The following is a 72,089-nucleotide window of genomic DNA, read 5'->3' on the forward strand; positions in this document are numbered from 1 at the left end:
CTTTTACACTGTTGATGGAAGTGTAAACTAGTTCAACCACTGTGGAAGACAATCTGGTGATTCCTCAAATATCCAGAGGCAGAAATACCATTAGATCCAGCAATCTAATTACTGGATATATACCCAAAAGAATATAAAACATTCTATTATGAAGATACAGGCACATGTATGTTCATTGCAGCACTATTCATAATAGCAAAGACATGAAATCAACCCAAATGCCCATCAGTGATACACTGGATAAAGAAAATGTGGTGCATATACACCATAGAAGACTATGCAGCCATAAAAAGGTATGAGATCACGTCCTTTGCAGGGACGTAGATGGAGCTGAAAGCCATCATCCTCAACAAACTTATGTAGGAACAGAAAACCAAACATTGTATGTTCTCACTTATAAATGGGAGCTGAACAGTGACAACACATGGACTTATTGCAGGGAACAACACACACTGCGGCCTGTCCGTGGGGGTTGGGGAAGGGAGATCATCAGGAAGAACAGCTAACGGATGCTGGGCTTAACACCTAGGTGATGGGATGATCTTTGCAGCAAATTGCCATGGCACACGTTTACCTATGTAACAAACTTGCATATCCTGCACATGTACCCCAGAACTTAAAATAAAAGTTGAAGGAAAAGAAAGAGTCCAAGCCAACAGCAATCAACAGGAATTTTCTATGCAACAAACACATTCTAGGCTCCAGGGAAGCAAATTTTGTATTCATGCATAAGAATCTGACATGTTAGTGAGCCACTCAAATTTATTTCAAGATTCCAGTAAATTCATGAAGTATATGTTTAGGAAAAGATGAAATTTCTAAACTCAGATAGTTCTGAATAAAAATCAGTGGGCCCAAATTTTAACAATGATGTACAAATCTGATGTCTTCTTTTACAGAAATATTATAGGCTGACAACTGAGATTTTGGCTGAAACATTGATGGCTGTAAGTCAGTATTTTTCTATTTCAAAATTAATAAGAGTCTTTTTGTTTCATAATTATATACACAATATAAAAATAATGTTATACAATATAAAAATAATGTCCTTCAAAATTGCCTTTCATAGAAAGATTTTCAGGTAAATTGGAACATCTCAGCCTCACATTTAACAAAATTTCATCACTTGATCTTCAGCAGAAAATAACTGGATTTTTATTAGCAGCTACATTCTTCTAACAATTTAAATCATTCAAGACAAAATAAAAATGTTTAATTCTGTTCTAAATTCAGAATTTTCTAAAAGTTCATTTTAAGTTTTGTGTTCAATATTTGAAAGTTATGCAATTATTTTAGAGCAAATTAGGAGTAAAAAATGTGAACAGCAATAATCATAGTATCTATATACTTCTAGTAATTTAAAGTCTAATAATTTATTATATTTTATGAACAAATTTTAATTGTATCTTTAGTACAGAGACAAACGTCCTGTCCTTTGACATGGTAACACAACATCCTTTCACAAACACTAAGGAATTACCAGTTTAAATCTATCTTGCTCTGCAATTGCCAAACACCTGAAAGCATTGATGTTGGACATATAAGCCATTTATCTATTTGTTTGTCTATTTATATGTATACCTATCTACTTTTTTTAAATGTACAGATTGTCACCTCAATAAAATTGAGGCAGATTGAATTAGTTAATGGGCAGCACCAAATTTGTTTAGTGGTCTCATCCTTTTGCTTCTTTGAACCTGAAACAAAGAGAAGCACATCTGTAAAGTTTAATAGGTACAATAATGATCTAAAGCATGCGAAAATGCTGATATTTTCATCATAGAATAGATGCATATGTTTTTCTTGTTTTTATTTACGGGAGAAAAGACTTATAAAAGGCCACATTTAAGATTTTCCTGCTACTTACGTGTCTGAAATGGAAAACGGGGAAGAGCATTTAATTCATTCAAGCTACCCTTGTGAGGTTAAAAAGAAAGTTGATTGTGGTTTATTAGTCCTTTCCAATAAGCACTCAAAGGTTCAGCTAACTGAAAGCAATTGATAGTAGTGGAATCAATGGTGCAGTAGAATACCCTAATGGGTATTGTTGAAACTTTTAATTCTCATTATGCAGTTTATTCTTTCAGTGGTTACTTGGTGGAGTTTTTGTTGTTAAGTATCTTTAAAGCTTCGCTGCTTAAATAATTGGTTTATTGAATAGCCCCGCCCTATTTTAAGTCAATTTACAGATACATGCATTGTGATTCATGCAAACATATAAGCATGTTAAAAATGAAAAATTTACATAGCCTACATAGTATTTATATTTCTTCCATTCCTTTCTAATTGATGGAGTGCATCCAAGCTCCAATGATGTTGTTTCATTAAAAGTAATTGTAATTAAAAATTTCGGTAGGCTACTTTGTGATTGAATCAGTCAATGACTTGCTGATGTGTCATGTCAGATTAAATCTGAACTGTATTTCATTGTACCTTTTCTGTTTGCATTTTCACTGCCAGTTTTTAAATATAAATTAGAAAATGTTATCTTACATGATTCACAAATGCACACCTAAACCTGGTCTTTCTGTTTTAAAGAGACTATTACTGTAGCAAAGAGAGCTATAGGAGGGGGAAAACCCTAAACCTTCTGTATCAGAGCAGGCAAGGACTAAATTATAGGAGTAGCCATCTGCTTCCAATACTTACAGGACGGGAAAGGTCAGTTTGAACTCACTGCTTTAAGTTAAATCTCCCCCCACCTTTCCTTTTTTTTTTTTTTCTTGGATTGTTTGTTTTTCTTTTCTACCTCCTCTAAGGCTAGCCTTAGTCTACTTCGAAGAATTTTGTGTTCCCTGAGTAATTGCTGGTGCGCACGTGTCGCCTCTCTCCTTGGACTAATAATGCTGTTTTTCTTTAAATATCCCCCTTGCAATTAGCTTAAATTGTTTATTTCTCATCCACATGTTTCTAGCAAATATGTGGCTATGTACACACATGCACACACATACACACACTGACACATATATCCACTCATTGCCTTGTTTATGGTAATCCATTAATCTAAGTAAATATTTCTGAACATATTTTTGTAAAGAAAATATGTATTGAAAATGTTCGGTTCCAACTTTTACTTATAACTATAGTAAAATCAATAAAAGTTGGAAACTCCTTATGAATACTGAAAGATATGCATAATTTATTCTTTCAGTCAATATATTTTATGTAAAAGTAAAGATACATACATGCTTATGTATATACAATGCATTTTTATGTAAAAGTAAAGATATATACATACTTCTGTGTATATTTTTTCAAATAAAGATTAGAAACATTATCATTGTACCAGATTGACCCCAGCAATTTAATCTAATGTATTCTTAGTATCTATCCTTCCATCAATTCAAAGATAATCGGAGAATATCAGTATGAAACTACAGGTATTGTTTGAAGAAGACTAATAAAGTTTGCAATTTTGTTAAGATGCATCTCCTTCGTATTTCTTCCCATGCAGAATATGAAGTCTATTGTACCTGTCCTTATGTGATGCCAAATATTTTCTTTCACATGGGAAGTAGAAGTAATATGGCAGGGTAGAAAGAAACTCAGATAAGGAGTCAGAAGATAGAGGCTTCCAGATTAGAGCCACTGGCTATTACCTGCTCAAATTTGGGCTACTCCCCTAACGACTGAGAAACTAAAAGCACTTGAATACTGAGAATGGTAGATGGCATGACTTGGATCTCTGTCCCTGCCCAAATCTCATGTCAAACTGTAATCCCCAATATTGGAGGTAGGGCCTGGTGGGAGGTCATTGGATCATGGAGGCAGATTTCTCATTAATGGTTTAACAGCATCCCCTTGGCACTGCCCTTGTGCTCGTGAGTGAGTTCTCATGACACCTGGTCTTTTAAAAGCGTGTAACACCTCCCCACTCCTTGCTCCCGCTCCTGCCATGTGAGATGACTCGCTCACAATGATTGGAAGCTTCCTGCGGCCTCCCTAGAAGCAGAAGCCACTACGCTTCCTTTGCAGCCTGCAGATCCATGAGCCAACTAAACCTTTTTCTTTATAAATTACCCAGTTTCAGGTATTTCTTTACAGCAGAGTGAGAATGCACTAATAATACAACAGAGTTCCTGTAAAAATCAAATAAAACCATAAATGTGAAAGTGCCCTGAAAACTCTTAATTCATATTAAATAGTATCATCTTGTTGTTATTAATATTACCAGTAATTTATAGGGAAAAGTAAAAACCTTGCTATTGCTGAAGTGTGAGGTTTGACACAGCATGAAAGCAAAACACAACTTCTAATGAGGTTGAGATACTGTCCCTCTTTGGCCACAGTTTCCTTTGCTGAAAATTTAAGTTGTAGTTCAGGTACCAATATGTTGTTAGTACAATTTCTGTTGTGTAAATGGAGAAGAACATAAAATGAGTGTCATATTTCTGAAAAATACTTGAATATGTTCAATAATTAAAATAAAGATGTCTAATGTGTAAAAGCAAACTCAATGTTTAGCAAGCAAGACATTTGTTAATTATCACAGCTAGCAATTACTGAGTGTCCATCAACGGAAGGCACTCATAACATTAGACATGTTGAAATAGGTCTTAAAAAATTCCTTACTAAAAATAATTACATAAAACCATCATTGTGGTGATTATTTATATATAGTTCTTTCATTTAATCTTTATCATATACTATTGAGGTATATAGTATCATTATACATTTTGTATTAATCCAATGAACTTGATAGTTATAACCCATTCTAATTATTATAAGACTACTACGTAAACAGGTTAAATTACTTTCACAAGATTGTAAGGCGAAAGTGTAATTAGAGTGTAGGAATCTGATCCAAAAACCTCTAGTCATTTCTAGAGCTAACGCCATGAGAACTCATCACACTCAAACAAATAAACAACTAAATTTAAGTTAGGATAAAGCTGAGATAAAGCCTAGGTGGTTTCCAGAAATTTCACCTTACTTTCTCTGACCTGCATGTGGGAGATGTCAGCTAATTTGACCATCTATGAAAGCATTTTGAGAGGGTGCAGTGAAATAAAAATACAGAATTTTTTTAATTTTTCTATTACTCTAGTCTTCAAAAAAATGCTTTACTAAAAATAATGATATAAAATATATGACATGACAAAGAAAATCTAGTATTTAGCTGGTCAACTCTCAAAATACTTGAAAGACTATATAATTGTTTTACAGTCAACTTCTCAACAATATTTATATTAATAGAAGAAAAAATTTGAAATAACATAAAAGTAAAGTTCCAACATTTTTGCCAGATCCCAAATAACATTTTAATTTTCTGCATTTTATCCAGTTTTAAATCCTCTGAGGTTTCATTCCAGATTCAATTGTAAAACAAAACAGAATTTGCTGCCAAGTCTTTTTTTTTTTTAATATAGTCAGCAGCCAGCTTATCTAAGGAAGCTTTCTACTCTTGATCTACTGACTGTATCTTTGGTGATATCTGGCATCCATGGAATTCTGAAAACTGGTCCAGAGATTGTACTCTGGAATAGCATTTCTAGGAGCAAAATGATGAGGTTTAGATAGCAAATAGTCCTAGGGGATTTTCTAGGCCAGTTCTGAGAGTCTGGTGAATATGGAAAACTTTCTGAAACCACGCCTACTTTACACCTTTAACGTGTTCCTGTCTACCTTATCAATGGGGAATAGAAAATTCAAGAAGGGGAATATGTGAAAGGCAGTAATGGATTGAATCTCTCATCTCTTCCTCTGGCTTCCTCTGCACTGGTTATTAATAACAACTTCCTGCGTTCTTATTTATCTGGAAATTTCTTTATTTTCTTTTCAATTTTGAAATGTAGATTTGATGAACATGAGATTATCGATGGACTTTTTGGTTGTTGGTGTCAGCATTTTGATTGCATTAGCTCACTGCATTCTGGCCTCCTTTGTTTTTCATGGGAAGTTAGTTGTTACTCTTACTGTGGTTCTCTTGTACACAATGAGTCATTGTACTTTTGTTCCCTTCAAAATTTTCTTTGTCTTTGGCACAAAACAATTGTACTGTGATATTCTGCGTATTAATCTTTGAGTTTACTCTACCTTAATTTAGTCGAGCTTTTTGAGTATATTTACAGTATAACATTTACATCATGCTTCTCAGCAAATCTGGAAAGTTTTCAAGCATTATTTCTTTGGCCTTCTTCATGTTTCTTTTCTTTTTTTTTTTAGTAATCCTTTCATATGTACATTAATGTACTTAATAGTATCCCATATTTGTTTGAGGCACTGTTTATTTTTTATTTATTTTACACTGTTTTTTAGATTGCATGGTTTTTGTTGATCTATAATCAAGTTTGCTGATTTTTTTAACTTTTCACTTCCAATCTATCATTAATTTCTCTAGTGCGTTATTGTGTCAGTCATTATATATTGGAACTTCAGAATTTCCATTTGGTTTCTTTTTCAATTAATACATTAGCCTCCTTTCTGCTCCTTGAACACTCCAAGCCTCCTCCTGCCCAACAGCTTTTGTACTTGCTTTTCTTTCTGATACACGTTTATCCCAGAAATACACGTTGCTTGCTCTCATACTTCTTTTAGGTGTTTTCCAAGTATCATCTTGATCATTTTATTTTAAATATGTCCTATATTATTTCTGTGCTTCCTATTATTATTCTTATGTGTTAATTTTTCCATCTATTACCATGTTATACACTATGCATTCTTCCAATGCCTTTGTCTGTTATCCTACTTCCTCCACTAGACTCCAAGCTTCCTTAGAGCAGGAATTTGTCTCTGTTTTATTGGCTTCTATATCTTCACCACCACAAATAGTACTTGGAACTTCTTAGGATTTTATAAATATTTTTTGAAGGAATAATATAACCTTTCTAAATATAAAGAACATTTGAGTAGATCACTATTTTCCTTTTTGAAAGTCTGTTACCAGATTTACTAAACTGACTCTCGTTACTACAAACAGAAGTGAAACATCATATTCTGAGCTGTTTCTTCCTTTTTGGTTTTCTTAACTTTTACCTCTAATATAGATTTAAAAACAATAGAAAATTGGAAATAGAACTAAAACCTTAGAAATACTTACCAAAATTATCAAACTATCCAACATTTTAAAATGACTTCCTAAGTTTCCTCTGTTATCTACAGTATCTTAAATGTTACCTAGATGTTTATATAAATTAAGCATATCTATACATATATATATACAAGTTAATAAATATTCCCTTTGCCAGCACTAAACTTATAGTAAATACATTTGTTTTCTACTTAAAGCTCTGTCACAAATTAACTATCCACAGAAAAGTCACTTAATGTCTCTGGGTTTCGAATAACTCATGAAGAAAATATAGAAGAAACAAAGAAAAAATGTATAATATTTTCCATTCCAAGATGCTTTGAGTCTATCCAGATGATTTGTGAGTGACTGTATCTTATAATTCCTTATTCTTGAGCAAGAAAGAAAATCTAATTGAAAGCACCGTAGTTTGATATATTTTACATAAGTATATACTGACATGGAGAATAAAGGCTTCTGTTTCTGTTCTTGTTTGCTTTGGTTTGATTTATATTTTTTAATAGCGACAGAAACGTAAAATAGTTTGTTGATTACATTTTGAAAAGGCTTTCCAGTGTAAAATTATCTAATTGATCATTATGAAACAGGAATTAGTAACAGGATGTTGACCATAGTATTCAATGTGACACTGTTCTTTCAATTTGCTCTTAATGCATTTACCTTTTTAAACAATGCTTACAAAGCAATCGAGAGGACAAGAAGCCAGAACAAATTTGTGAATAAGAAAACAAACAGAGGCAGCAATTGAAACCCATAAATACTGATAACCAGTTATGGAAAAATAAAATTATTGTTATAATTTATGTTATGCCTGACTCACCAATCCAGATGTCCAAGAAATGCCTGAATCAATAAAGCAGACTGGGTTTTCTTCTACTTTCTAAGTTCATAATTGTCATTTCTCATTCCTTACCTGAATTTTGTTGCTAATTAATAGCTCTAAAACTGTTCTATAACAAATTTCTCCATCATTTGCATAGATAAGTCGATAAATTACTGCACTAAGGTCCTGGCTTCTGAATTTTTATCAGTTGTTGAACTCAGCCTGATGTCTTACAAAGAATAATGGAAGTGGGCAAATAAATTAAGTCAACTTGCAAATTTTAAACATAAATTTAAAACATAAATATAAAAAAAATTTCTTACTGAATCTCCAGAAAACATCCCAATTAGCACCAGCAGAAGTGTAAGCCAGAGCCATACCCTGAAGAATAATGAAAAACAAGTTATCTTATCAGTAATATGCTAGAGTTTTATATCTGTGGCCCAATTATGTTGTAAAACCAACCCATTCCCTACAGAGACATCTATTGTATAAAGAGTGGTCTGGAACCTCAGTAGGCATCAGAAGCACTTGGAGGGCTTGCTAAAATGCAGGTCACTGGGCACTCCCCCAGAGCTTCTGAACCAGTAGGTCTAGTATAAGGCCCAAGGACTTGCTTTTCTTTTCCCTTCTTTTCTTTTCCTTTCTTTTTTTTTCTTTTTTTGAGACGGAGTCTTGCTCTGTCTCCCAGGCTGGAGTGCAGTGGCACATCTCGGCTCACGGCAAGCTCCGCCTCCCAGGTTCACACCATTCTCCTGCCTCAGCCTCCCCAGTAGCTGGGACTACAGGCGCCTGCCACCACGCCCAGCTAGTTTTTTTGTATTTTTAGTGGACACGGTGTTTCATCCTGTTAGCCAGGATTGTCTAGATCTCCTGACCTCGTGATCCACCTGCCTTGGCCTCCCAAAGTGCTGGGATTACAGGTGTGAGCCACCGTGCCCAACCCAGTACTTGCTTTTCTTAGCAAGTTCCCAGGTAATGCTGATGCTGCTGATCCAGGGATCAAATTATGGTTACTGACAATTTGAGTTGTACAATTATAGTTTGGAAAAAAATGTTAAAGGTATTAAATCCATTTCTCTATGTCAAATGTTAATCATCTTTAAATTTATTATTAAGTTGGAGCAACTACCACGTGTCAGACATGGAGGTAGATGCTATTAATATGCTGGTTAAATAATCTCCCTCAAGAGGTTCATGGTGAGGAAAGACATGTGACAAGATAATTACTGTGCAATGTTTTCACAGGAGGATGCACAGGGTCTTTAGACTGATGGTCTATTGGATATTGTCAAATAGCACAGCATCTGCAGGATTGGGTATTTAAATGTATTACTCTGTCCTGACAGGAAGTATGTTAGTAAGTGATTACAGTAACTCAAACCAGAAACAGTGATGATTCTATTTTTTTTTTTTTTTTTTGAGACAGAGTCTCGCTCTGTTGCCCAGGCTGGAGTGCAGTGGCGCAATCTCGGCTCACTGCAAGCTCCGCCTCCCAGGTTCACGCCATTCTCCTGCCTCAGCCTCCCGAGTAACTGGGACTACAGGCACCCACCACCATGCCTGGCTAATTTTTTTGTGTTTTTTAGTAGAGACGGAGTTTCACCACGTTAGCCGGGATGTTCTCGATCTCCTGACCTCGTGATCCGCCTGCCTCGGCCTCGCAAAGTGCTGGGATTACAGGTGCGAGCCACCACGCCTGGCCAACAGTGATGATTCTTAATACCTTTCTGTTTTCCCAGATTGCTTTGAGTTTAAAATCCAAATGCTTTAAAATGGTGAAAAATAACTCTGAATGATTGGGCAACTACTGAGTTACACAAGATCAGAGCACCAGATCCCCCTCTTTGCCCCCCCCATCCCCCAGCTCTTGTTTATTACACATTGTTACATTTCTTCCATGCTATATAAACCCCTAGTTTTAGTCAGTCAGGGAGATGGATTTGAGACTGAGTTCTCATCTCCTGGGCTGCAGCACCTGATCAAAGTCTTTTTCTTCTGCAATACTCCTCTTCACAGTCGTTGACTTTCTGTGCAGGGAGCAGCAGTACCTAGACCAAACCCTGGTATTTTGGTGAAACAAGCTTCAATTTAATGATCTTTCCTAGCTATATACATTAAATGAGTGAATAAATGAAAGAAAGGAAAAACGAATATGCCGAGCCTGCTATGCAGCATGCCTTGTGGTATCTACTGGTTCCCATTATTTGCTTTTCTTCTCTTTGAGAGCATTGATTTAAACTTATCCCATTAAATACTATTTACATTTAAAAATTTATCTTTATTTTACTGAATTTAATTTCATTGTAATATTTTTATTATCGTTGTTGAAATACTATCTACTACATTCCACCTATCCGCAAAATGTTATCATCAGCAGTTTAATGGCTATCCCTCAGAATCACTACTGATTGTATTAAACCATGAGAATGAGCTCAGAGATTAAAAACTGACTTACATTTGGTGTCTATATTCACATTTTGCTTTTCCAAGAAAAAGAGGCCATTGCAGTGTGGATCAGTTCAACTTGTTTATTTAGAGGGCTACAGTTTAAACTTTTAACATATTTGATCTCAAATTTGGAGTTAAGTGTGGTATACATCAGACATTTGCAATGGTAGCAGGGCTGTAGACTCACTCCACAGAAAACGTGGTTAAATAGACCTCCACTTTTGAGAAACAAAATGGCTATTGTGGGTGTTAGCAAATAAGGATGATCTTTCCATTTATTCTCTTTTTTTTTTTTTGCCAAATAAAATAAGCAAACAAAAAATACCTAAATTTAGAAAGCTTTTCAGCATCCGTCTGTTGCAATGATTTTAGATAAACATCAGTCCTATTCACACAAGGAGGATGTTCAAGAAGAAGCTGGGAGAAAATGTGTACTCTGATCTTTCAGCTAGAGGTCCAGAGATAATATTTAGAAAAATGAGACTGAGTTTTAAAATAATCTTGATAAGTGATCTTTAAAAAAAAAAAAATTGATAGGTGGAGAGAGTTGAGAAGAAATTTTTCAAATCCCTTGAAAAACTACTGATTTTAGGTGGATATTTGGACAAATATAACCAGTGACCAGAACACAGCAGATGCCAATAACATTAAGACCCTGAAAGCAGAGGACGCAGCCCATGGAGCTCTGGAAGATGAAAGGTTTGCTCTAATCCCCCTTCATGAAAGCAGACTTTCTACAGAGAGGAGATTTTAGTCCTGGGAGCATGAAACTTATAAAGAAAGGTTGTTATTTTCTTTTATTTTCTTCCACACCATCTTTCCCCACTGTACCCTGAAGACAGATAAGATATGTGAGAGTCTAGTGAGAAAATAAGTAATATCCAGCATGATATAAGGAAGGAAAGTGATAAAAAAGAATTAATAACTCTGCTTTACATTAAAAAAAGACACTTTTGCAAAAGTGGGTTCCATTGTGCCCACCATTCAATAAGTAATTGATACTTTGACTAAAATAATACACGAGGCTGGAAAGACAGAGAATTGCTAAAACTAGAATATTTCAGCATCTGTTTTTAATAATGTTTTGCAAACTTAATTTCCCACTGTTCTTAATATGAACTATGTTCACCAGTATGATTGTTATCACTTACGGCCCTACAAACAAAATGTAGCACAACATCATCTGCATGATCTTAGAATTCCTCTTATCTATTTAATAGTATTCCTTTCAAATAATTCCTTAATCTTCCAAGAAGTCTTTTGAGATCACAAATACTTTGTATTTTTTCTCTAAAAGTCATGCTACTCACTTCCAGGACCAGCCACTGGGCAAACAGAACACAGGACTCATGTCATGCGATACCTTCCAATGTACATAGCCCACATTCCAGTGAGAAACTTTCAACCCAAATTTCATTCGTTGGTTAGCAACTTAGAGTTTAAGTAAAGAGTAATAAATTGCCAGGCGCGGTGGGTCACGCCTGCAATCCCAGCACTTTGGAAGGCCGAGATGGGCGGATTACGAGGTCAGGAGATCGAGACCATCCTGGCTAACACGATGAAACCCCGTCTCTACTAAAAAATACAAAAAACTAGCGGGGCGTGGTGGTGGCGCCTGTGGTCCCAGCTACTCGGGAGGCTGAGGCAGGAGAATGGCGGGAACCCAGGGGGGGGAGCTTGCAGTGAGCTGAGATCGCGCCCCTCACTCCAGCCTGGGAGACACAGCGAGACTCCGTCTCAAAAAAAGAAAAAAAAGAGAGAGTAATAAATTATAGTTGTTTTACTTTCAATTTGATTTTAAGAAATGGTTCCTTTGCTGACTTGCTTTCCCTTTCTGCCCTAGAGGAGGGACTCAAAAGTATACTTTCTCAACTTTTATTTATATACTTTTTTATATGCCACCTATAAAAAGCATGTTTAAGTTTTTATTTTGGTGCCAATCTCCAACAGCCTAAGGAACATTTTTTGGGGGGACACTAGAACATCATCTTAAGAACGACTTATTTAAATCCATCACTTCAATATATTCCTGAACTGTCTTTTTTCCTCAAAAAACATTTGTCTTAATGCACTACCTCTGCCACACTGTCATATAACATTTGACTCACTTTCTCTTCAATAGAAGTAAATGCTTGCCAGGTTTTTTAGGCACACAATACTTATATTCATTTAATTTAAAAAGTATTTTAAGTATAATATAGCATAGCATTGTTCACATTTATGGTATGTAACCACTACCCCAGGCCAGTAATGAAATTTACCATATTTCTAGAAGTCCCTTTGGGATTTCTTTCAATCATTATTTTCTACTTCTTCATAGTGGTTAAAAAAATCTGACATTAAAATCCATTGATTGGTTTTCTCTGTGTTTATATCATACACAAACTACGCAGTATGTATTATTTAGTTTTATGTCCTCCTTTTCTCAACAATATATTTGTGAGACTAATCCACATCATTATGGACAGCAATAGAAAATAAAATTACATTTTTAAACATGTTTTTAAAACCTATTTCTAGATTTACCTCCTCAGTATCGTCTTTTGGATTTTTCACTTCATATTATGAAAAAGATTGGTCAATGTTTTTTCTTACTTGTAATGTCCTCATCAGGTTCTGTTATTGGTTATACTTGCCTCATGAATTAAGTTGAAAATTATGCAACATTTTTTATATCCTGGAAAAATGATGCATATTTTTGTTTCTTTTTTTATTTTTATGCTGCATAGTAAGTGTATATATTTATGGGCACAGGAGATATTTTGTTACAGGCATGCAGTGCATAATAACATCAGGATAAATGGGATACCCATCACCTCCAGCATTTATTATTTGTGTTACAATCATTCCAATTACACTCTTCTAGTTATTTTTAAAGATACAATAAATTATTGTTGACTATAGTCACCCTATTGTATTATTAAATACTAGATCTTACTTTTCTATTTTATTTATAGCCATTGGTATTGTTTGAATCTGTGTCCCCACCCAAATCTCTTGTTTAAATGTAATTCCCAATGCTGGAGGTGGAGCCTGGAGGGAGGTAATTGGATTATGGGGGCAGTTTCTAAGGGTTTACCACCATTCCCCTAGCACTATTCTCATGATAGAGCTTTCACAAGATCTGATAGATTAAAAGTGTATAGCGCCTCCCTGCTCTTGACTCTTCCTCCTTCTCCAGCCACATAAGACATGCATGCTACTTCTTTGCCTTCCACCATGATTGAAAATTTCCTGAGGCCTCCCCAGAAGCCATCATGATTTCTGCACAGCCTGAGGAAACATGAAGCATGAAACAATTAAACCTTGCATTTCTTTATAGCAATGCAAGAATAGACTAATATAGAAAATTGGTACTGAGGACAGGGTATTGTTATAAAGATATTTGAAAATATGGAATTGACTTTGGAACTTGGTAACAGGCAGAGATTGGAAGAGTGTGGAGGGCTCAGAAGAAGACAGGAAGATGAAGAAAAGTTTGGAACTTCCTAGAAACTTGTTGAATAGTTGTGACCAAACTGCTGATAGCGATATGGACAGAGATGGCCAGTCTGATGAAGTCTCAGATGGAAATGAGGAACTTACTGGGAACTTATAGCAATGTGACAACAGATGAATACATCCATTAACCATTCCTACTTCTCTCCACTTCAGCTCATTATCCTTTCCTGCTTCTGGTAATCATCATTCTACTCTCTATCTCCATGAGTTCAATTGTTTTAATTTTTAGCTTCCATATATGAGTGATAACATACAAAGATTACCTTTGTGTGCCTGGCTTATTTCACTTAACATAGTGTCCTCCACTTCCATCCACTTCCATCCACGTTGTTGCAAATGGCAGGATCTCATTGTTTTCTGTGGCTGGATCATATTCTAGTGTGCATATGTACCACACTTTCTCTTTTATTTTGAAATTTATTTTAGATATGGGTGTTCAAGTTCAGGTTTGTTACATGGGTATATTGTATGATGTTCAGGTTTGGGATGCAGATCCCAAAACCCATGTAGTGAGCATAGTACCCAATAGATAATTTTTCAACCCACAGACCTGTACCTCCCTCTCTCCCCAAGAGTCATCAGTGTCTTATTCCCATGTTTATGTCCATGTGTGCTCAATGGTTAGCTCCCACTTATAAGTGAGAACATGTGGTATTTGGTTTTCTGTTCCTGTATTAGTTTGTTTAAAATGGCCTCTAACTGGATCAATGTTGCTGAAAAACGACACAATTTATATTTCATGACTGTGTAGTATTTCATGGTGTATATGTATCACATTTTCTTTATCCAATCCAACATTAATTGGCACCTAGGTTGATTCCACATCTTTGCTATTGTAAACAGCACTACCATGAAAATATAAGTGCATGTATTTTTGGGGTATAATGATTTATTTTCCTTCGAGTACATACCCAGTAATGGGATTGCTCAGTCTAATGGTATTTCTAAATTGTTTGAGACATCTTTGCACTGCTTTTTACAGTGGCTAGACTAATGTACATTCCCAACAACACTGTGTAAGCATTGTCTTTTCTCTGTAGCATATCCAGCAACTGTTGGTTTTTGACTTTCTAAGATTAACCATGTCACTGGCATGAGATGGTATTTCATTGTGGTTTTGATTTACACTTCTCTGGTGATTAGTCATGTTGGGCATTTTTTCATGTTTCTTGGCTTCTTGTACGTCTTCTTTTGAGAAGTGTCTGTTCATGTCCTTTGTCCATTTTTTGTTTCATTTTGTTTGGTTTGGTTAGTTTGTTTTTTGAGATGGAGTTTTGCTCTGTCACCCAGGCTGGGGTGCAGTGGTGCAATTTTGGCTCACTGCAACCTCCGCTTCCCAGGTTCGAGTAATTCTCCTGTCTCAGTCTCCCAAGTAGCTGGGACTACAGATGCCCACCACCAAGCCCAGTTAATTTTTGTATTTTTAGTAGAGACAGTGTTTTACCATATTGGCCAAGCTGGTCTTAGACTCCTGACCTTGTGATCCACTTGCCTCAGTCTCCCTAAGTGCTGGGATTACAGGCATGAGCCACTGCACCTGGCCCCATTTTTAATAAGATTGTTTTTTGCTTCTTGATTTGTTTAAGATCCTTATAGATTCTGGATATTAAGCCTGGTCAGATATGAAGTTTGTAAATATTTTCTTGCATTCTATAGGTTGTTTATTTTGTTAATAGTTTTGCTGTGCAGAGGCTCTTTAGTTTAATTAAGTCCCACTTGTAAATTTTTGGTGTTGTTGCAATTGCCTTTGGGGATTTAGCCAAAAATTCTTTCCCAAGGCCAATGTCAGGAAAGATACTACCTAGGTTTTCTTCTAGGATTTATATCGTTTGTGATCTTACATCTAAATTTGACATTCATCTTTAGTTAATTTCTGTATATGGTGAAAGGTAGGGATCCAGTTTCAATCTGCATATGGCTAGCCAGTTATCTCAGTGCCATTTATAGAATACGGTGTTCTTTCCCTATTGTCAGGGGAAACCAGCCACCGATATTTCATGTGGGTTTTTTTCTATTTCCCTAAGTGTCAGCTGGTCTGAGAAATAAAACAAAAGAGTGCAAAAGAGAAATTTTAAAGCTGGGTGTCCAGGGGAGACATCACATGTCAGCAGGTTCCATGATGCCCCCTAAGCCACAAAACCAGCAAGTTTTTATTAGTGATTTTCAAACGAGGAGGGAGTGTACGAATAGGGTGTGGGTCACAGAGATCACATGTTTCACAAGGTAATAAAATATCACAAGGCAAATGGAGGAAGGGTGAGATCACAGGACCGGGGCAAAATTAAAATTGCTAATGAAGTTTCAGGCACACATTGTCATTGATAACATCTTATCAGGAGACAGGGTTTGAGAGCAGACAACCAGTTTGACCAAAATTTATTAGGTGAGAATTTTCTCATCCTAATAGACCTGCGAGGGATACAGGAGACTGAGGCTTATTTCATCCCTTATGTGCAACCATTAAAGACAGATGTTCCCAAAGCGGCCATTTCAGAGGTCTCCCCTTAGGAACACATTCCTTTCTCAGGGATGTTCCTTGCTGAGAAAAAGAACTCAGTGATATTTCTCCTATTTGCTTTTGAAAGAAGAGAAATATGGCTCTGTTCCACCCAGTCCACAGGCAGCCAAACTTTAAGGTTATCTCCTTTGTTCCCTGAAAATCGCTGTTATCCTGTTCTTTTTCAAGGTGCCTAGATTTCATATTGTTCAAATACACATGATCTACAAACAATCTGTGCAGTTAACGCAATCATCACAGGATCCTGAAGTGACATTCATCCTCAGCTTAGAAAGATGATGGGATTAAAAGATTAAAGTAAAGACAGGCATAGGAAATCACAAGAGTATTGATTGGGGAAGTGATTAGTGTCCATGAAATCTTCACAACTTATGTTCAGAGATTGCAGTAAAGACAGGCATAACAAATTATAAAAGTATTAATTTGGGGAACTAATAAATGTCCATGAAATCTTCACAATTTATGTTCATCTGGTCTCTCCATTCAGGGTCCCTGACTTCCCGCAACATCTCTCCCTTTCCTTTTATATAAATGTGCCATGGCAATGAAGGTTTGCTCATTCTCTCAATTTTGATGCAGGATTCTTTTACTTGTCTGGCACACTAAAAACAAGCTGATTAAACAGAGAAACATAATTCCAAAATTTACTACAATGTAGCCCCCAATAGACTTAATCCAAGTCATGGGGTTTAGTCCATAAAGATTTTCTGCCACCTGATCTAACGCCTCAGCTCCAGGCACAATGGGTAAGTGAGCTTGAGAAGTTTCAAAAATTTGTTTCTTTAATTTACTTATGTCCAATGATAAATTATCTTCCCTACCCAGAAGGTGTCCTTTGACCATTTCCCATGAATGATCAGTCTTGTTATAGGAATACAGGGTGACACAGAAATCTGAAGTGTTCCAATCACACTGTATTTGCATGTGATGTTCAAGACTCACTACCTGATCTCCAAGTCAAATAACAGACTGCCTTAAATCATTAATTTGATTAGCTAAGTTTTGATCAATGCCTTATTGAGAATTCCACATTTGCGTGGAATTGGCTTGCCAATTATTAACAAAATGAGCTGTTTGAATAGATTGATGTAATGCCATTCCGGCAGTGGTGGCCATTGCAGTGACTATAATTAGACCCAAGATCACAGCAATTAAAGTGAAAACAAATCTCTTAGATCTTTTTAGAATTCCTGTAACACTTCATTAATTAAATGTATTGAGGGGGAGGATTCCCAAGATCTGGGCAAACTTACCAGAATCCAGATTCCTTTTTGAGCTCAAACCTACATTACACTTTCCCTGGAGTCAAAATGGGAGTTAATACAAGTATATAAATGACAATTAATGCATTGGACAGTTTGATTGTTCATCCAAATTTTGATATTTGCCACTAGCAGCATGTAAGGAAGCTTAACACAGCTCTGTATGTGAACAGTCAGGTTGGAGGTAAGTAAAGCAGAATGTCTGGATCTACGTTGATACTAAGAGACAGGGGCGGTAGCAGGAACAACAGACAGAATAGTTTTCCCTTCCCATACTCGCGGTCCAGACATGGCAATAGCCAATTTCCAAAGTTCTGAGTGTTCTGGGCTCAGAACGGGGAGTATCATACGAGGCCTCAGCAGGGGGGTAATGCCTTTATCTTCTCATTTTAAAGGAAAGAATGAGCTGAACCTCCTCTGCAAAGTAGAATGACTATTCTCCTTCTCCTGATAAGAAATACAATAACTAGCCTCCAGGCATTCCCTTCCACCAGAGGAGCAATTGTTTTTTTAAATAGCCCTTTGGTGCCCAGTCCATTACTAAACAATGAGTCATTTTTAATATTACTGCATGTGAGTTAACACAGTCTTCCCAAATTAAAGTTTTAGATGGACCCTCAAAATTTTTAGGGCATGGTTTTCCTGCAGGTTTACATTGAAAGTATGGGGTATCTCCCATTACTCCCTCTTTCATTTGCTTTGAAGGAGAAAGGGAGACCCAGAGACCAAATGTCCAAGTTCCTCTCTAGCTGATCTCTCCGGAAGATAAGCAACCCAGACTTGAGTTTCCAGATGGATACAACCAGGTGCATATCCGAGGCACAGAGGAGGGTATTTATAACCCATGGTAACATTAAATGCAGTGCCTTCTTCTCCTAGTTGAGCAGGGCAATGGTCATCTGTAGCTCCAGGCATCCACACACTATTGTTAGTGTAGATTTCTGCAGGAGCATCAATCCAGGTGAGAGGTTGAATAAGTGGAGGAAAAGGCACATAAGCCCAACAAGAATAATTTTGTGTAGCAGATAAATCGGTTTGAGAGGAAACTGGTGAGACAGGAAGCATAAGGAAGAGAATCATTAAATAAAACCCATTGTAAGTGAGATTGAGTAGTGAAGGAGGAAGAGAGCAGAGGGATGTTATTTTCAGGCTGATAGAAATGGTGAGATTTTTAGGTGCGTAAGGAGAAAAAGAAAGGTAATCAGGAGAAGTGGAATTAGTTAGATGGGTCTCCATTGCCATCAGGGAGGATTGAATGAGACACATTGTGATTTGGTGTGCCTGCTTCTGAGGGGTTGGCACAGATCCCACCATGTCTGAGGGCAGTCTCTGACATGGACGACTTTTCTCTGTGGTTTTCTTTTGATGATCTCCTGGTGAAACACAAGCATATCCTCTTTCCCACATTAAGTAGAATCAGAGACAATATTTAAAGGTTTGGGGAAATCCTGTAAGACAGTAATCAGAGCAATTAATTCTACCTTTTGAGCAGAGGTATAAGAGGTAGAAATAAGCTTGTCTGTAGGACCTACATAACCAGCATTGCCATTACTGGAGCCATCAGTGAACACTGTTATGGCCTCAGGAATGGGCTGATCTTTGATTAATTGAGGGACCACCCAAAACGTCATTTTTATAAAATCAAACAATTTGTTCTTTGGATAATGATTGTCAATAACACCAATGAAATCAGCCAAGTGAATTTGTCACAGTACAGAATGTTGAAAGGCGGCTTGAACTTCGAGCCGATTTAAAGGAATTACAATTAAATTCGGACCAAATCAGGAAATTTGAAGTATTCTACACTGAGCCTGTCCAATTAAGATGGGGTATTTGGTCCAGATAATCAGACAAAGTTTTTGACACAGAATGAGGAAGAAAACACCACTCCACTAAATCATTATGTTGAACTATTAGTCCAGCAGGGGAGTGTAATGAAGTGAAAACCAGAAGCTGAAAAGGCTGAAATGACTGTACTCTAGATAACTGGCCAGTCTGGATTTTTTCCTCTATGAATTCCAGTTCTAGTCAAGCCTCAGGGGTCGAAGTCCTGGGACTGCAGAGATCGGGATCTCCCAGCAGCACAGAAAACAAGTTAGACAGCGCATAGGTCGGAATGCCTAAAGTAGGTCTTAAATAATTAACGTTACCCAAGAGTTTTTGGAAGTCGTTTAAAGTTTTCAAAGGATCTCTCCTAATTTGATCTTTTTGAGGTTGAATACATGTTTATCCACCACCATTCCTAAGTGTAGAACAGGAGTGGTCTGTTGAATTTTATCCCGAGCGATGTGTAATCCAGCCTCTGTAACATGGCTGCTCAAAATTTGATAACAGTCAATTAATTCTTTATTAGTGGGGGCAGCAATTAAAATATCATCAATATAATGAAGAATATAGACCTGGGGAAATTGGGCTCGAACCGGTGAACGCACTTGTCCAATATAAAGCTGGCAGACTGTAGGGCTCTTCGGCATTCCCTGAGGAAGTACTTTCCATTGATAACAAGCTGCAGGCTCCTGATTATTGAGAGATGGTACAGTAAAGGCAAATTTTTCACAATCCGATTCATGTAAAGCAATATGAAAAAACAATCTTTAAGATTAATAACTATGAGAGGCCAATTTTTAGGTATTAAATCAGGGGCAGGCATGCCGGGTTGGACAGCCCCAATAGGTTTATTTTCAGCGTTAATGGCCTTTAAATCGGTTACCATCCACCACTTGCCTGATTTCTTTTTTACTAGAAACACAGGAGAATTCCAGGGGGAAAGAGAAGGTTCCACATTTCCAAGTTGTAACTGTTCAGAAACCAATTGAGTTAAAGCCTCCAGTTTTTCTTTAGAAAGCAGCCACTGCTGAATCCAAATGGGTGTGTCAGATTTCCATTGTAAGGGGATAGGATCAGGAGATGTGGCAGCGGTTGTCACTAAAAAGGATAACCTAAACCATTACTCTCTTATTTTATAGTAATTGGGAGGGGTTTAGTAATGCCTTCATGCTTTGGACCAAGGCCAAGCCCAGGAACAAACCCCATGTTTTACATAATATGCTGACTGGAAGCACTATAAGAGTTATGTGGAATATTAATTTCATGCCCCCATTGTGCCAGTAAATCTCTACCCCAAAGATTAATGGGGATTGGAGTGATATAAGGCTGAATTGTACGCCTTTGCCCATCAGGACCAGTGCAAGGCAAGATAAATGTGCTCTCGTAAACATCATTGGTTTTTCCAACACCTACTAGTGCCATGTTAGCAGGATGTTTAAGCCAGGAGGAAGGCCATAAACTAGAGGAAATAACAGAAACATCAGTGACCTTATTTAACAGTAGTAAAAGAAACAGGAGCTTGGCCTGGGGCACGTAATTTAACCTAAGCTCTCATACACACCTTCGTTACTTGATTTGTGGTAAGTGCATGAAAGCCTAATTGAGCATAAGTATCAGAGAAACTATAAGAGACTGTGAACTGAGCCTGAGTAACTAGAATGCCATTAGTCCGATTTAGCTGAGCCTGCAAACAAGCCTCTTCTGACCACCAAGTTCGAAACTGTAAATTCTGAGGTGAGGTCAGAACAGCTTTTGCCAAAAGGTCCCAATCTAAAGGAAGTAAAGTGATGTCCATACAAAAAGTTTGTAATACCATTTTAACATAAGGAGAAGTAGGACCATACTAACTACAAACATCCTTAAATTCTTTTAAAAAGGTAAGATTAAGAGGTACATGAGGCATTTGTACCCCTTGGAAGTTAGGTGGGTCTAGCGCAATCAGATAAGTCCATGTATCTAATCCACTTGTTTCTTTGTTTTGGTGTAATAAGCATTGCATTGAAGTTTCAAGAGTAGGCATCTGAGATGGAGTCAGCATAGAAGTGACAAAAAAAGCATGTGTAGATAAGGGAAACTGAGGGTGAGAAGGTCAGACTGGAATAAGAGTGTGAGGAAGGGGCATTGGGGGAGCAGAAGGAGCAGAAGTATACTGGTGATTACTGGTGTTCATGTGTGAAGAAAGGTACAGAGAAGCAGGCTGAGTTGATGGCAAAGTGACTGGTTTAGGAACCGAAATGACAGGAGGGTGCGGGGCTGAAGTGGGTGGGGGAGCGCCTGAAGAATTATAAGTAAATTGTAGTTTGGTCACCGAGCCATTAGGTGACTCCGGAGGTTTGAAAACAGAAGAATCAACATATATATGGTCCTGGGCTGTGTGAATCAGGGCTGCTGGAACTACAAGTACTGGATCTTTGTGAAAAGAAATAAGATCATCAGGGGGTGACCATAATGCAAAGTCACCAGACTTAGACATTGAATTTTCAACATCGTCAGGTGGGGAAGGAGTAGAGGAAGGGTGAGGCTGATCAGATAACGAAGGTTGTGTGGGAGAGGAAGGTTGGAGAAGAGGTGGAGGATGATCAGATTCAGAAAATTGTGGTAACTGTAGAGGGTCATGGGAATGTTATGTTATCAGGATGGCATAACATCAGGATGTACCAAGGCCCAATCACCCCAAACAGTGACGGGAACATAATTCCCTGTGGAGACCAGTTCCCAGAATGTTGCACCAACACGATCCCATAGTTCTACATCTAAGGTTCCTTTTCCAGGAAACCAAGGACAGTATTCTTTCACTGCCCTAAATAGAGTGACCATATTTCGCATAGGCACTCGAACACCGCCCTGTTTTAACAGGAGTTTAATATAGCAGAGATAAGCATGATGTTTAGACTCCGTGTGACCCATAGTTAAACTGGACAATACAGAGACTACTCACTTGTCGTCAGGGAGTCAAACACGCATATTTGTGGAACAAATCGATGATGTTTCTCTGCACCTACCAAAGGGAATCGGGTTCCCACGTGTACTTGGGAAAAAAGAAAGACCACATGGGCACCAGCTATCAGGGGAATCCAGCCCCCGATATTTTACATAGGTTCTTTTCTATTTCTCTAAGTGTCAGGCGGTCTCAGAAATAAAGGGAAAGAGTACAAAAGAGAGACATTTTAAAGCTGGGTGTCCACAGGAGACATCACATGTTGGTAGGTTCCCTGATGTCCCCCAAGCCGCAAAACCAGCAAGTTTTTATTAGTGATTCTCAAAGAGGGGGGTGCACAAATAGGGTGTGGGTCACAGAGATCACATGCTTCACAAGGTAATAAAATACCACAAGGCAAATGGAGGCAGGGTGAGATCATAGGACTGGGGCAAAATTAAAATTGCTAATGAAGTTTTGGGCACACATTGTCACTGATGACATCTTATCAGGAGACAGGATTTGAGAGCAGACAACCAGTTTGACCAAAATTTATTAGATGAGAATTTCCTCATCCTAATAGGCCTGTGAGCACTACAGGAGACCAGGGCTTATTTCATCCCTTATCTGCAACCATAAAAGACAGATGTTCCCAAAGCAGCTATTTCAGAGGCCTCCCCTTGGGAATGCATTCTCTTTCTCAGGGATGTTCCTTGCTGAGAAAAAGAATTCAGCAATATTTCTCCTATTTGCTTTTGAAAGAAGAGAAATATGGCTTTGTTCCGTGTGGCCCACAGGCAGCCAGACTTTAAGGTTATCTCCCTTGTTCCCTGAAATCGCTGTTATCCTGTTCTTTTTCCAAGGTGCCCAGATTTTATATTGTTCAAATACACATGCTCTACAAACAATTTGTGAAGTTAACACATCTCCACAGCTTACGAAGATGATGGGATTAAGAGATTAAAGTAAAGACAGGCATAGGGAATCACAAGAATATTGATTGGGAAGTGATAAGTGTCCATGAAATCTTCACAATTTATATTCAGAGATTGCAGTGAAGACAGGCATAGCAAATTTTAAAAGTGTTAATTTGGGGAATTAATAAATGTCCATGAAATCTTCACAATTTACATTCTTCTGCCATGGCTTCAGCCAGTTCCTCCCTCTGTTTGGGGTCCCTGAGTTCCTGCAACACCCTATTGTTTGTTTTTCTTAGGTCTTATTGAAGATCGGATGGGTGTGGGTGTAGAGCTTTGTGAGGTTTTTTTCTCTCTTTCATTGGTCTATGTGTCTGTTTTTGTATCACTATGATGCTGTTTTGGTTACTGTAGCTTTATAGCATAGTTTGAAGTTGGGTATTGTGATGCCTCCAGGTTGTTTCCTTTTGCTTAGGATTGCTTTGCTTATTTGGGCTCTGTTTGGAGTCATATGAATTTTAGAATAGTGTCTTTCTCATTCTGTGAAGAATGACATTGGTAGTTTGAAAGAAATAGCATTGAACCTATAAATTGCTCTGGGTAGTATGGCCATTTTAGTGGTATTGATTCATCCAATCCATGAACATGAAATGTTTTCTTCATTTGTCCACTTCATCTCTGATTTCTTTCAACAGTGGCTTATAGTTCTCCTTGTAGAGATCTTTCACCTACTTTGTTAGCTCTGTTCCTATGTATTTCATTTTCTTTGTGGCTATTGTAAAGAAGATTGTGTCCTTGATTTGACTCTTAGCCTGGATGTTATGTACATTGATTTTGTATCCTGAAATTTTACTATAGTTGTTTATACGTTCTAGGAGCCTTTTGCTGAAGTCTCTTGGGTCTTGTAGGTATAAAATTGTGTCAGTCATGAAGAGAGATAGTTTGACTTCTTCTTTCCTAATTGGATGCTTTTTATATCTTTCTTTTGCCTGATTTCTCTGGGTAGTAATTCCAGTACTATGTTGAATCAGAATGGTGAGAGTGGGCATCCTTGTCTTGTTCCAGTTTTCAAGGGGAATGTTTCCAGATTTTGCTCATTTAGTATAATGGTGGCTATGGGTATGCTATAGATGACTCATTATTTCAAGATATGTTTCTAAATGCCTAGTTTGTTTAGGGTTTTTTTTTATAATCATAAATGGATGGTGGATTTTATCAAAAGGTTTTTCTATGTCTATTGAGATGACCATATGATTTTTGCTTTTAATTCTCTTCATGTGGGGAGTCACATTTATTGATTTGTGTATGTTGAACTTGCCTTGCATCCCAGGAATAAAGCCTATTTGATGATGCTTTATTAAGTTTTTGATGTGCTGCTGGATTTGGTTTGCCAATATTTTGTGGAGGATTTTTGTGTCTATGTTCATTGGGGATATAGGCCTGAAGTTTTCTTTTCTTATTGTGTCTCTGCCAGACTTTGTTGTCAGGATGATGTTGGCTTCAAAAAATGAGTTGAGTAGGAACCATTCTTTCTCAATTTTTTGGAGTAGTTTCAGTAGAATTGGTACCATGTCTTCTTTGTATGTCAGGTAGAATTCATCTGTGAATCCAAATAGTCCAGGTCCTTTTTTGGTTAATGTGATTTTTAATGGCTGATTCAATTTCAGAACTTGATATTGGCATATTCAGTGTTTCAATGTCATCCTTATCCAATCTTGGGATATTGTGTGTTTCCAGGAATTCATCCATTCCCTCTAGATTCTTGAATTTTTGTGCACCGAGTTGTTCAGAGTAGTCTCTGAGGAACTTCTGTATTTCTGTAGGATCAGTTGTAATGCCATCTTTTGCCATTTCTGATTGTATTTAATGGATCTTCTTTTTTTTCTTTGTTAATCTAGCTAGCAGTATATTAATCTAGTTTATCCTTTTGAAGAAAGTATGTTTCTTGGTTTCATTGATCTTGTGTATGTATTTTTGCATCTCAAATTCATTCACATCATCTCTAATTTTTGTTATTTCTTTTCTTCTGCTAGCTTTGTTTTTTTTTTTTTTCCTAGTTCATTTAGGTGCAAAGTTAGATTGTTAATTTGAGATCTTTCTAACTTTTTGGTGAAGGTGTTTAGTGCTATAAACTTTCCTCTTAACACTGCTTTAACTGCATCCCCAAAATTTTGTTAAGTTGTATTCCTATTTTTATTCATTTCAAAGAATTTTCTGATTTCTGCTCAATTTCAATGTTCACCCAAAAGTTTTTCAGGAGAAAGTTGTTTAATTTCCATGATTTTGAGTAGTTTGATAAATATTCTTGATATCGATTTCTGTTTTCATTGAACTGTGGTCCAAGAGTGTGCCTGGTATAATTTCAATGTATTTGAATTTATTGAGACTTGCTTTATGACTGAGCATGTGGTTGATATTAGAATATGTTCTGTGTGCAGATGAGAAGAATGTATATTCTGTGATTGTTGGATGAAGTGATCTGTAGATGTCTATCAAGTCCAATTGGGTAAGTGTCAAATTTAAAAGTTTTTTGTTAGTCATTTGCCTCACTGATTTGTCTAACACTGTAGGTGGAGTGCTGAAGTCTCCCAGTATATTGTGTGATTGTTTAAGTCTTTTCTGGTCAAGATGAACTTGTTTTATGAATCTGGGTGCTCCATTGTTGGATGCATATATATTTAGGATAGTTAAGTCTTCATGTTGGATTGTATCCTTTATCATTATATAATGTCCTTCTTTGTTCATCTTAATTGTTACTGGTTTAAAGTTTGTTTTATCTGATATAAGAAAAGTGACTGCTGCTACTTTTTCCTTTCTGTTGGTGTGGTAAATCTTTCTCTATCACTTTACTTTGAGCCTGTGGATGGTGTTACATGTGAGATGGGTCTCTTGAAGACATCAAATGGTTGCTGGGTCTTCTCTTTTTATCAGGTTTGTCACTCTGTCTTGTTAGTGGGGTATTTAGCCTGTTTAAATCCAGAGTTAGTATTGATATATGAGATTTTGATTGTGTTTTTAGCTCATTGTTATGGAGGCTCGTGCAGTTGCTTTATAGTGTCTGTGGGGTATGTGCGTGAGTGTTTTTGTGGTTGCAGATGTTACTCTTTTGATTCCATGTTTAGCATTCCCTTAAGGACTTCTTAAAGGAGAGATCCTAGGCAGAGGTGTTAGGTAAAACTGGTCTAGTTGCAATGAATTTCCTCCATGTTTGCTTGTCTAAGAAGGATTTTATTTATCCTTCAGTTATGAAGCTTGGTTTCACAGAAAATGAAATTCTTGGTTCGAATTTCTTTTTTTTAAGAACACTGAAAATAGGCCTTTAATGTCTTACTAGACATTAGAGGTAAAGTTTCTGCTGAGAGGTCTGCTTCTATCCTGATAGACATCACTCTATAGATGACCTGACTCGTCTTCTCTTTAGCTGCCTTTAAGATTATTTATTTTGCATTGACCCTGGCTAATCTGATGTCTTGGGGATGGTTGTCTTGTATAATATCTAGTTGGGGTCCTCTGTATTTCTTGAATTTGCATGTCACCTCTCTAGTGAGATTAAGGAAACTTTCCTGGATGATGTTCTCAAATATGTTTTTCAAGCTGCTTATTCTCTCTCCTCTCTGAGGGATGTCAATGAGTCCTACACTTGATTCCTGTACATGATCCCATATTTTTCAGATATTCTGTTTCATTTTAAAATTCTGTTTTCTTTATTATTGTCTAATATTATCTGAAGGTCTAGTCTTTAAGCTCTGAGATTCTTTCCTCAGTTTGGCATATTGTGCTGTTAATACCTCCAATTGTATAATGAAATGCTTATAGTAGATATCTTGGCTCTAGAAGTTCAGTTTTGTTCTTGTTTGTTTGATACAGGATCTCTCTCTCTGTTGCCCAGGCTAGTATGCTGTGGCATGACAATAGCTCACTATAGCCTCAACTTCCTGGGCTCAAGTGATTCACTCACCTTAGTCTCCTGAGTAGCTGGAACTACAGGCATAAGCCGCTACACCCATCTAGCTTTTACAAAATTTTCTGTAGAGAGGGAGTCTCACGATATTTCCCAGGAAGGTCTCAAACTCTTGGGCTCAGGTGATCCTTTGACCTCAGTCTCTTAAAGTACTGGGATTACAAGCATGAACCATTGCACCCTTAGTTTGATTCTTCTTAAAATGGCTATTTCATCATTCAGCTCTTGTATTATTTTACTGGATTTCTTGGATTGCGTTTCAACCTTCTCCTGAATATTGATATACTTCTTTTACATCCAGATTCCAAACAGAATTCTATGCCTGTCATTTTCATTATTTCTGACTGCTTAAGAATCATTGCTGGGGACCTAGTGAACTTGTTCGGAAGTAAGAAGACACTCTGAGTTTTTTAATTTCCAGAGTTCTTGAGGTTATTCTGTCTCACCTGGGAAGGGTGTTATTTCTTTAACTGGAGTGTAAGTTGAGTAAAGTCAGTTAAAGTCACTTCTGGATGTTTTCAGCTGGCCAAGGCTCTGTACAAGGTTTTTATTTGTGATTGAATTATTGTCCTTGTTTTCGCAGGGGGCTATATAAGCAAAATATTTTTAGTGTTGAACCTTAGGCTGCAATCCAGTAGATGGCACTTAGGAGTAATGGGTGGTTGATATGCTCTTACTCACCTACATGGCTTCTTTGTATTTCCTCATGTTTGCAGTTGTGTTCTGAAAGTTCAGAGGAGAGAGAGGTGACCCCCTCACAGATCTACTCCTGCACTTTGTGTGAGGTCCCTCCAATCACTAGCAATGTTCCCACAATCCTTTTGGTAGGTGTTCAAGGCCACAGGGTTCCCTCAGGCTGAGGCTGCAGCAGAGAGATAGGTCATATCCTTTCCAGACCATCCGTATGGAGGGACGCATGCCCCACTCCTGTGCCAGCTAACAGACCTATGCATCTCACTCCTCTCAGAACTCTGAGAATGTGGTCGCATCCTCTGCTTGAGTGATGGCTGCAGATCTTGGCTCAGCATTCCTGACCTGCTCACTGCACCCCTGGGGCACCAGGACTGGCATGCAGTTCTACCATCTAGACTCTCAGGGTTAGGTTCCAGGTTAACTGTGGGATCTGAAATTTTTCCAGGCCACCAAAAATGTATTCAGCTAGAAGAGTTCACCCAAGCTGGGCAGCAGAGGCTGCCTTGTCCACACATTCCTGATGGGAGGCATACAGGGACCCTGGGAGAGAACGCTGAGCAGGAGGGCCTGCAGAACAAATGTGCTTCAGTCTCATGGAGGAACTAGGCCCACTTCCTCTTGGCCTAGCGATTAGTTGGGGCTAGAGTTTCTTAGAGGGAAATGAGGAGCCCTGGGGGATGGTGCCTCTGGATTCAAAGGCCCCTGGCTCCACACCAATTGAAGCCTTATCTTCGCCTGCTCTCCTGGAAGATCCTCCAGCCAGATCAAATGTCCATTGGTGTTATGCAGTCACGTCTAGCTAGATTCCCAGAAATCCTTGGCAAGAATGGGAAGCCCCACAGTTCATTCATTCACCCCTTCCTTACGAATTTGGACCTTGGAACTAGCCCTAGTGTTTGGGTACCCCATGGAGGGTTCCCGGCTTCCTCCCTCTTCAGCCTCAGTGTCCGTGCTGTGTCTCCATCCCCTCTTGCCAATTTCTCTCTGAAGATCTATTCAAATTATATTGGTTTATTCTAATTTTTGCTCTCTCTTTTTGGAGCAGTACTTCCTGTCTGTGTCTAGTCATAGCCATCTTTTCCCTCCATCTATGTTTTATGTTATAATTAGTCAAATTTATCAGTGACGCCAGTTGCTCATAACATTTTACCTGTTAAAACGCTTTTTATTAGACATTTCAATTTCCTCTTAGATCCAAGACTATTCAGATTCTTTAATTATCTTCTTGTGTCATTTTAAGTAAGTTGAGTTTTTCTAAGAATGCTTCTTCACTAATGTGTGGCATCAAGTTGCTCATTATGTCTCTTATTATATTATTAACATTTAGACTATATGTAGTAATGTTCCTGTTTTTAATTCCTAATATTGACTTTGTAGTTTTTAAAATTCTTGATCAGTCTTAACAAAATTTTATAAATCCATTGCGTATCAGAGAAGCAACTTTTACTAATTTTGATTCTTTCTGCTATGCTCTGGTTGTTGTTATTTTTTGATCAATCACTATTGTAAACTTTGCTTTCATTTCTATCTTTCCACTTGGTTTGCTTTTCTCTTTTTAAATTACTGTCTTTCTATATTTTATTTCTATATTTTTCTGTATTTTTATTCTGTGTGTGTATTATTTCATCTTGAAATAATTATTGATTTACACACAACTTTGAGAAATAATACATGGAGGATTCCTGTACTCGTTACACAGTTTATCCCAGTGCTAACATCTAACATAGCAATAGTAAAATATTACTATTAGAAAACTGACATTGGTATAGTACACCAACTTTATTAGTATTTTCTCAAATTGACTTGTATGAATATGCATATTTAGTTCTACACAAATTTGTTACATGTATAATCTATGTAACTGCCTGAGTTAAGATAGAGCACTGTACAATCTTCACAAGGATTATTTTTGATAGCCACATCAATCTTTGCCTCTATCCCTTGGTCCTTAGTTCCTGGCAACCACTAATTTTCTCAGCATCTCTATAATTTTGTCAGTTCAAGAATGTTATATAAATGGAATTACACAGTATGTAACTTTTTAAAATGGACTTTTGTCACTTGGTGCAAAGCCTTTGAGATTTATCAGGTCATTTTATATATTAATAGTCCTTTCCTTTCTATTACTAGTATTCTGTAGTATGGATGTAGCAGAGTTGGTTAATCATTCACCCACTGAAGGACATTTGAATTGTTTCCAGTATGGTGCTTTTATAATAAAACTACAATGAACGTTTGTATGTGAGTTTTCCAGTTAACGTAAGTTTTCATTTTCCTGGAAAAAAATACTTATTATGGACTGAATATTTGTGTCCTCTCAAAGTTCATATTAGGAGGGGGCACCTGTGAGACATAATCATGTTTAGATCATACCATGAGAATGGATACCTCATGATAGAATCAGTTCTCTTATAAGAACAGACAACAAAACACTTGCTTTCTCTCTCTGTTCCATGTGAAGGTACATGTGCCATGTGAAGAAGCTGGTCACCCGTAAACCAGGAAGAGAGCCCCACCAGGGATCTGAAGTGGCTGGCATCTTGATTGTAGACTTCACAATCCTCAGAACAGTAAGAAATAAATCCTTTTGATTAAGTCACCAAGTCCCTGATATTTTGTTATGGCAGCCTAAGCTGACTGAAATAATGCCAAGCGTTGCAAAAATGCAACTGCTATGTCATATGGTAAGTTGTAAAAGAGCCCTAACTTCAACCTCACACGCTATACAAAAATTAACTGAAAATTCATCATAGACTTAAATTTAAAAATGTTAAAGTACATGTCTTTTTAGGAAAACTCTAAAGAAAATCTTTGGGAACTAAGACTTAGTGAAGAAATCTTGAACTTAACACCAAAAGAATGATTCTTAAAAGAAAATTAGGTCAGGCATGGTGGCTTATGCCTGTAATTCCAACACTTTGGGAGGCTGAAGCGGGCAAATCATGAGGTCAGGAGATCAACCATCCTGGCTAACATGGTGAAATATCGTCACTACTAAAAATACAAAAACATTAGCCGGGCATGGTGGCAGGCACTTATAGTCTTAGCTACTCGGGAGGCTGAGGCAGGAGAGCATGAACCTGGGAGGCAGAGCTTGCAGTGAGCTGAGATTGCACCACTGCACTCCAGCCTGTGTGACAGAGCAAGACTCCATCTAAAAAAAAAAAGGAGGGGGGTGGGGATTTGGACCTTATCTAAGTTAAACCCTATCTAAATTAAAAATTTTCTTCTGCAAAACCCTTGCGAAGATGATAGAACAACAAGGTACAGACTAGGCAAAAATATGCAAAAATCACATAATTGGCAAAGGACTTGTAATTTATTAAAGCATTATGAAAACTCAACAATAAATAAGCCAATTAGAAAACAACAAATTACAGAAACAGACATATTAGTGGAGAAGTTATGAAAGTGGCAACAAAAATACACATGAAAAGATATTTAATAACAGTTACCATTAGGGAAATAAAATGTAAACCACAATGAGATACTACTGAATACCTATCAGAATGACAAAAGTAGAAAACAGGGATAACATCAAATGTTGACTACGATGCAGAGAACCAGTATCACAGTATCGCTTATACACTAATGGACGAAACAAAGTGGTACTCTTAAAAGTACCACTCTTGAAAATAGTTTGGAGGTTTCTTATTCTATAGATTTTAAACAACATGAAATATTAATATTATCTTTTAGGGCTTAATAGTCAGTTAATATCAATTTGTATTTACTCTTCTATTTACCTTTTCAGTTGCTTTTCATTTGTTTCTACAAATTTTGTTTTTTGTATACAATAATTTTCCTTTTGCCTAGGGACTTCATTTAGTATTCCTTAGTGTCTATCAGCTGGTGAAAAATTCTCTCATATTTTGAACTTATTTTCTTTAAGTATATTTACTATCTAAACTTATGAAAGCTATTTTAGGCCTGGTGCAGTGGCTCATGCCTGTAATGTTAGCACTTTGGGATGCCAAGGCAGGTGGACCACGAGGTCAGGAGTTCAAGAACAGCCTGGCCAAGATGGTGAAACCTCATTTCTACTAAAAATACAAAAAAAAAAAAAAAATTAGCTTTGCATGATGGCCTGTAATCTCAGCTACTTGGGAGGCTGAGGCAGGGGAATCGCTTGATCCCAGGCAGCAGAGGTTGTAGTGAGCTGAGATAGAACCACTGCACTCCAACCTGGGTGACTGAGTAGGACTCAGTCTCAAAAAAAAAAAAAAAGAAAAAAAGAAAGGTGGGGGGGACAGAAAGCTATGTTAAAGGATATAATATCCTGTATTGGTAGTTGGTTTCTTTTATACTACTTTAGGTATCAAATCAGCTTTTAAAAACTATTCATTAGACAATTTCAGAAAATTCTCAGTCTCTCTAGCTCCCAGACAACATTTTTAGAGACACTCGGGGCCAGAAGGAAACCCATTGCCTTGAAGGAATGGACCCAGTCTTGCTAGCATTTATGACCTGCTAACCTGAATAGCCCTTGGGCCCTAAATAACCATCAGTGATACCCAGGTACTACATGAAGGGTTTTGGTGAGCTTCTGAGACTTTCTGGCTTCAGATAAGAGTCAGAACATTTCCAGCCATGATGACTATAGGCAAAATTCCTTCTGCTTGAGAAGAGCAGATGGAAAACTAAAAGGGACTTTGTATTGCACTTTGGGTACCAACACTGCCACAGGAGGGTGCCACACCAAGCAGACTCTTGGGGTTCTCAATTTCAAGACTTGATAATTGGATGGCATTTCTGCACCTGCTGTGGGCCAGAGGGAAGCCCAGTACCCTGAATGATGAGTCCCAGGCCAGGCAACATTCACTACAACCTGACATAAGAGAGGCTTTGGGCCTTAAGGGAACGTAGATATAGTCTGACAGTACTCCTCATGGCCAGGGATGGCAGTGGATATGGGGTAAGTCTCCTTTGCCTTTGGAAAGGGGAGAGAAGAGTAGGAAGAACTGCATCTTCTGGTTTGAGTGTCAGTTCAGTCGCAGTACAATAGAACACCAGGCAGGCTTCTAAGGTTTTTGACTATAGTCCCCGACTCCTGAACAACAATTCTGGGCCAACCTGGGGCCCGGGGGGACCTCACTGTCTTAAAGGGAAGAACATTGACTTGGTTGGCTTTGCCACCTTGGGCTGATTTTAGAACCCCAGGGCCTTGAGCAAACATGGGCAGTAGCCAGGGAGTGGTTACAGCAGGCCTTGGGTGAGACCCAGGGCTGTACTGGCTTCAGATCTGATCCAGTGCAGTAATAGTAGTGGTGACCACAGGGGTTCTTGTGTCACTCCATCCCCAGCTTTAGGTGGCTTAGAACAGAGACAGAGACTGAATGCTTGGGAGCAAGTAAGAGAAGTGAACAAGAGTCTCTTCCTGGTAATCCAGAGAATTCTCCTGGGTCTTGTCCATGACCATCAAGAAGGTACCTCTATGAGTCTGCAAGAACCACAGCATTACCGGGCTTTGGGTGCCCTCTAAAGCAGAAATAGCTTAGATCACAACACCTAAGTCATTTCAAATATCTGAAAAGCCTTCAAAAGAAGGATGGCTACAAATAAGATCATACAGAGAAGACTACAATAAACACCTAACTCTTCAATGCTCAGACACTGAAGAACATATACTAACATCAACACCATTGATGAAAAAATAACAGCAACAAATGAAATAAATAAGACACCAGGGACCAATCTGGAGAAACAGAGATATGTGACCTTTCTGGCAGATAATTCAAAATAGCTGCATTGAGGAAACTCAAGGAAATTCAAGATAACACAAAGAAGGAATTCAGAATTCTATAAGACAAACTTAACAAAGATATGGAAATAAATTTTCAAAAATAAACAGAAATTCTGGAGCTGAAAAGAAAATTGGCATGCTGTAGAATGTATCAGAGTCCTTTAATTGCAGAATGGATCAAGCAAAAGAAAGAATGAGTGAGCTTGAGCTTGAAGACAGGCTATTTGAGAACACACAGTCAGTGGAGACAAAAGAAAAAGACTAAAAAGTAATTAAATTTGCCTACAGGATTTAGAAAGTAGCCTCAAATGGGCATATCTAAGAGTTATCGCCCTTAAAGAATAGGTAGAGAAAGAGATAGATTTAGAAAGTTTATTCAAAAAGATAAAAAAAGAACTTCCCAAGCCTAGAGAAGGATATCAATATCCAAGTACAAGAAGGTTATAGAACAATAAGCAGATTTCACCCCAAGAAGACTACCTCAAAGGATTTAATAATCAAAATCTCAAAGATGAAGGATAAAGAAAGGACCCTAAAAGCAGCAAGAGAAAAGAAACAAATAACATATAATGGAGCTGCAACGTGTCTGGCAGCAGACTTTTCAGCGGAAACCTTACAGGCCAGGAGAGAGTGGCATGACACATTTAAAGTGCTGAAGGAAATAAACTTTTACCCTGGAATAGTATATCCAGTGAACATATCTTTCAAATATGAAGGAGAAATAAAGGATTTCCCAGACAAACAATTGATTACCAGACAAACAATTGATTCCCAGACAAACTGAGGGATTTCATCAATACCAGACCAGTCCTACAAGAAATGCTAAAGGGAGTACTTCGATAGAGAGAAAAAGAAGGAAGAGAAGACCACAAAACAACCAGAAAGCAAATAACAAAATGGCAAGAGTAAGCTCTTTTACTTATCATTAATAACTGATTGTAAGTGGACTAGATTCTCCAAGCAAGAGACATAGACTGGCTGAATGGGTAAAATAACAAGACTCATTGATTTGTTGCCCACAAGAAATACACTTCACTTGTAAAGACACACATAGATTGAAAATGAAGGGATTGAAAAAGATATTCCATGCCAATGAAAACCAAAAAAGATCAGGAATCACTATATTTAGACAAAATAGAGTACAAGACAAAAACAACAAGAAGAGATGAAGAAGGTCACTATATACTGGTAAAGTATCAATTCAGCAAAAAGATATAACAATTTTAAATATATATGCACCCAAGACAGGAGCACACAGATATATAAAGGAAATATTATTAGAGCTAAAGAGAGAGATAGGTCCCAATGCAATAATAGCTGGAGACTTCAGCACCCCACTTTCACCACTGGACAGATCTTCCAGAAAGAATCAACAAAGAAATGTTAGACTTCATCTGCAGTATAGACCAAACAGATCTAATAGGTATTTACAGAACATGTATCCAACAGTTGCAGAATACACATTATTTTTCTCAGCATGTAGATTATTCTCAAGGAAGACTATATGTTGGGTCACAAAATAAGTCTTAAGACATTAAAAGAAATGAAGTAATATCCAGCATCTTCTCTGAGCACAATGGAACAAAACTAGAAATCATTAAAAGAGGAATTTAGGATAATATACGAATACATGAAAATCAAACAATATGCTCCTGAATATCCAGTGGGTCAATGAAAATATTAAGAAGTAAATTGAAAAATGATAATGGAAACATAACACACCAAAATGTATGAGATACAGCAAAAACAGTAATAAGAGGAAAATTTATATGTATAAGAGCTTACCTATAAAAGGAGGAAAAATTTCAAATAAACAATGGAATGATGCATCTAAAAGATATAGAAAAGCAAGAACAAACCAAGCTCAAAATTAGCAGAAGAAAAGAAATAATAAAGATCAGAGGTGAAAGAAATGAAATTTACATGAAAAGAAAATACAAAAGATTAATGAAACAAAAAGTTGGTTTTTGAAAAGTTAAACAAAAGTGACAAACTTTTAGCCAGACTAAGAAAAAAAGTGAGAAGATCCAAATAAACAAAATCAGAAAGGAAAAAGGAGACATTACAAATGTTACTGCAGAAATTCAAGGATCATTATGGGCTACTGTGAGCAACTATATGCCAAAAAATTGGAAAATCTAGAAGAAATAGATAAATTCCTAGATATATACAATCTACCAAGACTGAATCAGGAAAAAAAAAAATCCAAAATCTGAACAGACCAGTAACAAGTAATGTGATCAAAGCCATGATGAAAAGTCTTCCAGTAAAGAAAAGCCCAGGACCTGATGGCTTCATTGCTAAATTCTACTAAACGTTTAAAAAATATCTAATACTAATACGTTCAAACTATTCCAAAAAATAGAGAGAACACTTCCAAACTCATTTTATGAGGCCTGTATTACGCTGATACTAAAACCAGACAAAGACACATGAATAAAATAAATCTGCAGTGCAATAACACTGATGAATATTGATGCAGAAATCCCCAACAAAGTACTAACAAACAAAATTAAACAATGTATTAGAAAGAGCATCCATCATGACCAAGTGAGATTTATCCCTGGGATGCAAGGGTGATTACACATGCACAAATCAATCAACATGATACATCATATCAACAGAATGAAGGATAAAAACCATGTGATGCATCTAAAATACCTAGAAAAGCAAAAGCAAAGCTCAAAATCAACTATACACTGTAACAACAGAATAAAGGATAAAAACCATATGATCATTTTAATTGATGATGAAAAAGTATTTGATAAAATTCAACATAACTTCATGAAAAATACCCTCAAGAAATTGGGGATAGAAGGAACATGCCTCAACATAGTGAGAGCCATAAATGGCAGACCCACCAGTAGTACCATACTGAATGGGGAAAAACTCAAAGCCTTTCCTCTAAGATCTGGAACATGACAAGGATGCCCACTGCCATCAATATTACTCGACACACTACTGGAAGTCCTAGCTAGAACAATCAGACAAGAGAAGGAAATAAAGGGCATCCAAATTGGAAAGAAAAAAGTCAAATTATCCTTGCTTGCAGATGATATGATCTTACATTTAGAAAAACCTAAATACTCCACAAGAAAAACTGTAAGGATTGATAGACAAATTCAGTAAAGTTTATGGATGCAAAATCGGCATACAAAAATCAGTACCATTTATATATGTTAACAGTGAACAACGTGAAAAAGAAATGAAAAAGTAATCTCATTTACAATAGCCACACATAAAACTAAATAGCTAGGAATTGACCAAAGAAGTGAAAGAGCTCTATAATGGAAAGTATAAAACACTAACAAGGGAAATTGAAGAGGGAACTAAAAATGGAAAAATATTTTATACTCACGGTTGGAAGAATTAACATTGTTAAAATGTTCATAATACCCAAAGTAATCTTTGGGATTTGATGCAATGTCTATCAAAATATCAATGTCACTCTTTAGAAAAATAGAAAAATAATACATTTTAGTATTTGGAACTAAATTAGTTCCAAATTTAGTATATGGAACCTCAAAAGACCCAGAATAATCAAAGATATCCTAAGCAAAAAGAACAAAATTCGAAGAATTGTAATGGTAAATGTTCTTGCATTAGCCACCCCAAAGAATTGGTGTGGTGGCTGCCGGTGGCGAGTGATGGAGACATGGACTAAGAGAAAAAAAATCTGTAGGCTTTATTGAGCAACGTGACAGTACAAAGCTTCTACAGCGTGGAACGGGTCCTGAGCGGGTAGCCAAAATTGCAACTTAGGCTTTATTTACTTTACGACTTTGCAGCAGCGTGGCAAAGGAGACAGTATCTTACAGGACTTTACAAAGTATGTTTACAAGGAATTGGAATAGGGAGCGTAGATACGGTCTGCTGGTCACAGAGAAATGGGCAATTAACATTGTTTTTAGTTTCAGGGGAGAGGGAAGGGAGAGAGGGAGAGAGGACACAGGGATGCTTAGAGCAAAATATTCGCTGTTTATAGCTTCCTTGGGGAAGAAAACACATGCACAAATCCTGGTGTTAGGAATATTTTAATCATGTATCTTCAATAATATTCCTCCAGGACCGAAGGAAGTCCTGATGCAGGAGATGAGTGAGTTTCACAGCTTTCTGAGCCCCTCCTCGACCCAGGGAGCCCAGCTAGCACCTCCTCTCAGTCCCGCTTCTAAACAGAGCACCTTAACTGCTGTTGGGAACTGGGCGGCAGTCCTTCTGGCTACTTCCTGCAGGTTAGGGGCGAAGAAGGGGCCTTTCAGCTGTGGTGTCTTTCAGAGGGGAGCTTTCTAGGCTAGTGAAGGACCAACGGGTCAATTCAGAGGTCCTCCGTAGAAGCCATGAGTTGAGCCCTTTTGAGTTTCCATTTGTGAGACTATTTATATCTGGATGGCCTCAATCTTGGAGGAAACAAATTTGACAAGGAGGTTAAAAATCCAAGGCCATAGGCGAGTAATAGTAGGATGGTTGTCACAGGGCCTAGAAAGGGGAGGAGCCAAGGTATCTATTGGTTTAACATATTCTAGGGTCTTGAGTGTTTAAGCTCCTTTTTTTAACTTTCTATCCGTTTTCTTATTTCTTTGACCTTTTTAGTAATGACCTCTGACTGGTTAATGAAATAGCAACATGAACTGGGAGTTAGAGTGCAGGGGAAAGCAGGAGAAGGCATCTTTGAGGTCTAGAACCATTAACTATTTTGCTTTTCTTGGTGTCTGAGAGACCAGTGTATAGAGGTTGGGTACAGCAGGATATAAAGGAATTACTGCTTCTTTGATGATTCTGAGGTCTTGCACTAGTCTCTACTGACTATTCACTGTTTGTATTCTTAGGATTGGGGTGTTGCAAGGACTGCTACATTTTTTTTTTTTAACTAAACCTTGAGCTTTTAAATGTCTAACAATATATTGTAATCCTTTGTGAGCTTCAGGCCTTAGGGGATATTACCTTTGATAAGGAAAAGTGCTGGGGTCTTTTTGCCTGATTTGAACTGGATGGGCATTCTTTGCCTTTCTAAATTGTCCTTTTAAGGCCTAGACTTCAGAGTTGATTCTTTTTTTGAGTAGCGGACAACAAATGGGTAGTTTGTTCAATAGCCTCCGCTTTGGCTAATATGTTCTTTCTTAATAAGGGTGTGGGACTTTCGGGCATGATAAGAAAGGCATGTGAAAAGCAAAGTCTCTTCATTGCAGCTGGGGAAGCAAGAGAACTACCTGGGTACAGGCTGTCTTAAGGTTCCTCGGATAGTAACGGACTTTGAGGACAGTCGTTTGGGGCAGGAGATTAAAACTGAGAAGGCGGTGCTAGTGTTTCAGGGAAGTCTACTTCTTGGCCTTTAATGTTCCAATTACCTGGGTCTCTGTGAGGATGATGGCGTGAGCTGGCACTTGCCTTGGGCACCTTTAGTCCTGTTGCTGAATCATCTGGTTGGGTGCTTCTGGCCTAGAGGGCCTTTGTCTGAGGGCCTTTGCCTTTTGGGTCAGTGAGCCTTCTAGTGATTGTCTTGGCACATTGGACGTGGGCGAGGGTCGGTTTGTTTCCGGTTGGACGATCTTTCTTAAAGTGGCCTTGCAAATCACACTGATGACAAGTCTTACTAGGCAGCTGGCCTGCTCCTCTCTTGGTTCCCTCTGAGCCACCAAGGTGTGTGTGTCTGAGGGCCGTAACTAAGGTTGCAGCCTTTCTCTTATCTCACTTTCCCTTTTTGGCCTGTTCTTCTTGGTCCGTGTCATAGAACACCAAGGTTGCCAGGTTTAATAATGTCTCCAAATTTTGTTCTGGGCTTAAAGCAGACTTTTCTCCTAATGTCACCTGCTGATTGGGTGATAAATTTATTATTTAAAATAAGTTGGCCTTTTACAGAATCTGGAATTAGGGAGGTGTACTTTCTTAGGGCCTCCTTTAGCCTTTCTAGAAAAGTGGAGGGGTTTTCTTTTTTTCCTTGCATAATTGTGGATAGCATTGAGTAGTTCATAGGCTTTTCCTTAGTCTTTCTCAACCTTTCTAAAATGCAAGTTAGCAAATGCCTGCGGCTCTAATCTCTATGATCTGAGTCAGTATCCTAATGAGGGTCTACAGTGGGGACTGCCTGTTGCCCTCTGGGGAATTTTTTCCTTTTCTTCTAGGGCCATTCGATTGTTTACCTGACTAAGGTACTACAGATCTTTAAATTGCTGGACTGCTGCTAAAGCTGCTTTTTTAGTAGGACTTAAGGTCTGATCACAAAGTAACATGATATCTCTCTATGTTAGATTAAAGGACTGCCTTAAGCCTTGCAGGACATCTATGTAGTTAACAGGATCATCTGAGAATTTCTTTAAATCTGTCTTTATTTGTTTCAAATCTGAGAGAGAGAAGGGAGCATGCACGTGAATGGGCTTAAATTCTCCTCCTACTGCTCGTAAGGAACATAATTTGGGTGCCTGACTTGCAGAGTTTATGTTCTCTTTCCGTCGTGCCTTTAACACTTTGGTGGGGCTGGATGGAGGAGAGTCAGTAGGGGAGGAGAGTGGGGCTGAGGGGAGAGGCCCTGAGTGTGGAGGCAGTCGTGGTCCTCTGTCATGTGGGCAAAGCCTGCAGGCTTGGCACAGGGCAGTATTGTTACGAAGGGTAAAGAAAGCCTGTACATTAGGGACTTTATTTACCTTTCTGTTTACAGAAAAGATCTAGTTGTAGAAGGGGGTTATAATGAATACTTCCCTTAGAGGGCAAGGTTCTCTATTTTGTAAGGAATACTGTGGCCAGGCAGTGGTACCGAAGAAAATTAGTCGCTTTTTTTTTTTTTTTTTTAAGGTTTCAGGGTCGAATTTGTCCCAGTTATTCAGGATACATCTTTAAAGAAGTGTCCGGTTTTGAAGGTGTGGTGCTTATCTGGAATTTTAAACGCAGGGATACTCGCTCCCTGGTTCGTCCTGGGACTCGTTTTTCCCTAGGGCAACCTCTAAGGCTCAGGTCTAATTGTGCTCAAAGCTCATGGCCGCTTTTCCTGAGCTCTCCATATACCGGATTTAACCATGCTTACTGGCAGGATGGAAACTTCCCTTGCCCCTGCCATGTGCCTACTGACCACTAAATGGGGCACAAGGACTATTGGATTTACTGTGATCCCATAACTAATGCATCCTACCTGTTCTAGGGTGGCAAGTCCTCGGTCTGGGGCTCCATTGATGCTTGCATGGTAAGGCCTAATTTACGTGGGTCTGGCCATGAAACTGTCCTTTAAAGAGAAATCTCTGAAATAGCGACAGGAGGTATAGTAAGCTTAAAGGGGGTGGTGGATGTCCTCTAGGCCAGAGCTGAGAGAACAGCTGCTATAGTCTAGCCTTTTGTCCTCCCTTGCCTTTAAGGGAGTAAGCCCCTCTCTCAAGGCAGTACTAGTATCCTGTGTCCTGACTGACTATATTTTCTTCCTTCCAATACTAATGATTGAATGATTGAAATAACAATTTAACGGCGCTACGAGCTGTACCCATGCACCACAGATTATACTTGAGAGGGCCCAAGGAAGGGAAAAGTCTGTCTGGGGAGCAGTGGAGGAAATGCCTTAAGGCTTCTACTATCCACATGAAAATAACAGAACTGTCTTTAAATTGTCCTGCTGTGGGGGACCATACACTATGGTGGGGAACTGACCCTTCAAAATAGCCATCAAATGGCCACACTTGCCTAAACCTTGGAGGGCACCATGAACAGGGATCTTCTTTCTGCTTGCCACCTCTAGAATTCACGAGTTCTGAATAGGGAATCTTGATCGTGCCTAGCGGGAAGAATCTTGCTTATCAGATGAGAAAAGAAGTCTAACTGGCGGACATTAGGACCTAGGAGGCAGGGGTCAGAATATGTGGCTGTCTTAACGCTCAGCAGCCCCTGCAGGGGGAGCCTCCAATGGGGCCATGGTCTCCACCAGGATCTCCAGGAGACTAAGACGTCCGCTGATCACTTCGGAGTGTACCTCGGTACTGCGGTGGAACGCGAAAGAGTTAGAACTGGGTCCAGGCTAACTAATGCTCCTAACCCGGAAGGGTCAGGGGTTGTTAGCCCTTTTCCAGACAGCCTCAGGCGGCCATGCTAATCGCCTTTAAATGGTCGTCAAGGGCCTGGTATTTAGCCTGTTAATTCTAAGGAAGGACAGGACAGAATAGCAAGTGAAAGAGGTCCAATTTTACTCACCGTGTGACGATCTAGATGCCTTTCCTGGATCTCCTGGCTGGCTTGCCAAGTTGTAACGCTAAAGGTTCTTGCCTTAGCCATGCCAAAGAATTGGTGTGGCAGCTGCATGGGGCAAGTGATGGAGATAGGGACTAAGAGAAAAAAAAGCTGTGGGCTTAATGAGCAGAGTGACAGTACAAAGCTTCTACAGCGTGGAAGGGGTCCTGAGCAGGTAGCCACTGTTGGTTTGGGTCATTGCCTATTAAACTCTTTAAGGCGGGAAATACGTGGGGCGGGAAGATGTTGCTAGAGCAAGAAACAAAGGCAGTAAATTATTTTGTGACATGTCTTAGATTTTGAGGAAAACTGGAATTACAACTTAGGTTTTATATACTTTATGACTTTCCAGCGACATGGCAAAGGAGACAGGATCTTACAGGACTTCACAAAGTATGTTTATAAGGAATTGGAATCGGGAGCATAGATAAAGTCCGCTGGTCACAGAAAAACGGTCATTTAACATTCTTTCGTTTCAGGGGAGGGGGAAGGGAGAGAGAGGGAGAGGACCCAGGGAAGCTTACAGCAAAATTTTCTCTGTTTATAGCTTTTTTGAGAAAGAAAACACATGCACAAATCCCAGTGTTAAGAATATTTGAAGCATGTATCTTTAATATTATTTATCCAGGACCGAAAGAAATCCTGATGCAAGAAGTTTCACAGTTTCTAAGCCCCTACTCGACTCAGGAAGCCTGGCTAGCACCTCCTCGCAGAATCACATTCTGGAACAGAACAGAGAATCTAGAAACAAATCTACACACTTACGGTGAACTCGTTTTTGCCAAAGGTGCCAAAAACGTAAACTAGGGAAAAGACAGGCTCTTCAATAAATGGTGCTGAAAAAACTGATAGCCGTATACAAAAGAATGACACTAGACCCCAGTCCCTCATTATCTACAAAAATCAAATCAAAATGGATTAAAGACTTAAATCTGAGACCTCAAACTGTGAAACTTCTGCAAGAAAACATTGAAGAAACTCGCTAGCACATTGGTCTGGGCAAGGACTTCTTGAGCAATTCCCAACAAGCACAGGCAACCAAAACACGAATGGTCAAAGGGGATCACATCAAGTTAAAAAACAACTGTGTAGCAAAGGATACAATCAACAAACTGAAGAGACAATGCACAGAATGGGAAAAGATATTTGCAAACTACATATCTGACAAGGGATTAATCCAGAATATATAAGGAGCTCAAACAACTCTAGAGTAAAAAAATCTAATTATACAATTAACAAATGGGCAAAAGATTTGAATTGACATTTCTCAAAATAAGACATACAAATAGCAAAGAGGCATATGAAAAGGTGCTCAACATCACTGGATCATCTGAGAAATGCAAATCAAACACAATGAAACACAAACACAATCAAACAACCTCACCCTTGCTAAAACTGGCTTATATCCAAAAGACAGACAATAGCAAATGCAGGCAAGGATGTGGGAGAAAATGGAATCCCCGTACATTGTTGATGGAAATATAAATTAGTATAACCACTAGGGAGAACAGTTTGGAGGTTCCTCAAAACACTAAAAATTAAGCTCCCATATGATTCAGCAATCCCACTGCTGAGTATATACCCCAAATAAAGGAAATCAGTATATCAAAGAGATAAGTGCACTGCTGTTTGCTGCAGCACTATTTACAATAGCCAAGATTTGAAAGCAGCATACGTGTCCATCAACAGATGAATGAATCAAGAGAATGTAGTACATGTACACACAATGGAGTACTATTTAGTCATAAAAAAGAATGAGATCCAGCCATTTGCCACAACAGGGAAGGAACTGGAGATATTAAGTGAAGTAAACCAGGCACAGAAAGACAAACACATGTTCTCACTCAATTGTGGGATATAAAAATCAAAACAATTGAACTCATGTACATATTAATAGAGAGTAGAACAGTTACCAGAGGCTGGAAAAGTAGTAGGGGATTGGAGGGGAAGAGGGGATGGTTAAAGGGTACCAAAAAAAAAAAAAAAAAAAAGCTAGAAAGAACGAGTAAGACCTGCTATTTGATGGCACAATAGGGTGAATATAATCAATAATAGCTTAATTGTACATTCCAAAATAAAGAGTGTAATTGGATTGTTTGTAACTCAAAGGGCATATGCTTGGGGGTATGGATACTTCACTCTCCATATATGTTTATTTCACATTGCTTGTCTGTATCAAATCATCTCATGTACACCATAAATATACACACCTATGTACCCACATACATTTTAAAAAACAATTTAGTTAAAAAAATAATAATTCTCAGTCTTTTCTTTAAATATTGACTGCTTCTCTTCTAGTCCTCCCTTCTAGGATTCCATTTGCATATGTGTTAAATATTTTCACCCATATGCTGCATATACTATTTTATTTGTTCTATATTTCTTTGTTTCATTATGCTTCTGCTATTTTGTTTTTACGTATTTTATACTATATCTAATCTGCTACTGAAGCCATTTAACCTGTTTTAATTTCAGCTACTGTACTTTTTATTTCTAGATTTTGTTTAATATTTCTAGTGTTTCCATTTTTCCCCCAATTCTCTATCTTGCTATTTAATTATTTGAACATTTAATTTTAAATACTGTCTCAGATAACTTAAATATCTTGCCCTACTCCTGGTCCTCTCCTATTATATAAGTTTCCTCTTAATTTTTATTGAAAGTTTATCTAGTTTTTAACTTATATTTCTGTGTACTTCAATGAACAGAAGATACTGTAGATTGAAAGTTACAAAGGTAATTTAAGGCTCTGTAGAATGTAATCGTCTCTTCCTTTTAGGAAGATATCAAATTTTGATTTTCCTTTTCTTTCCTTTTTCTTTTTATTTATTTATTTATTCATTTTGAGATAGAGTCACACTCTGTCACCCATACTAGAGTGCTGTGATACGATCTCAGCTCACTGCAACCTCTGCCTCCTAGGTTCAAGCGATTCTCCCATCTCAGCCTCCTGAGTAACTGGGATTACAGATGCACACTACCATGCCCAACGAATTTTTGTATTTTTTGGTAGAGATAGGGTTTCACCAAATTGGCCAGGCTGGTCTCAAACTCCTGATGTCTGATGATCTAAGTATTGGGATTAGAGGCCTGAGCCACCAAGCCTGGCCGATTTTTCTTTCGACATATGTCAAACTTCTGCTCAGGTTCTAACCCTGTAAACTGACCCTCAGACAATAACTTTTGTTGAATCTTCTCCATATTTTCTAGTTGTTCTCAGTAAGAAGTTTGGTTCAAAACGATATACTTCACTATCTCTAGAAGAAGATACTAAGAACAGCTTGTTCTGAGTATTCTTGCTATGTTTGATCAACCTTTATGAATCTCATCTCACCTCCCCAGTCTATTTTACAAATAACCTATAAGCATGTGAGGAAGACTTTGCCAGTCAGACTTGTCCACGTGAAACCTTAATTTGGAAATCCACATTATGAAATAAAATACTGTAATGTACTCATTTTGCTGGAGAAAGGCAACATAGCAAGCTCTGTTCTCCAGTGCTCGCAGAGTAACACCAATAGCAATGATTTCTTCAAACACCATTTTTTTAGATATTGCTCCTGGAAGCTTTGGATTGAGTCTACTTCCAGGTTTGTAAATGATCCTGTGAGCTACACAGAAGCAGTTTAATTAACTCTTGACTAATTAATCAGCGATAATTTCATTTTGCAATTTCAAATAAAAACCTATGTTGATAGAATTGCAAGTAGTCTTAGAGTTTTATTAAGCTTCTTCTTGAAATGTCTGTTTTCTATCCTTCCTTCTCTAAACTGACTACTCTGTATCTTAGACAAGGCTCACCAGGATTTCAGACCTGGGCCTGTGTCATGCTTGTTTAATGATCTCCCAGTCTATTGGTTTATTTTCTCCAATATGTACCATGATCAGCTTTATGGCATTTAATAGTACTTTGATCAAGTTATTTCACCTTCTAAAAACTGTTAGTGGCCCCTTGGTAAAAATAATAATGACCACATTTACTACTTATGAGATGATTTTTTTTTTTCTCCTGATGCTAAAATTTTCATCGTTTCAAGTACTTTCATGTTATTTGTTTGCCTGTTTTATTTTTTGTTGTTGTTTTTTACTCCCCATATATGCTTCTGGGTTTAATTAAGTTGTTTGCTACACCTTTCTTCAGGCACATTCTATTTTCTTCTCCCCTTGGTCTTATGTTTGCCCTGAATTCTATGAGCTCACTAGTTTCCTCTCTTTTCTCTGTAAGTTCACTGATTTCTTCCCTTCTCTCCAATCACTATTCAGATATTCAAACTTTTAAAAATGGGAACCTAATTATCAAGACATCTAAAATTTATGTTATTGTTTTATGTAGTCTAAGACAAGGAATATTAACATCACATCAAATGCTTAGGGAATGCTGGAAAATGACAATGAAATTTGCTTAATTCTTTCTTAATTATTTTTACTATAACATATTCTTAAATACAAGTTTATTATTCATCTATTATTTATTTATATGTTAAAAGACATAAAATTAATACTATGGAAGTAGGATTTATGGGGCAAAGCATTTATTTATAAGAAAATATAGGTAACTATGAAAAACAAATAAATTATACATGTTTTATTTCTATTTTCAAGTGATTTAAAGACTTTGTCCATTTAGATTGCTAGCTGCTATAATAAAACGCTGTAAATTGGATAGCTTTGTATAACAGAAATTTATTTCTCGTAGTTGTAAAGGCCAGGAAGTCCAAGATCAAGGTGCCTGCACATTTGGTTTCTAGTGAGACCCAACTTTCTCGTTTAAAAAGGGCACTTTCTTGCTGTGTAGAAACATGGTGAAAGAGATAAGGAAGCCCTCTGGAGCCTCTTTATAAAGAAATTCATTGTATTCATGAGAATTTCACCTTCATGGTCTGGGCATTTTCCAAGAGTCTCCCTGCTTCCTAATGTAATCACCTTAGGGGTTAGGATTTCAACATAGAAATTTAAGGAGGATACAAACATTAAAATGATAGCAAGTAAGTTCTACTCTTTCCATGAGTTCCTTAATACCACTCTTTCCTTCTTGTTCCCTACCTTCTCTAAATTTTTAACATAACGCTTATGTTAATACTACAAAATTTAGCACTTGATTATTTATTATCTTCTTTGTTGTTGCTTCACATGTGATATCATTAGATTAATCATTTCAGGGCATAGACAACAAGCTATATTTCCTCAGTAACCCTAAAAGAACTTGAATTTGCTAATTTCAGAAATGGTGATAAAGCTAGTTAAGGAAATTCCCTTAAGCGAATATCAATATTCTTAAAGTGAAGTATTAAAATTAATTTTTTAATTACTCAATTATCACCTTAGGAACCGCAGGAAAGTGGATATGACAAATGAGTAAACAGTGTTTGAATAGAGAGAAAAGGATTTATTAAGGAAAATAATTAAAGTTCACAACTTGTTCTCTCTTGTGAGAGTGTTAGGATTAGTGGCAAACATTTAAACAGACGGAGACAGTATTAAGGTAATAAGAACAATGCAAGGCAGTTTAGAATACATCAGAAGGTACATGAACTAAACGACACAGAAAGGAAAATTCCGATGAGATGAACAGGGTTGTAGAAGGCATACAAAAAACAGAATTAAGAGGAAATTTTACAAAGTGATACTGCAACAAAATGAAGGTCAAGCACCAAATCTCTTACCAATAGATATACTATGAATGGAGATGAAAAAACACAACAATACAAGATCAGTGCGACCTCAAAGGCAAAGAGCTAAATAGAAATAAAGCAATGGAAATCACACATAATATTCTTATGTTATATATTACTGAAAAAGGATAGTCAAGGAACAATGAGAAAATGTGTCAATGTTCTACTATTAACAAAAGACTCAACTTTGCATTTCAAATAATCACAAATGAAATTATACAGCAAGAATAAATGTTTCTGGTAAAATAAATTAGCTTCTTAATTTAGCAATAAAACGAAAATTTAAAGATCCCAAGATTGAGGTTTTAGAGTAAAAATACAGAGTATATATTTTTATTTACTTAAAATAGAGATCTCAACTATTAGTGGCACTCAAAAGTATTAAAAACATTTTTCCAATAATAGTATATTACAACGTAAGCAATTATACATATAGGAAATTTTTTAAATTTAAGAGTTTCTTTTTTCCATTTATAGTTTTTCTGAGTCATCTGTAATTTCCCTTTGAGAATAATTTTACGGCTTACATAAAGTTTGAATAGATTATTATTTAACTACACAAATACAAAGTGTTAAGGTGTTACAGCTACTCTATCTGTAGTAGCTTCAACTTTAAAAAATGTGTACCCTCTGAATCTAAAATAAAAGTTGAAATTATTAAAAAGTAAAGGAACCATTAAAAATGTCATTTTGCAGCAGTCCACTAGATGTCACTCAAGATAAGGTTCCCCCTCTAACAGTCCAAACTCCCCTCATCTTTTTAAAAAATAAACTCTTAATTAACCATTAGCTCATTATTCTTATTTGACAGATTGTATATGGGTTGGTATTAATTTAATTTTTGTTATTTTACACTGAAGCTTCAGGTGGATGTCTGTTGCATATATAGAAAACTATAACTATAATACTTTAGGATTAATAATAATTTTGGTTTATATGAAGTACAGGAAATACTAGAGAAAAAAATAAGATAGACGTCTTTATTAGAGCGAAGGTTCTGTGAACAAAGCAATTATCTGGAGTATACCCTTTAATTTCCAGTTAGGTCTGTGCAGTTAATAGAAATCAGTTTAAAAAATCAGTCTTACCAATTGTTTTGCATTGATGGGCAAGTTTTGCTGATGAGTGACTCATGATGTCATATTTGAGCTTGAGCCTGTTTATGTTTTTAAATAGAGATCATCCTAGCAAGATATTTTCTGTTGTGAAGAAATTACAGAATTGGTGTAGATTGATACCGTTTTCAACAAAAACATATAAAATCATCTGCTTAACATTGTACAAGGTCTCCACTTTCTGGCTTCATAGCAGAACTCATTACTTGTTCCTCAAGAAGTTTGGGGAGCCATGCTTACAATCTGACATATTGATATGCAACAGAGAGGACTTAAGTAATAATCAACTGTGCTTCATTTGTCTCTTTAAAATAAATTGCATATCACTTTTTAAAATTGTAGTTTGTAAAAACTTTTTTTTTTCTATTATCCTTTAAATTCTAGGGTACATGTGCACAATATGCAGGTTTTTTACATAGGTATACATGTGCCATGTTGGTTTTCTGCATCCATCAACTAGTCCTTTACATGATGTATTTCTCCTAATACTATCTTTCCCTCAGCCGCCTCCCCGACAGGCCCTGATGTGTGATATTTCCTGCCCTGTGTCCATGTGTTCTCATTGTTCACCTCCTACCTAGGAGTGAGAACACGACGTGTCTGGTTTTCTGTCTTTGTGATAGTTTGCTGAGAATGATGGTTTCCAGCTTCATCCATGTCCCTGCAAAGGACATGAACTAATTCTTTTTTAAGGCTGCATAGTATTCCATGGTGTATATGTGCCACATTTTCTTAATCCAGTCTATCACTGATGGACATGTGGGTTGGTTCCAAGTCTTTGCTATTGTGAATAGTGCTGCAATAAACATATGTGTGCATGTGTCTTATAGTAGCATGATTTATAATCCTTTGGGTATATACCCAGTAATGCGATCACTGGATCAAATGGTATTTCTAATTCTAGATCCTTGAGGAATCACCATACTGTCCTCTGCGATGGTTGAACTAATTTACACTGCCATCAACAGTATAAAAGTGTCCCTATTTTTCCAAATCCTCTCCAGCATCTGTTGTTTCCTGACTTTGTAATGATTGTCATTCTAACTGGCGTGTGATGGCATCTCATTGTGCTTTTGATTCACATTTTTCTAATGACCAGTGATGATTAGCATTTTTTCATATGTCTGTTGGCTGCATAAATGTCTTCTTTTGAGAAATATCTGTTCATACCCTTTGCTCACTTTTTGATGGGGTGGGTTGTTTGTTTTTTTCTTGTAAATTTCTTTAAGTTCTTTGTAGGTTCTGGATATTAGCCCTTTGTCAGATGGTATACTGCAAAAATTTTCTCCCATTCTGTAGGTTGCCTGTTCACTCTGATGATAGTTTCTTTTGCTGTGCAGAAGCTCTTTAGTTTAATTAGATCCCATTTGTCTATTTTGGTGTTTGTTGCCATTGCTTTTGGTGTTTTAGTCAGGAAGTTCTTGTCCATGCCTATGTCCTGAATGTTATTGCCCAGGTTTTCTTCGAGGGTTTTTTATGGTTTGAGGTCTTACATTTAAGTCTTTAACTCATCTTGAGTTAATTTTTGTATAAGGTGTAAGGAAGGGATCCAGTTTCAACTTTCCACACATGGCAAGCCAGTTTTCCCAGCATCATTTATTATATAAAGAACCCTTTCCCCATTTCTTGTATTTGTCAGGTTTGTCAAAGATCAGATGGTTGTAGATATGTAGTGTTATTTCTGAGGCCTCTGTTCTGTTCCATTGGTCTATATATCTGTTTTGGTGCCAGTACCATGCTATTTTGGTTATTGTAGCCGTGTAGTATAGTTTGAAGTCAGGTAGCATGATGTCTCCAGCTTGGTTCTTTTTGCTTAGGATTGTGTTGGCTATGAGGGTTCTTTTTTGGTTCCATATGAGTTTTAAAGTATTTTTTCCAATTCTCTGAAGAAAATCAGTGGTAACTTGATGTGGATAACATTGGAAATTACCTTGGGCCGTATGGCCATTTTCACCATATTGATTCTTACTATCCATGAGCATGGAATGTCCTTCCATTTGTGTCCTCTTCTATTTTGTTGAGCAGTGGTTTGTAGTTCTCCTTGAAGAGGTCCTTCACATCCCTGGTAAGTTGGATTCCTAGGTATTTTATTCTCATTTTAGCAATTTAATGTGAGTTCACTCATGATTTGGCTCTCTGGTGGTCTGTTATTGGTGTACAAAAATGCTTGTGATTTTTGCATATTGATTTTGTATACTAAAACTTTGCTGAAGTTGCTTATTAACTTAAGGAGAGTTTAGGCTGAGAAAACGGGGTTTTCTAAGTACACAATCATGTCATTTGCAAACAGGGACAATTTGACATCCTCTTTTCCTAATTGAATAACCTTTATTTCTTTTTCTTGCATGATTACCCTGGCCAGAACTTACAACATTATGTTGAATAGGAATAGTGAGAGAGGGCATCCTTGTCTTGTGCCAGTTTTCAAAGGGAGTGCTTCCAGTTTTTGCCCATTCTGTATGATATTGGTTGTGGGTTTGTCATAAGTAGCTCTTATGATTTTGAGATACATTCCATCATACCTAGTTTATTGAGAGCTTTTAGCATGAAGGATTGTTGAATTTTGCTGAAGATGTTTTCTGCATCTATTGAGATAATTATGCGGTTTTTATCTTTGGTTCTGGTTATGTGATGGATTACATTTATTGATTTGCATATGTTGAACCAGCCTTGCATCACAAGGATGAACCCCACTTGATCATGGTGGATAAACTGTTTGATGTGCTGCTGGATTTGGTTTGCCAGTATTTTACTGAGGATTTTTGCATCGACGTTCATCAGGGATATTGGTCTAAAATTCTCTTTTGTTTGTTGTTGTGTCACTGCCAGGGTGTCAGGATGATGCTGGCCTCATAAAATGAGTTAGGGAGGAGTCCCTCCTTTTCTATTTATTGGAACAACTTCAGAAGGAATGGTATCAGCTCCTCTTTGTACCTCTAGTAGAATTTGACTGTGAATCCATCTGGTCCTGGACGTTTGTTGGTTGGTAGGCTATCAAATATTGCCTCAATTTCAGAACCTGTTATTGGTCTCTTCAGAGATTCAATTTCTTCCTGGTTTAGTCTTGCGGGGGTTATGTGACCAGGAATTTATCTCTTTCTTCTAGATTTTCTAGTTTATTTGTGTAAAGGAGTTTATAGTATTCTCTGATGGTAGTTTGTATTTCTGTGGGATCAGTGGTGATGTCCCCTTTATCATTTTTTATTGTGTCTATTTCATTCTTCTCTCTTTTCTTCTTTATTAGTCTTTCTAGCAGTCTATCTATTTTGTTGATCTTTTCAAAAAACAAGCTCCTGGGTTCACTGATTTTTTTGAACGGTTTTTTCTGTCTTGATCTCCTTCAGTTCTGCTCTGATCTTAGTTATTTCTTGACTTCTGCTAACTTTTGAATTTGTTTGCTCTTGCTTTTCTGTAAAGATTTTATTTTTCCTTCACTTATGAAGCTTAGTTTGGCTGTATATGGGATTCTGGGTATAAAATTCTTTTCTTTAAGAATGTTGAATATTGGCCCTCACTGTCTTCTGGCTTGAAGGGTTTCTGCTGAGAGATCTGCTGCTAGTCTGATGGGCTTCCCTTTGTGGGTAACCTGAACTTTCTCTCTGGCTGCCCTTAACATTTTTTCCTTCATTTCAACCTTAGCAAATCTGGCAATTATGTGTCTTGGGGTTGCTTTTCTCAAGGAGTATCTTCTTGGTGTTCTTTGTATTTCCTGAACTTGAATGTTGGCCTGCTTTGCTAGGTCGGGGAAGTTCTCCTGGATAATATCCTGAAGAGTGTTTTCTAACTTGGTTCCATTCTCCTCGTCAATTTTGGGTACACCAATCAAATGTAGATTTGGTCTTTTCACATAGTCCCATATTTCTTGGAGGCTTTGTTTCTTTTTACTCTTTTTTCTCTAAACCGGTCTTCTTGATTTATTTCATTTATTTATTCTTCAATCACTGATATCCTTTCTTCCACTTGATCAAATTGGCTATTGAAGCTTGTGCATGTGTCACGAAGTTCTCATGCTGTGGTTTTCAGCTCCATCAGGTCATTTAAGATCTTCTCTACACTGTTTATTCTATTTAGTCATTCATCTAAGCTTTTTTTTCAAGGTTTTTAGCTTCCTAGCAATGGGTTAAAACATGCTCCTTTAGCTCGGAGAAGTTTGTTATTACCAACCTCCTGAAGCCTACTTCTGTCAGCTCATCAAACTTATTCTCCGTCCAGTTTTATTCCATTGCTGATAAGGAGATGCAATCCTTTGGAGGAGAAGCACTCTGGTTTTTGAAATTTTCAACTTTTCTGCTCCGGTTTCTCCCAATCTTTGTGGTTTTATCTACCTTTGCTTTTTGATGTTGGTGACCTACAGATGAGGTTTTGGTGTAGATGTCCTTTTTGTTGATGTTGATGCTATTCCTTTCTGTTTGTTAGTTTTCCTTCTAACAGTCAGGTCCCTCAACTGCAAGTCTGTTGGAGTTTGCTGGAGGTCCACTCCAGATCCTGTTTGCCTGGATATCACCAGTGGAGACTGCAGAACAGCAAATATTGCAGAACAGCAAAATATTGTTGCCTGATCCTTCCTCTGGAAGCTTTGTCTCAGAGGGGCACCCACCTGTATGAGGTGTCTGTTGCCCCTACTGAGAGGTGTTTCCCAGTCAAGCTACACAGGGGTCAGGGACCCACTTCAGGAGGTAACCTGTCCATTCTCAGAGCTTGAATGTCATGCTGGGAGAACCACTACTCTCTTCAGGGCTGTCAGACAGGGACGTTTAAGTCTGGAGAATTTGTCTGCTTCCTTTTGTTCAGCTATGCCCTGCCCATGGAGGTGGAGTCTAGAGAGGCAGTAGGCCTTGCTGAGCTGCGGTGGGCTCTGCCCAGTATGAACTTCCCGGCTACTTTGCTTACCTACTCAAGACTCAGCAATGGCTCATGCCCCTCCCCCTGCCAGGCTTCAGCCTCCCCGGTTGATCCCAGACTACTGCACTAGCAGTGAACAAGGTTCCGTGGGCATGGGACTCACCAAGCCAGGCATGGGAGGGAATCTCCTGATCTGCTGGTTGCTAAAACTGTGGAAAAAGCAGAGTATTTGGGCAGAAGTGTACCATTCCTCCAGGTATAGCTTCCCTTGGCTAGGAAAGGGAAATCCCCCGACCCCTTGCGCTTCCCTGGTGAGGCAATGCCCCGTCCTGCTTCTGCTCGCCCTTCACGGGCTGCACCCACTGTCCAACCAGTCCCAGTGAGATGAACCAGGTACCTCAGTTGGAAATGCAGAGATCACCCATCTTCTGCATTGATCTCGCTGGGAGCGGCAGACCGGAGCTGTTCTTATTCAGCCATCTTGGAAGAGCCCAATACTTTTCTTAACAGTAAGTGTGAAACTAGCCCTAGAGCATACTATAATTGATAAATTGTCACTATTATTCAACAAACTTCTCTTGGAAAAAATAAATTTTTTGCTTAGGGATATATTTTATTTCTATTTTTCATAAACTACTTATTTTGTGTGCCAATACCAAGTTGTTTTCCTCAAATTGAACTACATTCCCCCAAAACATGATCTAATACATGGGATTATATTTGGCACTTAAGAAATGTATTAATTCTTCAATTCACTAGGGCATTAAGCAAAGTGAGTGTTTCATTGTGTGATATGGTACTCTGGGGCCTGAGTTAGTACTTCACATTGCTTAGCTCAAGGAAATGCCCAGTACATAATTAGTTTTACCTGTACAGGGTCAATTTTTTACTAGGGAAATGGAAGTTGAACGAGTAATCTGATTTTACCTCTAAATTTTGGATCCAAACTACAGAGATAAAGGAACTTAGAAAGAAAAGCAGGCTACAGCCAACAGCAACTTGGAGAAAACATTTTTATATCCATGAGACCATAGCTTTATTACATTAATAAAGTTTTCTAAGGCCAAGAGTAAAAATATAATATAGACTTATAAACAAAAGATAGGAAATAAATACCTTTTAAATTTAGGATCAATGATTTAAGTTTCGTAATACTTTAAGCTGACCAAATTTTAAAGCTTTTCCCATACACAGCCCTTTTGAATCGTAAAATAAACATGCATGTGTGTCCTCAAGGAACATTTTTAAAGATGTGTCACAACCAATAAAAATTATTAACAAATTAACCTATTGGTGTGAAATAGAGTTTGGCATAATGTAACATGGAGTTTGAAAGTCGTTGAGTCTTCCTTCATGAAGATAAGATGATTATGTAAGGCTGAAGTTCCTACATGGCAGTAGTTTGTGATTATCCTTCTACTTATCCCACAGTGTATGAGGGTTTCTTTCTTTTTTTTTTTAAATCTCAGTAAGTTATTCTTTCTGTACTTTCTAGAAACTACTATGTAGTAAGGGAAGGGAGGCGACAATCTTAGGAAAAAAAAGGAAGGAGTACATCTTCCTTCTTCAGTATTCCTCTCTTTTCAGGGGCCACTATTCCACGATATGTGGTTTGGTTTGGTTTATTTTGGTCTGGGTTTTGCACTTCGGCTTATCTCATCAAAGACACTTCGTTGGCTGCCTGGTTCTGTTAGTCACTGAAGGAGATTAATTTGATGAACTCATATACAGAGAATGGCTGAAGAAAGAATGCTATTTTTCTTTGTTACCTTTTTTTAACAAGAGTGGAATTTTGAATGTCACTAGAGAAAATATTCTGTGCAGACGGCGATTCGAAAGCTCATTTGTAGCTTAACATAGGCAGGCTCTCCTACTTTTTCCTGCAAATTTATTAAATTATTTGTAACAACCAAGTTTTCAAAAATGACTTAAGATGGTTTCCACAGAATGGCTTAAAGATAAAACAATTAAAATTTAGATAAAAATATAAGAATCGTATAAGAAACAAAGAAAATTATCTTTAAAAATCCAGGAGCAAAGAATAATGGAGAATAAAATTTAGCTTTGGACATCTCACAGCTATGGTAAAATGAGGGCAAAGCAATAAAGCTTCTACTCTATGATGTGAGACAGAGCATTTCTATCTCTGGACTTGTAGAGGAATTTTTCCTTAGGGACTAGACATACCTGTAAGGCCAGCGATAATGAAGGAAAAGGAACCAGTATCTCTGACTTAGGTGCTGGATAGTTCATGCGAAATGGATAAACACAGCAAAGAAAGTTAAAATCCTTAACCCATGAATGACATCACTGTAGTCTACATATGCAAGGAACTAATTATAATTACTGTTATTGTTCCACTTTTAGTGAAAAAGTAAAAAGGGAAGTGTATTTTACCATTTGTTTGACTGAAGTGCTTAAAAACCTTATTGTTGAAGCATACTATTATATTTTTAAATGAAATTCAAAATAGCGCTTTGAGATTTTTTACTGTTTGTTTTCTATTTAAAGATTTACTTTCTACCACTTTAGAGTTAGGTCAGGATTTTTAGGCTTTTCCTATAATCTAACACATAAAGGAATATAGTATTTTTGAGGTTTGAACTAAGATGCTTTAATTAATTTGAGATGTCTTTGAAATGGTTTGTCAAGGTCCAATGTTTCCTGAAAGTACACGTAGCTATCTTCTACAATTGTTTTTACTTTCCTCAGATTTTACAGAATGACACATTGGGGAAGTCCAGTAATTCAAGTGTTTGGCTAACAATCATCAAGGCCACAGAAACCCAGCCTCTGCTCTTGGCAGTATCAGGAACTTCATGGAATACATCACTTTCAAATTGCAGCTGCAAATGGTCTTGTTAAAGGTAATTCAGCAACATCAGTCAAGATGTTGCTTGACACACAATGGAGGAGATTGGAAATAATGCATTCCTTCAGTAAACCATTCCGCCTGTTTTTTCTAATGATGCAGTCCTTTCTCAGGCAATTTTCCAGAGTTACGTAGACAACTAAATTCACACGGACCAAAAGAGGAAAAAAAAATCTAATTGGAATAAAATCAGTTGAACTTATTATACTGAGACTGAAAGATAGAAGAAAGAATAGGGAGAAAAGTTTTAGAAATATGTATGTCAAAGAATGGTCTAGTTACCAGCATAATTAGAATCCAAAAGAAAAAAGAAAAAACACAAAAGTAATGAAACTAAGTGTGTTAAGATTCTAAGAATGTGTTAAAATTCTAGTGTTACTCATGAATTGCAGATATACTTCTAATGGATATAGAATACTACAAAGGGCTTGAAGTGTGTGAAAAGTGAGCCTCAGTCATTATAACCTCATATAATAAGTGTAGAGTGAAGGGTTTTGAATAACTTTATTTAGTCCCCATGTGTGTCTCCAGAAAAATGCACAAGCATACAAGATATACAGAAAATAGCTTAGAGCATACATTTCAAATTGGTTTCCGGATTTGTTTATACAAAATAAATACAAATGTATTGAGGGTGTCTTTGTATTCATCCCACAGAGCCTCAAAGGAGTTCATCCTACAAATGTGTAGACCCATCGCTGTGACTCTTTTGTCTGTCCTCTATATCTTGCTAGTAATATACAATTATTATAATTTATGGATATTCACAAAGCCATATTTTAATATAATTTAGAGAAAAAAATTATAGATGCATGATGCAATCTATTTCTTGGTATGGAAAATAATATCTATTTTAAGTATTTTAAATACTGTGATATTAATTATGCCAATATACCTGCTGTTAATTTTAAATACAAGTCAAAGTCATATTTTAGCTAATAGTGGATAATCTCTTCATCCTTGATGAGGAGGATTTTAAAAACTTTTTGTAATTATTTATTAGGAAGATACCTTGACATGCTAATGAAAATATGAAAATAAGTTATAATTATCATCCTTATAAATATGTAGTGAATTTTAAAGTTCATATTTTAATTATGGGATACATCCATGGTGGATTGAAATGTATTGCTAAAGAAGACTAACAACAGCACTGACTATTTTATAAAAATAGTTCAATTTACCTCAGTAGGGTTTATGAACACTTACTAAGAACTAGGTACTGGGGATACAAAATTGAATAAAACTGAGATCTTGCTTCAAGTTGCTTTTTTCAATCATGGGTAATGTCATGTAACAATTGAATGAATGACAAAGGGAGAAATGTACAGAATATAGTGTGAGATTACAAAAGAGTAAAAATTAGTTCTGTTGTTGGTGTCAGAGAAAAGGTATTTATGGCAGGCTTCAGAAAATGGCCCAGGATGAGCTCGGAAGATAAGACTGTTAAAGGTATTCCAGACAGAGAACTCTGATCAAGGCATCTTGTCATTCACAAAGAAAGATAAATCTATTTAGTAAAAGGCTGGGGAGAAATCAAGTTGAGGCTGAAGAAATAGGTTAGAAATAAGTTGCATAAGATCTTCTGTGCTCTGTTAGGGAATTTTGAATTAATTCAAAATTAATTAAGAAGTGGGAAATTACTAAAGATTTTAGTGCTGTTAAATGACCTACAGCAGCTGGAGAGAAATTGTGGTGCTGTGCTATGGGGAAAAAAAAAATTGATGAATGGTAATATATTTATTGTGAAAAGTTTCAGTCTGGAGAGAGACCATCTAAAAGAAAATGAAGGAATTTCTAGCTGGGGGGTCTTGAGTTTGCAAGTTGGTGTAATAGTTGACTAATAATGTAAACTTGTGCAAGGTTATTGGTGCTTCCAAGCATCACATCCTCATGTAAAAAATAATGGTGAGTGAGAGCTACCTAAGAGGTTGTTGTGAGGATTAGATGAAGAAAAATAATGTTCACATATAGGAGAGCTATTAATTATTAGTTCTCTTTCCTGAAATTGATCTGGACAGTTTAACTCCTAATCTGTAACTAAAATGACAATACTTAGTCTTTGTTTTAAAAGATTGCTAAACTGGGATATCCATAACCGTAGATATCCAGTATTTGATTTCTGTATTTTTACTCTTTAATTTTTTTTTTTTAAATTTCTGATAGCTAAGATAAAATTCCTGAACGAGTATATTAATTTTATTTCTTCACCTTTAGTTATAAGAAAGAATGGAAAAAACAATGACAATACTACTCAGTGAGATGTTATTTGTGAATGTGAAGGTAGTGATAAAAAGTCCTTTTTAGTTTTCTTTTCAGAGTAAGCGATCCTTCCTTAAGTGTTTATGTAGGGGTGGTCTAAGTGAACTAAGTATCAAAATCACAGGGGAAATTTAAGAGTATGTTTCTAGACCTAACCCCAGACTTCCTGAATCAAAGTATCTGGGTCTAGGATGCCAAAATTATGTGTTTATCACCTCAACAATTTTAATACTCACCAATATTTGGAAGATGTTGCTCTATTTTTTTCTGCTTCCCCCTTTCTTCTTTTTCTATCTCAGAGCTTAGTATCAACTTTAAATTAGTTTTAGTGATTCTCCTGGATCTCCTTTTGTTATAACTCCTTTGTTTTAATTTGTATCATATAGAAATGTTACATCTGCACCACTATAATCAGGTAAGAGAATAAAATGATGGCTGTGAATATGGAATTTCACACTATTTACATTTTGTAGTCTGGCATATGCATTTAAAAAAAAAAAAACTCTCAGATTTTGTTTCTTTTTATTTTTCCAGATGGAGTCTCGCTCTTTTACCCAGGCTGGAGTGCAGTGATGTGATCTCAGCTCACTGCAACCTCCACCTCTCAGGTTCAAGCGACTCTCCTGCCTCAGCCTCCAGAGTAGCTGCGACTACAGGCGCGTGCCATCACGTCCGGCTGATTTTTTGTATCTTTAGTAGAGACACGGTTTCACCGTGTTAGCCAGGATGGTCTCGATCTTCTGACTTCGTGATCCACCCGCCTCAGCCTCCCAAAGTGCTGGGATTACAGGCGTGAGCCATGTTTCTTTGTTAATGATAACTACAATAGCAAAGAGTTATTGAGTGAACACTGACAATGACCCTGTGTGGTAGGGATGTTAGGTGAGGAGACTGAGAAAGGATAACTTAAATAATTTACCTTAGGTCAAAGATCTAAACTAATACATTTAGGATTCAACCTCCCCAAAAATCTTCTCTTTTACTCTTTACATTACATCATGTTACCTCCCTATTCTGTTCTGAGAGGGACATTATATTATTTCCAATCCTCTGACACTGTGACTAGATCAAGATCTGCGAGCGTCCTGTCATCTGTGACCAGCATGATGCTAGTATAGGCATAAGAAGAAGAAAGAGATTGGCTGGCAGGATTTAACTAGCCGTCTTATTAAATATCTCTACTCAGTGAGAGCTGAGACAGATAAATATCAAAGAGTGAGAGTCACTTTTAACCAATTAGAAATATCAAAGGCTTATCTCAGAAGAGGATTATGCCTCTGTTAGAATACTCTAGAATGGCTACGTGCTTGGGACAGAGGGATGAGAAAAAATTGTTGGATCACTAAAATACACACACACACACACACACACATATATATAAATTATATATGGTTTCATGATTAAGGAGGTATATGGACACAAAAAGTAAAAATATTGCCTGTTGTATCCTAGCCATCCTGTGCTTGAAATGCCAACTAAATGTGACATGGGAGGTTGGTGCTTAGGACAATGTCTACCTTATCCTCTCTCCCTTTGTAATGACAGGGATTTCTGGTTGTTTTCTCCATGGAGAAACCACTTACTGAATATTATGATGCTTGGCAAGTTGCCTCACTGGAAGATATTTGACTAGTCCCTTTCATTCTCTGTAAAAGCAGAATAACAATAATAACTCTGTGTTTGGGGGTACTGTTCTCAATTTTAGCTTTTACTGTTTTTATTGTTATTTTTATGTTTATTTAAACTTGTCAGCCAATGAGCACAACCATCTGGTTCACAAATGTGAAATTGTACAGAGGCTCCTTGACTTGCAATGGGGTCTATAAATCAACCATGAGTTCAGAATATCAAAACACCCTGTGTCAAAAATGCGCTTAATACGACTAACCTACCAAACATCACAGCTTAGCTTAGCCTACCTTAAATGTGCTCAGAAAACTTACATTAGCCTGCAGTTGGGCAAAAGCACCTAACAAAAAATTATTTTTTATTATAAAGTGTTGAATATCTCATGTAACTTACTGAACACTGAAAGTGAAAAACAGAATGGTTATATGAGTACTTGAAGAAAGGTTTCTACTAAATGTGCATTGATTTTTGATATGGTTTGGCTGTGTCCCCACCCAAATATCATCTTGAATTGTAGTTCCCATAATTCCCACGTGTTGTGGGAGAAACCCAGTGGGAGATAATTGAATCATGGGAGTGGTTTCCCCCATACTGTTCTCGTGATAGTGAGTAAGTCTCATGAGATCTGATGGTTTTACAAGGGGAAACCCCTTTCTCTTGCATCTCATTCTCTCTCGTCTGCCACCACGTAAGAAGTGTCTTTTGCTTTCCACCATGATCGTGAAACCTCCCCCAACATGTGGAACTGTGAGTCCATTAAACCTCTGTCTCTTTATAAACCACCCATTCTTGAGTATGTCTTTATCAGTTGCACGAGAAAGGTAAATACACTTTTGCACCATCATAGAATTGAAAAATTGTAACTTTAGGCCGGGTGCAGTGGTTCACACCTGTAATCCCAGTACTTTGGGAGGCCGAGGCGGGTGGATCATGAGGTCAGGATTTCAAGACCGGCCTGGCCAAGATGCTAAAACCCCATCTCTGCTAAAAATACAAAAATTGGCCAGGTGTGGTGGCAGGTGCCTGTAATCCCAGCTACTTGGGAGGCTGAGGCAGAGATTGGTTGAACCTGGAAGGCAGAGGTTGCAGTGAGCCGGCATTGTGCCACTGCACTCCAGCCTGTGGAACAGAGCGAGACTCTGTCTCAAAAAAAAAAAAAATGAAAAAAAAAATTTATAATTTAAACCATCACAAGTCAGGGACCATCTATATTTACTTACTCTTCCACTGTATAGAATATTCACACTAAAGAGGATGATCCAATAGTCAACCACCATTTATTTGAAAAAGAAAATGTAAAGGGTAGGACCTTGACTACTTTCACGGAAATGATACTAATTTTGTATCAAATTGATGTTTTATTCTTTATTACTGTTTTAATCTACCTTAGTGTTTATAATATGAACCTTATAACCATGAGCCTGAAACCACATGAAGCCTTCTTTAAAAGGCCCTGGGTCCTCTTTACTACAGAATCTGCGTCTCTTGGAGGAAAACCTCATATTAAAAAGTACATTTATTTCAGATAATTCCTACTAACATAAAGTTTGATTAATGACCATTGGTTCAATCTCTATGAATATTTTACCGTGTGTGTGTGTGTGTGTATATATATATAAAAGTGTGTGTATATATATATTTTCAAAAGTGTGTGTATATATATATATAAAAAATGTATGTGTATATATATGGTGTGCACATAAAGTAATTTTTACTCAAATAATAGCTTGTTTTATTTTCTCAAAATACTTTTATTTTCAGGTCTGATCTGTATTAAACAGTGTAACATTCTCCCTTTACAAATAGGTATCATCAGGCAAACTTAAAGATGATCTGACAATGTCATTTTCCAAGGGACTGATAGAAAGATTGAGTATCATGGAATCTGAACAGACAACAGAGAATCGGGTATCTATCTTTAGAACCAATGACAGACTTGGAGGCTATTTATTCATTGCCAAAAATCTGAATAAAATGTCAGACTTCAAAGGTATTGATAAATCTCTGTATCAGTGGGAAAAACTTCAAACAGCCTGCATCAGGTCTATAAACACATTTTGTCTGGCTATTTATTTATTAAAAAAAAACATGATTTTTTTTAACTTAATTAGTTATTGGTACTTAAAAATCAGAAGACTGCAATTACAATGTCAGATTTCCAATCTCTTGTAAAAAATGATAAATCTGGAAAAACTGTGCCCACATAACCATACTGAAGCTGAAGACAACCTGTCCTTTTTTGGTGGACGCTCACACTCCAGGGAGCCTCATTCCACACAGGCCAACTTTGATCATTTACATTACTCCTTTGGGCACTCATGTTTGTAACCCTTACTCCAGACATTTTGTATAAGGTCAACTATACCATCTGAAAAAGCAGCAATTAATAAATGTTTGTTAGAATGAATACATGATATACGATTCAATCTGGAAAACTAAATTTTAAAATTTAAAATCCCAAATCTGAGATTTTATTGTCACATTTTTGGTTAAGGACCTTGATATAGTTTGGCTGTGTCCCCATCCAAATCTCATCTTGAATTGTAGCTCCCATAATCCCCTTGTGTCATGGGAGGGATCCAGTGGGAGTTAATTGAATCACGGGGGCAGGTTTTTTCGTGTTGTTCTCGTGATAGTGAGTGAGTCTCACAAGATCTGATGGTTTTATAAAGGACAGTTCCCCTGCACATACTGTCTTGCCTGCTGCCGTGTAAGACATGCTTTTGCTCCTACTTCACCTTCTGCCATGTGAAACTGCTCATCCATTCAACTTCTTTTTCTTTATAAAGTACACAGTCTCAGATTTTTCTTCATAGCAGAATGAAAATGGACTAATACAGACCTCTAATTGCTTAGCCACCTAATAATTAGATAACCTAGAACCTATAGTTTTTATTTATTATGAAGTTTAATATAAAAGAGAACCCACAGTTATGTCTTTTACACTTTTACAGATGTAAATTGTGTTATAAATTTGCTAAACCAAGGTAAGAATTATTCTGTAATCCCCAAACTATTATACTATCTATTTTTATTGTCCTGTATTTTCCTAATTAGAAAAAGTAAACTTGTAGACTTGTATGTTCTAGAGTCAGCTTGTTCTCAGTTTGAGGAATAAGAAATTCTATTCTGTGGTAATGACAGGTTATGTCTCTTTCCACTGCCATAGCTTGCCATGTCTTTTAGTATAATTTAAAATTTGTTAAACTAATTTCAGTTACAAAATGTGTATTTACCATCCAAATTCAATACTTTTTCCAAAAGGATTTGTTTGAACCACTATGCTTATCAATATATAAGAGCAGTTTGATGATGTATTGAAACAATACCTTCAATGATGCTTCTCCTTTTCTTTCTACTCAGTGAGATATTCCAGTGAAAGCTCATAAAACATGTGGTCTCATCAAAATGGATATTCCAGCAAAAAGAGTGAAATTTATTTTTTAACTTTAAGAGTGTTAGCTTTTTATAGAATATTTTTTCCAGGTTCTAGTGATTCTTCTAACATAAAATGCTACCAAATATATCATTGGCTTAGGTCTTTTTCAGGAATTGCAGAAGTTTTTTTTTGTGAAAGTGGGTCATATTGACTTAATTCTGTCTTTGGTTTTTTTAAAACATTTGGACTGAATCGGAATAAACAGGCAATGCAGACACTTTTTCTCTGAATCACAATCCAGACTCGGTGCTGGAACAGATTTGAGGAATGTGTACAATTCTTATCCAAACTAATGTCTGGTATTTAACCAGGTTAAAGTTTTTTCTTTTCTTTTAATGTGAGAAAAATTTAATAAATAATAAATATTCCCTTCACCACTCAATGTCTCAGTTAGAAGTTCATTTGAATTGTATTCATTCAATTCATTTTATTTCTTGACTTGGGGGATTTAATGTTCCTGGCATGCCTTGAAAACATGGCTGAATGCATTTGTGAATGAAAATTGACAAATCCTACTTCTATTTCTTACATACACTATTTTTCACAAGGTTGAGAAGAAAATCAATCGCAAATTATTTAATGTTGTTGTATTTTCAAATCCCTGAAAAGTGTTGAGTGCTATGTACCAAACATATATTGTCATATCAAATGTTGTCAAAGAGTCAAGCATAACTTTTATTAGAAGCTGCAAGAAAAGATTGAAAATATTTGTAAAAATGAATATTTTGTCACTCTTTAAGAACCAGAATGCTTTGATCTACGTTTGTGGATTTCTAGTTTGGATAACTTATTTGGAGAAATAAACAAATTTATATATCTTTCCACTGCCATAGTTTGCCATTTCTTTTAGTATAATTTAAAATTTGTTATAATAGTTTCAGTTACAAAATGTGTATTTACCATCCAAATTCAATACTTTTTCCAAAAGGATTTGTTTGAACCACTATGCTTGTCAATATATAAGAGCAGTTTGATAATGTATTGAAACAATGCCTTCAATGAGGCTTCTCCTTTTCTTTCTACTCAGTGAGATATTTATCTCAGTGAGATAAATCTACTCAGTGAGATTTTGAAAAAACAATTTGTTTTATTGAAAAAGTTTTATGTTAATTTCATGGTTGACTGTTTCCTATGGAAAATAGAAACGTTCTTGACTCTTACCATAAACTCTTATATCTAATATCACATTGGGTTGTTTATCTGTACATATCTTCCTATTCAATCTCCAGACATGTCTCCAAATATATCACAGCATAAAAAGTAGAAAATACTGTAGAATAATTTTCTCCACTTATTTTACGGGATTTTATGAATGTCACATAATCTTTGTCAAACACTTTTATTTTACTTAAAAAGGCAAATACACAGCAAACAAAATTTTATATGGGCTCTGTGTGATCAAAAGTAAAACCATTCAGAATCATTGGAGATTAGTGTTAAAGATGATGTGAAAAATTAAAACGTATATGCATTCATTGTCTATTCATATTGTGAAATATTGTTGATCATTTGCAAACCTTAACCATATTATTAGTTACTTTATGTTGTGGACTGAATTGTGTCGTCCCAAAATTTATATGTTGAAACTCTGAACCACAATGTGACTGTATTTGGAGATAGGGACTTTAGGGAGGAAACTAAGGTTAAATGAGGTCATGAGTTTGGGGCCCTAGGACAGTATTCTTACAAGAAGAGAAAGAGACACAAGAGATTTCTCTCTCTGTTTTCCCCAACACACACAAAGAAAGGGCCATGTGAGAGACTCTCTACAAGTCAGGCAGAGAGGCCTGATAAGGAACCAACCTTCATAGCACCTTGTTCTTGGGCTATTAGTTTCTGGAACTATAGAAAACAAGTTTCTGTTGTTTAGGCTATCCAGTGTCAGATATGTTGTTATGTCAGCTTTAGAGGACCCTATTCATATATGCATGGCCTTCTTATAGCCACTCAAAATACAATAAATTATCATGTAATTTTGCATTTTTAGACAAATCTCCCATGTTGGTATTTAAAGGGTTTTCCAATTTTCTCCAGGAATCAACTTACTCTGGTGAGCTTTGCTGAGAGTAGATTTTTGGGGGAAAGAACTGAAGGAGTGGCCATATTCAAACTAGAATAAAACATAAGAGATGTCAAGATTATCTGCAGGTAGGGGGAGAAAAGAGTGCTGATAACTTAGCCAATTCCACTAAATATTTTCTTTAGTGGGATGTTTGCCAAATCATATGATGTATGTACACTCTGGACTACCTCTGTTTAATACTCTATAGCAGTCTTCATAATTATAACCACCATTTTGAATGCATCCTACGTATCTATTACTGAATATTCTGTATTTCATTAAACATTATAGCAAATTCCTAATATAAGTATTGTTAACTCATTTGGCAGATGAGAAGATTGAAGGTCAAATATAAATATTTTTAAAGAGCATGAACTTGAAGAAAATTTATTTTGAACTAAAGTTTGGTTTCAAATTTGTTACTGTAAATGATTTTGATGTTAAAAAGTCAACTTTACAGAAAAATTAGATTTATTAGATAGATCAATCATATCTAGATAATCATTATCATAGATAATATCTATGATTGATCTATTAGATAATATAATTGATCTATCTAATGGATCTATTAGATAATCTGATTGATCTATCTAATGAATATGTGAAAATATTTTTTCCTCCTTTTCTCCTAATTTTGGTTTGTCTTCTAAAGAACCTAGATTTTTCCTCTGGGTGTTTATATACAAGTTTGGATCTGTTTATCCAAAGGACTTTTATTCATAACAATGCCACCATAAGTCTGGAAAATCTAATGTTCCACAGTGAACACATTTAAGAGTAATCTATAGAAAGCCACAAGACAAACAGAAAGCAGAAAACAATATATGAACCAGTGCACCTACAAATTACTTGTTAGAGCTAAGAGTTTCTAGTAACATTAAATATCCCTCACATGGATATACTTCTATTGATTCAGGGTTCATGGAAGGCAAGGGACAAAGGATCAAGTTGACTACAACTCAGCTTCTTTTTATTAATCCATCTTGTGTGAGATTGTCACTCTCGATCAATGTTGAAAAAGAGGAGCCACTATATCCAGAATTAATCTTCTGAATTCTCCTTACTGATATTGAACCCTTACTTATCCCAATCACTGTCAGTTCTTCTTAGCAAATGCCTGGATTTATTTAATGACATAAGCCAGCAATTTGCAACATGTGGTCCCAGAGAGCAGCATCAGAATAGCCAGGTGGTATGGGCTGAATGATGTCACCTTGAAATTCATGTTGAAGATCTAACTTCAAAGATTGTGACAATATTTGGAGATAGAGCATTTAAAGTGGTGATTAGGTTAAACTGGAGCTATTAGGGTGGTTCCTAATCCAATATATCTGTTACCCTTATAGGAAGGGGAGAGGAGAGACACCAGATATTTGTGCACACAGAAGAAACACCATGTGAAAACATCCAGAAGGCCACCATCTGCAAGAAAAGGAGAGACAGCTCAGAAGAAACCGATACTGCTGGAACCTTGATATTGGACTTCCAGCCTCCAGATTTTGAGAAAATAAATTTCTGTTGTTTAAGGCACACAGTCTGTGGTATTTGGTAGTGGCATCCCTAGAAAACTAATGTACCTGGAAACTTATTGGAGCTGAAAAATATTGGTCCCATCTAAAATTTACTGATTAGAAATTCTGGAGTTGGAATTCAATAATTTTTGTTTTATCAGGACTGTTGGATGATGTACTCTAACTACTGATTTTAATAACTGATTTACTCTATATTATTGAGGAATTAATTGGTATAGTCATTAAGTTAGATTATTTCAGTAAAGGTCATAAAAGGTCTTCTTTTTTTTTTCTCTCAGTAATGAGAAGCCCTAACCCCAGTCCCTCAGTTGAGGTCAAATTTAGATGAGAAGAATGCATATTCTGCTGTTTTGGGGAGGAGAGTTCTAGAGATATCTATTAGGCCCATTTGGTCCAATGTCAATTTCAGGCCCAGGATATCTTTGTTAATTTTCTGCATCAAAGATCTTTCTAATACTCCCAGTGGCATGCTGAAGTCTCCCACTATTTTTGTGTCATTATCTACACCTCTTCATATGTCTCTAAGAACTTGCTTTATGATTCTGGGTGCTTCTGTGTTGGGTGCATATATATGTTTAAGACAGTTACATCTTCTTGTTGAATTGAACCCATTATTATGTAATGTCCTTCTTCGTCTTTTTTGATTTTTATTGGTTTAAAGTATGTTTGATCTGAAATTAGAATAGCAACCACTGCTTTTTTTTTTTTTTTTTTTTTCTATTTTCCATTTGTGTGGTATATTTTTCTCCATCCCTTTCCTTTGAGTCTATGGATGTCATTGCATGTGAGATGGGTCTCTTCAATACTAGCATACAGTTGGGTCTTGCTTCTCCAAGCAAAGGTGATATTTTGGGCTGTGATTCTGTCATATAATCACATGAAAACCTGTCAATTCTTACTAACACCTTGACATTTTATTGCTATAAACTTATCATAAGTTCTTCTGATATAAGATAGATTTAAATGCAAAGAATTGGGCTTTTTCTGTGTGTATGTCCATTAAACTCTTGATCCTTTGCTCCTTACATCAGCAAAACTTTCAGTAAAGTAAATCAGCTGTTAGCCAGAATACAAATTATAGACTAGGCCCTGAAAGGTTAACAGTTTGCTATTTGGAATACAATTGAAAAGCTAGAGGAAACAAAGAGAATAAATGTGTGTTAAACTCTTTCATATTAACTTCTACACAAGGTAACTCTGACATGTAAAGCTCCTTGTATTTAGAAATTACCCAGCAGAGGTGCAATGGTTTCTTATTACCACAATATCATTCTTCTATTGTTTAATAGAAGGTGTTAACCTTTCAGTTGCTACAAAATTAAAGCTTTAGCCTGGAAACCTGTATCTAGACACAAAGAAAAACCATTATCTGAGGCTGTAATAAGACTCATCAAAAGTCAGAAAGTGTTCCAGAGATTATGCTCAGGTGCATCAGGATATAGTACATGGAAAATGTCACCGTGATATTTTGTCTGTGTCGCAAAGAATTAAAGAACTATGAACTTAATTCTGATCCAATATGTAATAAGAACATTGAATGCACATCAATGAATCTATAACAAGATGCATCCTAACTAAAAGGTTGTTGAAATTACATCTAAAAAGAATCACAATTTCTCAACTATTTATACTAATGTTAATTTAAATAATTCAATATCTATATATTAAAAATACAATGTAGGACACTTACATTTCTTATTATGCACTTATGTCCAAGACAAAACTTAAGTTCAAGACAAAATTATTAAAGATTGCTTATTTCAAAAGTATGGTAAGGGAATTCATCTGCTACATGGGTTCATAGATATTAGAAAATAGTACATTTTATAGAGTACTAAAAGGAAATACTGATAAAGCCCATGAACAAAGCAATTGTTCTTTGAAGGTGAGGTTTTTGGAAGGGAGTTTGGAGGTGAAACTGACCCAATGGTTCCATAGACAGGTTTTTGGTTTGTTTTTTGCTTTTTTTGAAACTAAACATAGAAATTGACTTTTCTGGTCTGAAAGCTTGAAATTTACATTTGTTTTATCTCATTTCCCTCCTAATGAAAGAACCCTAGGTCTCTCAAAAAGTCTCAAAGAACTGAAATTCACAAGATGATGGTATCCAGACACTGAGACTCCAGGCCCCTCATTCATCATGATTGCTTACTTGTCCCTCCTGAGTTTCCATTTTCTCACACATGGTTACATTTCTTCCCTGCTAAACAAACCCCCAATTTTAGTTGGTCAGGGAGTTGGATTTGAGACTGATCTCCCATCTCCTTGGCTGCAGCAACCAATGACAGCCTTCTTCCTTGGCAATAAGCCTTGTCTCGGTGATTGGTTTTCTTTGAGGTGAGCAGCAGGACCTAGACCAAATCCCTGGTGTCTTGGTAACAGAGAGATTTCAAATTAGTTTTCAGGTATATTTGGCAGTCCTTGGTTGGCTACATGGGAGAAGTTTGGAGACATTTCCAAAAGAAATAATTATTTATTGTTGAGATTGGGAAAAGGGCTTTCTGGGACCAGCCATATCTTGATTCAAGTCAGAATCAGTGGAGTGCTTTTTGGAGGTCGAACTCTCATAATGGTTTCCATAGATGGAGAGAGGGAGACTATTGTCCAGACAGTTTTTAATTTGTTAAAGTGAGTTTACATTTATTGACCATGAAGTGACCTATTTGAAGGTGGAAATTGATGATGACATCTCCTTAAATCTGTTGATGGCAAGGAAAGACATCCTTCAATGAAGTCTGACATACAGAATCCTCTTAAAGTATACCCCCAAGAGATGTTATAAATATTGTGGCTATTGAAAGACAAAAGAAAACCCACAATTTAAAAATGCTTAATTCTATAACTATTTTATTGGTAGGAACTGAAAATAGAAAATACATTTTGTTGTCATGTAATCACAAACCCTGTTTCTCTTCATCATTAACACAAGAAATCACCACCATTTAACTCACCACAGAAAGCATGAAATATAACTAGCTTGTTCTTATGAACTATTCTCTCAAGCTTACACATCCTCCTTTTTCTTCAACAAATATAGACTATTTTTCTTAGTCAAAAAATTAATCAATGAATCAACATATAGGTAATGGCAAGGTACTTTGCTAGGTGAAGTGAAGAATGGGAGTTTTCCCTGCAGTCTAGTTATTACAGCCTACAAGAAGACAATACACACGTGCAACAAAAAATAAGAAACATTAAAAGGCAAGATAAAGTTTAAGTGTGTCCTGAGTTTTACGGCAAGTATAGATGAATTGATAGACAATGGGAACCCCAAAGCATGACTGACTAAGGCTAAGAGACATATTACAGAGTTCAAGGTGGTTTGAAGGAGCTGCATGTCATGGCCTATGAAGAGTCACAACATTCTGTATGGAATGCCCTCAGTAAGATTCCACTAGCAGATTGCTGTCTCAATAAAAATGTAAATAATTAAATGAATTGCTCCTCCGATGAATGGTGGAATTCAAAGACAACAGAGCAGAATGACAAGGCAACGTTAAGAACACAATATTTTTGTTTGGAACAGATTAGGGCAGTCTAGGTTTTGTTGCATCTTTGTGTAAACACCAGTAAGGTTAAATTTTTTGATCGGGGCAATATTGCAGTTGCTAAATAGATGGGACTTTAACCAGGAATTAAGGGTTCTTTATGAGATGATTTTATACCTCAGTCTCCGACTTTCTTTCTTCTCATAGTCCTACTCTCTTCTCATTCTCTCTTCCATAACCCAAAATGTAACTATTAATTATCCTACATGCTCACAGTATCTTGTGTATATATCCCCGGCTGGTAGCATTCTCTTAATATTTAGAGCTATATAGAAAAGTACGTATTAGGTGGTTCCACATCAATGTCCTATAAATATTTCAAACCCAACATATCTAAAGTAAACATGCTGTATTTCTACCATAACTTTACTTCTCCTTTGTTTTCTGTTTCAGTAAATGGTCCCACCTAACATTCGTTCTTGACATCTGCTTCATTCTTACTCTCCAATCTGATGCATTACCAAGCTGCATCAATTCTATCTCTGATAAATTCATTCATTTTTTTAACCCTCTGCCACAAATTTAGACAAAACACCATTCATATGTTTCAAATGCATTCATTTTTTTAACCCTCTGCCACAAATTTAGACAAAACACCATTCATCTCTTGTGTTGTTGACTGCTATAGCCTCTCAGCCTCAAAACTGGTTCCTCTGCCTTCAGTCTTGCTCCTTTACCAGTCCTTCTCCATGCAATAACTAGGATGATCCTTAAAAATGCATATTTCATCACATACGCATCAATTAATTTCATAAATATTAAATACCTCATGTAAGATTTTCATAAGTTAGTGAATAAAGTTGAACCTGACTATATAGAATTTACCCTAAATATAATGAATATGGACTTCATCATTGTCCTTTAAACTCCCCTTTCTTCACACTTGTTCAATTTTTCTTACTGTAATTTCCTTTCTCTCAGATCTGGTTGTTAAATATCCACATTTTCCATCAAAGTTTTAAATAATATTAACAACATTTTAAAAAACCACAATAACAGTATTGCCTTAAATTGTATATGCTCATTTACAATTCCCAAATGTTTCCTCAAAAATAGAACTTTCTAAATTTATCAGGAAAGACATCATGATTAATACTTATAAATAATATCACATCTCAGAGAAATTAGTTGTCTGTACAAGGTCACATAGCCATTAAATGGCCACCTCTCCTGTTTCCAGACTTCACTGTGAAGTCTCTCTCTGGAACTCTTTTATCTCAAAACTCGTGATATTTGATTTCTAAATATTTTGACACATGATAACTACAATC

General features: G+C 36.8%; 2 long non-coding RNA genes across 2 annotated transcripts in view; both read left to right on the top strand.

Moving 5' to 3' along the window:
* Window positions 1-1,228, top strand: part of LOC110742499 — a 4,981-nt gene extending 3,753 nt beyond the window's left edge. The window contains exon 3 of the long non-coding RNA XR_002520229.2: window positions 900-1,228. This is a non-coding gene — a long non-coding RNA (uncharacterized LOC110742499). The remainder of the gene's footprint in view (window positions 1-899) is intronic.
* A 28,240-nt stretch (window positions 1,229-29,468) lies between these two features.
* On the top strand, window positions 29,469-59,180 carry LOC103880913. Its single transcript, XR_002520230.1, has 3 exons — window positions 29,469-30,470; window positions 56,187-56,341; window positions 59,143-59,180. It is a non-coding gene; the product is annotated as an uncharacterized LOC103880913 (long non-coding RNA).
* The last annotated feature ends 12,909 nt before the right edge of the window (window positions 59,181-72,089 follow it).

Source organism: Papio anubis, chromosome 2 (assembly GCF_008728515.1).
Source record: "Papio anubis isolate 15944 chromosome 2, Panubis1.0, whole genome shotgun sequence".
Classification (NCBI taxonomy): domain Eukaryota; kingdom Metazoa; phylum Chordata; class Mammalia; order Primates; family Cercopithecidae; genus Papio; species Papio anubis.